The sequence below is a fragment of the Glycine max genome, chromosome 12, assembly GCF_000004515.6.
Source record: "Glycine max cultivar Williams 82 chromosome 12, Glycine_max_v4.0, whole genome shotgun sequence".
Taxonomy (NCBI): domain Eukaryota; kingdom Viridiplantae; phylum Streptophyta; class Magnoliopsida; order Fabales; family Fabaceae; genus Glycine; species Glycine max.
Window position 1 is genome coordinate 22,642,792 of NC_038248.2, and position 72,089 is coordinate 22,714,880.

General features: G+C 38.9%; 1 protein-coding gene and 1 pseudogene across 3 annotated transcripts; one reads left to right on the forward strand and one right to left on the reverse strand.

Annotated features, from left to right (window-relative positions):
* Positions 1 to 21,529: 21,529 nt before the first annotated feature.
* LOC100820202 (probable cyclic nucleotide-gated ion channel 5) lies at positions 21,530 to 35,177 on the forward strand. Of its 3 annotated transcripts, none has more exons than XM_003540052.5 (8): positions 21,530 to 21,734; positions 22,454 to 22,543; positions 23,132 to 23,714; positions 25,612 to 25,824; positions 26,010 to 26,311; positions 32,175 to 32,286; positions 33,488 to 33,724; positions 34,335 to 35,177. In XM_003540052.5, the coding sequence occupies exons 2-8, from the start codon at positions 22,485 to 22,487 to the stop codon at positions 35,025 to 35,027; spliced, it is 2,199 nt and encodes a 732-aa protein (XP_003540100.1). In that variant the 5' UTR covers positions 21,530 to 21,734; positions 22,454 to 22,484; the 3' UTR covers positions 35,028 to 35,177. The 3 variants fall into 3 exon arrangements, with proteins under 3 accessions (XP_003540100.1, XP_040863448.1, XP_040863449.1); XM_041007514.1 differs by having other exon boundaries at positions 21,544 to 21,903; XM_041007515.1 differs by lacking the exon at positions 22,454 to 22,543 and having other exon boundaries at positions 21,545 to 21,734.
* Positions 35,178 to 35,307: 130 nt separating this feature from the next.
* Positions 35,308 to 41,813, reverse strand: LOC100789720 (transmembrane 9 superfamily member 10-like; annotated as a pseudogene).
* Between the last annotated feature and the right edge of the window lie 30,276 nt (positions 41,814 to 72,089).

The window sequence follows — 72,089 nt, forward strand, 5'->3', positions numbered from 1 at the left end:
TCAACACCCTATCATAGAAGAGATATGATGAATGCATGAGGGAATGTTTATGCTATGCATGACAAAACGTGTTTATCTATGGACACAAAAGTTCGAAAGAGTGTCCCTTCTCACTGGAAATGCATTGGGTATCATGGTTTGTTTGCAGACATCACCATGGTTCCCAATGCATAACAATTAAGAAGGTGACGCAGACCTTTGGCTTCCCGTGACAAAGCGGATGAGAAAAATGTAATGCATGAGTGGTGACATGACATGAGTATGCATGCGTGAGAGCACATGGTTGGTAGCACGAAGAGAAACATGACAACGCGATAAATTAATACCAAACGGATATAACAACACGGCAAACACAGGAATGACGCACACAATCATGGCATCATAAAGATATGCATGGCTATATCAAGGAAACAAAACTTTGTGTGTTTGTTCCATGCCCCTATTTAGGAACCTAATGGGAGGGACTAAAGGTTTGTTATTTAGTGATAACTCCCAACGGTGGTCGCACACATCTTTCAAAGGTTTCTATAGATATCATCCTCTTTGGTATCAAACATTGTGGCAGTAAGGACTACCAGCGACAACATATCATCAAAGAGAAAAACTCTAAATGAGGCTTCACTGTCATCAAGCGAGTCGGAGACTCAGCATGACCACAGATCAACCTCCACTTCCTATGTTTCCATGGACCCGGGTATAGGGCCCTAATAACTCACTGTGTGTGCAAAGGTGTAAGTGCATGTGTGCTAGAACAAACAAATATTTATAATCATGTATGTAATAAGTAAATAGCCACACCAAATACAAAAGCACCAAAAGATTTATATTAACACAAGAACATAAAAGAAAGAAAGGGAAACAAAACAAAGAGAAAGTCATGATAAATATTGCACACAGATTAAATGGTTTAACTCTCTAAAAAAGGTCCCCAGTGGAGTTGCCAACTGTCGCAACCTACCATTCGGCGGGAGGGCGAGACAAGGCTCACGGGTGCATCTTCGAAAAAAGAGAACGTGCAGGAGTCACCACCAACATTTATTCAAGGAAAACATTAGAAAAAACCCAAAAAAGGGGTCTACGAATTTTAAGAATAAGGGTTCGGGAGTTGTTTATGTGCAGGGAAGGTATTAGCACCCCATGCGTCCGTTACAAGGGACGACAGCCTTTAATCGAGTGTGCAAAATCATGACTTCAATATTTATTTATTTTCCCTTTTTTATGTTTTTTTACTTTTTGGGGTCGACAAGAGCGTTGCCCTTGCTCCTACGTATCCTCAAGTGCGATGAGGAACTCAGACCTACGTAGTTCTTTAAAAGCAAGAAAGTTATGCGTAGAGTTGATTTTAAAATTTTGAAAGGTTCATTTTAACCAATAAAAATAAAAGAGACCGTTGAGGCGTTGGACCTTGAATGGACTCAAGCGACTCTTATGGATAGAAAGCTCGATTACATGTTGAATTTATCTGGGTTTCACTTATTTACTTTCAACCTCATTAAAAGACGACTTGTGAGGTAAATGATCAGTTGAAATTTATTTTACAAGGATAAAAATGAGATTACGACACAAATGATCAATTGAAACTCGCTTTACATGAAGAAATGAGACCACTGATGGTAAAAGAATGAGATGAAGATGTGCAAAGCAACAAGGAGGACCCTTAAGGGTGCATAGAGCAAATTGAAAACCTTGAAATAAATACTAATCGGTTGACGAACGAAGAACGAATGAAGAACGATGTAGGAATCGATCACGGTGGCAATTCGGAAGCGCTTTGGCCTCATTTTTTCTTCTTCTTTCTCCTTCTTCTCCTTAATTGAACTAAATCCTTTCAATATATGAAGGTTGAACCCCTTCCTTTAGCCCCATCACGCCTATTTATAGGAAATAAGGGGACTTGGTTGATCTGCAGCTCGCCTGGACGAGCTGTTTCTTCAACCTGAAGTAACCTTGCTCGCCCAGGCAAGCTAGTTACTTCACCCCTAAGCTATTTGGGGGCCAGGCAAGCCAGAGGCTAGGCAAGCCAAGGGTCAAAAAAAGCTTCAAAATGACCTTTTTGCCCCCTCTTTTAGGTATTTTCCGAATTCTTTACCGAAACGTCGAAAAACCTTTCGTATTGCATGCAACTGGTGTCAAGCAGCTTAATTCGGCCAGCAAGAATCAAAACGTTAGCAAATGATAGTCCTCAGACGAAATTAGGGTTTGACAAGAGTGAACCAATATAAAAAGGTGTTGTACTTCTCTTGATCTTATCTTTCTTTCTCATTCTAGTCTTAATCAGTTTAGGTTCAAGAAAGCATCTTTTTGAAAGAAAGAACTTTAACAAGGATTGTCATACCCTATTTTCATTCGGGAACCATTGTTTGTCAGCATGTGACCTTCGTTTGATCACTTCAAAATGTTTAACACCCATCGTTATGGAATCCGTAAAGTTCCAGGATGTTTCAGAAAGAAAACAGCAAAAAACTCAAAAAAAAAACGCAGAAAAAGGGGGTGAACTTATCAAGCTAGAGTGTAAATAGAAATTTTCAAATCTGGGCCCATCTAGAGTTTTCTGGATTTTTTCTTCCTTCCTGGCTAAGCAACCAGCACACCTGGGCGAGCTGGGCGGCAAGCACCTCCCTCCTTTTTTTGAAAACGGGCCACCGGGGCTTCTTTAATGCTTCCGTAAAATTCCCGTAACCCTGGGTAAATCTTTTCCACTTAAGATTGGTGAGAGGAAGGACAAAAAAGAAGAAAATCAAGTCCGATAGGCTTTCGTAATACTTTCGTAACTTTTCTAATAAATTTGAAACAAGAGGAGGTGAACTTATCAACTCAGGGTTGCATCGAGAAATTTCCAGAGGAAGCCACCTGCTCGCCTGGGCGAGCTGGGCGGCAACCTCCTCCCCTTTTCTCCTATAAATAGGGGAAGAGGGTTGTTCCAAAGGGTTCTTGGCCTTTTACCCTATGCATTTAAGGGATTTTGAGTGAAAAAACATGTTTCCGTGAAGAAAATTCAAGCTGAGGTGCCTCCATAACGCTTCCGAGACATTTCCGTGGGTGATTCCGTGAAGATTTTCCATCGTTCTTCGTCTGTTCTTTTGTCTTCAACCGGTAAGTGCTCGAATCCGAGACTTTCAATTCATTTCTTGTTTTTCTTGCTTTCATCTTCATCTCGTCACTTTCGGTTTCCCTTTCTTCCGCTTTTAACGACCTTTTAGCCATTTATTTAAGTCGTTTTCTCACCTAATAATTGATAAAATGAATTTCAACCAATCATTTGTATTGTAATCTCGTTTAATCACCGTTAAAGCAAAATCTAACCGTTCGTTCATGTTGTAACATCGGTTAAATAAAAAAAGAGCAAAATAATAATAAAATAATCAAAATATCTTTGAATAAAATGATCAAAAAAATCAATTGGACATTTTTCTTTGAAAGTTTCCTTGAATGAATTGACTAATAATCAAAGTGAAACTAAGGCTAAAATCAATCCACAAATCAAGCTTTGTCCGCAAAAGTCACTCAAAACCGTTTTAAGGTCCAACACCTTAAAACGATCCTCTTTACTTTTATCGGTTAACATGGACCATTCAAAAGCATAAAATTAACACATAACTTTACCGTTTTTGCAAGAACTACGTAAGTTTGAGTTCCTCACCACAAATCGAGGATACGTAGGAGCAAAAGCCCCGCTTTTGTCGACCATCCCTTTTAAAAAAAACAAGAGATCATTAATGGTCTAATGCCTTAACGTTTCTCTTATTTCACAACCTAGAGATCGTTAATGGTCCAATGCCTTAACGTTTCTCTCCTTTCAAAAGAATCAAAAGATCGTTTAATGGTCCAACGCCTTAAACGACTTTTGTTCAGTTAAAATCAATTTTGCAAAAAAAAGATAAAAACAATTTAACCAACGTTTAGTTCTAAAAGAACTACGTAGGTCTGATTTCTTCATCGCAATTGAGGATACGTAGGAGCGAGGGAAACACCCTTGTCGACCACAAAAAGATAAAAAAAAAATACAAAAAACCCATAAAAATCTAAAAAAACATAAAAAAGGGAAAATACATAAAACCATAAAGGGAAAATATGTAGTTTTGAAGTCATATTTGCTCACTTGATTGAAGGTTGTCGTCCCTTGTGACGGATGCATGGGGTGCTAATACCTTCCCTGTGCGTAAAAACAACTCCCGAACCTTTCACGATTAAAGTTCGTAGACCACACGTTTTGGTTTTTTTTATGTTTTCCTCGAATAAACGTTTGTGGCGACTCCGCGCGCCTTGCTCCCTTGGAAGACGCACCTGTGAGTCCCGCATCGCCCTCCCGCCAAAGGGTAGGTTGCGACAGTTAGCGACTCCACTGGGGACATTTTTTAGAGAGTTAGGCCAATCAACCAGTGTGCAACATCTCATCATGACTTCTTCTTTATTTATGTTCTCCCTTCCCTTTTATCTTTGGTTTTTTGTCCATATTTGTACATAACCTTTGCTATGTTGTTGTGTTTGGTGTGTTTGTCTATCAATTACATTCGTAGTTAGAAATACCTTTTTTCTACACACACATGACACCTACACCTCACACACACATTGAGATATTAGGCCCTATGCCCGGGTCTATGTGAGCCATAAGGAGTGGAGGTGAATTTGTGGTCATGTTGGGTCTCCGACTCGCTTGATGACAGTGAAGCCTCATCTAGAGTTTTCCTCTTTTAGTGATGCATTGTCGATGATAGTCCTTATCGCCACAATGTATTACATAAGAGTATGATATCTCTAGAAGCTAGTAAGGTTACATAAAACTACGCTTGGGAATTGTTACTAGAAGGGGACTTTTTGGATCATTTCCATTAGATTCCTCAATTAGGGGCACATAGAAAACTCACTCTGGCATATTCCTTGATTGCATCATGCATCTCTTCATGGCATTGTAATGGACATATCGTTCCTACATTTGTCACTTATCATGTTCATGCATTGCATTTTGCGTAAGTCATTTCATCACCACGCATCTGCATCTAACATGCTTTTTGAATACCTTTTATTTTCATGTTTACTCATGCATGATCCTTGCATTTTCCTCTACAAAACAAAAACGAAAAAAGAAGCATGAAAACTCACACTGCATTCTTAGTTGCATGTGTTAGGTACCATGAGCCAACCATGTTGGGATCATAAACCCATTTCTCTTAAAGAACAAAATGATTGAACATGGTACCCAATGCATGGTTAACTAGGAAATGAGGTTTCTTCGGGCATCTCAATCTCATAATAACATTTGTCATGCATAGCATAAGTATGCCCGAGTCATTCATCTCTATGAAATGTTGTCAAAGTATTGGCGATCAAAATTTCTTTTCCTTGGATTATGGGGTTGAACCAGGCTCATGCTTTTAAGAAAAGGTTCGTTAAATCAAGTTGAAGTATGGAAGTAACCGTCTTGGGAAAATTGGAGCAAAAGATGAATCGAGTTACATCGCTACTTTGTCTTCAACCATGCATCATTTGCATACATCCAACTTTTCATTGGTTGCATTGCTTGTTGCATTCTTTCCTTAAAACCGAATTGTAATGATTGTTATCAAAATGAAAGAACGCACTTTACAATGCCCTTACCGAACGCGTGCTAGAGTAATGGTTGAGATAGAGGAGGTGCAACAGCGGATGAAGGCCGACATTGAGGCCATTAAAGAGCAAACAGCCACGATGATGGAAGCCACAATGAGCATGAAAAAGATAATGAAAGTCAATGCGGTTGCGGTTGCCGCTACCAGCGTTGTTGCTAAGGTGAACCTGACTCCCCCATATGAAAACAATAAGTTTCAGAATAAGAAAAAAGAAAAAAAAAGCATTTGATTGATTGTGTTTTTAAGTAAAAATATAGACATTCATGTGACCTTATTTTATCATTCCTGAAAGTTTGTCTTTTTCAGAGAGAAGTGAGTTATCAAGAATAGGAGTCATTTGACTTAATCCATCAAACTAAAAAAAATCCTTCAAATGTTTCTCGAGAATCAACCATTTCTTTCATTCTTCCTTGCTACAAGGTTGTGAAAACATGACAACGATGGATACCTCAGGGCCCTACATTGGGGCAATGAAAGGCACCATGCAGAAACCTCAAGCAAACCTAGGGGCAGATCAGAAATTCTCACCCAATAAGTTCCCTGCTACAAGGTCATGATGAAAGACAACGATTGATACCTCAAAGCCCTACACTGGGGCAATGAGGGGCACCATGCATGAGCCTCAAATGAACCTAGGGGCAGATCAAAAGTTCTCACCCGTCGATGTTTTTAAATGAAAAAGGGAGGGACAAACCCTGAGATTTCAATGGATTGATTAAACAGCTCCATTGACATCACTCCAAAATTGTCAAGTGACTAAATCAAACAGAATATACACTCTGAGGGAGTTCCCGAAGAGATTTGCAAGAGATATGATAAGGTTGCATGAATCATCGCCTCTTTCAAAAGGACAGTCAATCTGTGTTTTAAAAAAAAAATCAAATCAAAATCACAAAATAGGGAAAGAATGTCATGAACATTGTACAACTTTCCATTACATTGTATTGTTGCATACATAGTTTGCATTTACTGCATTTCAAGACAAAGGTTGCATGCATCTGCATCCCCAAAAATCATGTTAACTGCATAGATTTCCTAAATCTAATGTTCAAACTTTTGAGTTTGGGATGAGAGGCCCTCTCAATGAGTCAATCTCTTGCTTTCTCATAAGGTTGGACCCCTTGAGGGCTACACGTCCTTGCCTTTAGAGGGTTGTACGTCCTCGCCTTCGGAGGGCTACACGTCCTCGCCTTCAGAGGGCTACATGTCCTCGACTTTAGAGGGCTACACGTCCTCGCCTTCAGAGGACTACAGTCCTTGACTTCAGAGGGCTACACGTCCTCGCCTCCAGAGGGCTGTACGTCTTCGACTTCAGAGGGCTACACGTCCTCGACTTCAGAGGGCCACACGTCCTCGCCTCCAGAGGGCTGTACGTCCTCGCCTTTAGAGGGCTACAAGTCCTCTCCTTCAAAGGGCTACACGTCCTCGCCTTCAGAGGGTTGTACGTCCTCGCCTTCAGAGGGCTACATGTCCTCGCCTTCAGAGGGCTACACATCCTCAACTTTAGAGGGCTACACGTCCTCACCTTCAGAGAGCTGTGCATCCTCGCCTTTAGAGGGCTACATGTCGTCGCCTCCAGAGGGTTATACGTCCTCCACCTTCAGAGGGCTACACGTCCTTGCCTTTAGAGGGCTATACGTCCTCGCCTTCGGAAGGCTACACGTCCTGGCCTTCAGAGGGCTACACGTCCTTGCCTTCAGAGGGCTACACGTCCTCGCCTTCAGAGGGCTACACGTCCTCGACTTCAGAGGGCTACACGTCCTCGACTTCAGAGGGCTACACGTCCTCGCCTCTAGAGGGTTGTACGTCCTCACCTTTAGAGGGCTATATGTCCTTGCCTTTAGAGGGTTGTACGTCCTTGCCTTTAGAGGGCTACACGTCCTTGCCTCCAAAGGGCTGGATGTCCTCGCCTTCAGAGGGCTGCACGTCCTCGCCTTTAGAGGGCTGCACGTCCTTGCCTTCAGAGGGCTACACGTCCTCGCCTTTAGAAAACTCAAGGTCCTCTGCCATTAATGCTTAACCGAGGCTTGTGCTCCTGGGTAAAGGGCCAGTGGTTTCCTTTTATCAGTTCCTGGGCCACCCCCCTAATCTTGGAGGAGGGCCAACTGTGCGAGCACAGCCAGAGGAGGAGGTTATCGCGCAGCTATTATGCATATCAGGGCAAGATTTCGCCCAGACCGCTGTAAGGAGACGAGTGCATATCATGCGCACCAACACATAGATGATGTTACTACTTAGTAACATTCTGCCCAACGACCACAAATCCAATCTCCCTCTACTAAAGTGTCTGCTGGTTTATGCCATCATGACATAGGTAAGTATGCACGTGGCTCAACTGATTTTTGATGCCATTTACTGCTTGCAAGGATTGTGCCCACAAGACACTCAGTGGACCCGGAGAAGTCCAACAGGGCCCTGGGGTTTCCAGCTCTAATTACGAGCCTCTGTCAGTTCTATGGAGTGCCCGTCACCCCAACAAGGTGATCAGGCCCTCTACTAACCGAGCTTTCATCAAGAAGTACTGCGCCCCCAGGCAAGCGCAGGACGAGGCACCACAGCGGCCTGGGGATGGCCAGCAATGGGCAACAAACACACCGCCACCACCTCTAGAGCCCCTCAGCTCATCTACAAAGGCTGTAGCGTTGCCTAAGACTCGTGGCCGACCAGTAGGCGACCAAGTCCAAAGCCAAAGGTAAGCAAAAGTACTAGGCCCGTGACCAACAAATCATCACGCGCCTGACTCAAGACGTTAAAGAAGCACTACTAGGAGGCAGCGTAGTACCCTTTAAATTTTTGTTTGTTATTTGTTCACCTTTGTTTCTTAAGTCATAGTTGGACACACCTAGTTGCTCATAATCCTAGGAATTTAAATAAACAAGCACAAACTGGGAAGGTAGTAATACCTCACAAAATATATATATATATATATATATATATATATATATATATATATATATATGTTTAGGTAGTAAAATGTCTCACAAATATATATGTGTTTAGGTAGCAAAATACCTCATGAAAAAAACAACAAAAAAACAAAATAAAAATAAAATTGGTTAGCTAAAAAGCCAACATGCTTTTGAAAGGAAATGAACTTGCCATTCAGAACACAAGGTTTTTGAAAAAAAATGTGTATGCACCTGAAGGTTGAATGCTGTTAAAATTTTCCCAAAAGCCCAGAATAGACTCGGATAAATGCATGAATTGATAAAATAACATATTTTGGAAACACTGGGTTGACTTAAATAGGAAAAATGAATCCTGAGCCCTAGTGTCACATGACCATAAAAACTTTGAGTGTCCACATGGGTGCATGCATGACTAGTTTTGCATAAAATTTCCAAATCATCATTGTTGCATGTGTGTCATGGAAATAATGTGGGACATCTCCTTTATCCCTAAACCGCTGGCCAAACCAACCCCCTGACATACATCATGTCCGGTCGTTCAGCAAGCCTTTTGAGCCAAGACCTCAAACCACCATAAACCTTGACCCAGGATGAGAATTTCCATCCCTGTCCTCGGAAGAAGGAACAGTGGGGTCTCCCAAGAAAAAAGAGTCATTCACTATTGAGCTGCTAACACGCTTCAAAAACAAAAAAAGTTCCCAATCAAAGATCGGAAGAAAACAAAAAAAAGAAGAAGTTCCCGGTCAAAGATTGGAAGAAAACAAAAGAAAAAAGAAAGTTCTCGATCAAAGATTGGAAGAAAACAAAAAGAAAATATACAGAAAGGTCTTCGGACCAGACAGTATGTGAACAAACATACAGAATTGTCACAAGCAAATAAGAAAAGAGAGGAAACCACGGCTTGAGAGTTCCACTATCTTGTAAAATCCTTTTACAAGTTCTGAACACACAAAGACAATCCTTCCTTTGTGTTCAGATTTCTTTACAACAAGAGACCCTCGGTCTCTCAATCCCCTTTGAGAATTTAGAAAGAAGAGAAGAATAAATCTCTCTTGAAAGAGATAAATTTTACAATCTGAGCACTCAATTAATTCCTTATTGAATTGCAAGTGTATTGGCCAAGGAATTCTTAAGAGGATGAAATGTTATTTCTCTTTGAGAGAATAAGACTTTTTGTTATTAAAAACTCTTAGCAAATTCGTGTTTCAAGTCACATATATATAGACCTTTGGTGGCCATGTAAAAACCATTTGAAAAGATGTGACTCTTAGAACTAATTTTCTGAAAAACTCCTCTAGTAATCGATTATAGGATTTGTATAATCGATTACAGGTTTTAAAATTTGAATTAAAACGTTTATTAATTGCTGGTTATCGATTACCAATATTGTGTAATCGATTACACAGTCTAAAATTTGAATTCAAATTTTCAATAGCTGTTGTAAACCATTTTTGGCCACTGGTAATCGATTACATCCTCTGGTAATCGATTATCAGAGAGTAAATCTCTTGAAAAACACTTTTTAACTTAAATTACTTGGCAAAAGCTTTTGCTATTTCAATTAGGAATTCCCTTCCTAAAATACTAGTGATCATCTTGATGTTGTGTCTTGTATTCTTGAATCATTGTCTTGAATTAAACTTGAAAAGCGCATTTGCATCAAATCATCATGATCATCATCAAAACATCAAAGTCATTTTCTTCTACAATCTCCCCCTTTTTGATGATGACAATTTAAGTCCTGAAATCAAGATGCAAGCAAGCAATGTATATGCATAATATATTGCGTTCACTCCCCCTATGTTTTGGAATTGATGATCACTTGATTCTAAGCTTTTTCTAAGATTCTCTACCACCCCATTTTTCTCCCCCTTTGGCAACATCAAAAAGCCAAAGTTCGTGGGAATCAATACAGATAATATTATGAAGTGGACAAAGATCAATCATAAGTCATAACCAACCAAAATCATAAATAAGTCATAACCAAAATATAATCCAAACAGTCATAATTCAAAAACACATAAAATCCAATCATAAAAGACTAAAGTCCAAATACCAAAAGATAAATAAAGTGCAAAAAATGATAACTTAAATACCATAGCCAAAATACACGGCTTAAAAAGAAAATTATAAACTAAACTCTAAGAAGGTGGAGGTGGTGGTGGAAGATCGAAGCTCTGGCGAATATAACCCACATCTTCTTCAAGCTGTGTGAGACAAATATCCATTCTGACAAAGCGATTATCCAATGAATCAAAACGTTCTCCAACATAAGTACGAAGACCCCGTAACTCGGAAAGAACTTCAGTCATGAGGGCTGAATCGTCTCGTGGAGGAGGAGGAGAAGGAGTACGCTCATCTTGTGGAGGAAGTGCATTTTTCTTCAGCCATTGACCATTCCGATCCTTACGGTATCCAAAAGAAATGACTGCACCAGCACCAATAGCAAAGGAACGCTTGACTTGAAAAAATGGTTCATCATCAAGCGAAATTTGAAAATGACGGAGAAACAGAGTGACCAATTGAGGGTAAGGGAGAGGTGCATTGGCCCGTAATGCCTTATGCATTCAATACCGAACCAAGTGAGCCCAGTCGATCTGATGACCGGTAAGGAAAGCCCACATCAAAATCAAGTCCTCCTCAGAGGCTTGAGCCAAATTTGAAGACCGGGGAAGCAAAATTCTAACAATAATGTAATGCATGATGCGATTATCAAAGGTCAATGATCCGGCCAGCAATCTACCGGTCATTTCAGCATGGTCATTGCAAACCATACGACGAGCATCATGACTAGAATAATCAAATTTCCAGTCATCAACAATGGTGCCCTCAAAAGGTGCACCTTGACTGGTAATTTAGTCAAAGAAGAGAACAATGATTGATCAATGATCATGGAAATACCATGCACCTCAAAAGAAATAATGTCATCCTGAATTTTTAAATTGCACTAAAAGACTTTGACAAGTTCAGGATAATAAGGCAATTTTAAAGACATGAAATCAACCAAGCCAGAATTTTGAAACACTTGATAACAATCAAATGTCTCATCATTGAAGAAATCTATGTCTAGGTACTTTAAGGTCTAAGATGATCCTAGAAGAGAATTGAGAAAGATATCGTAGACATTGATCATCGGAAGAAAACAGAGTGGATGATCTTGGAGATGATAAGGGAGGATGGATAGGTGCTGTGGGTGCTTCTGATGGTCCGTGGCGGCGATGGCCAGCAGCAGCGGTGGTGGAGGATGATCCCTTTCTCTTCTTTGATGATTCTTCCATTTGAGGAAGTTTTAGTGAATTTCCATCAGTGGAATCGAAAGAGGAGTGAAAATAAGGAAGATTGGGCTTTACGGGACGTGTTTTGGTGAAGAATTGAGGAAGATATGAGAATTTGAAGATTAGGGATGAAGGAGGCACAAGAACGAGAGTGAGGCTGCGCAGCGTGACTGGTTTCGTAGGTATTTATAGAGGAGGATGAGTTGTAATCGAATACAAGGTATGGTAATCGATTACAAGGTATGTTGTAATCGATTACAGGCTTCCTGTTCTTGTGTAATCGATTACACTGAATGGTAATCGATTACCATAGCATAAACTAGGCTAGTTTCTCTAAAAATTACCTATGTCTATGCTAAATACATCTAATACTATCAATCATCACTACTAATACATTTAATTCAATCATTCAAACATCAAACACATAATAATGCATAAAGCCTATCATAATAACAAGAATTTAAACAAGATCAAGCAAAGTAACATACTTAACACAAACAATCAAACATAAAAATAAATCAATCAATCAATCCTTATTTATCTAAATCACTAACATCTAAGAGGCCTAATTCCCTTCTAATAGAGAAGAATGTTTCTTTGGGGAGAGGTTTTGTGAAGATATCAGCAAGTTGATTCTTTGTATCAACAAACTCTAACACACAATCTCCCTTTAGAACATGATCTCTTAGAAAATGGTGCCTAATTTCTATATGTTTAGTTCTAGAGTGTTGAACTGGATTTTTGGAAAGATTAATTGCACTTGTATTATCACATCTAATAAGTATATGGTCGAGAAGGATTCCATAATCAGAAAGTTGTTGCTTCATCCATAAGATTTGTGCACAACAACTGCCGGCATAAATATATTCCGCTTCTGTAGTGGATAAAGCAACACTATTTTGTTTCTTACTATGCCAAGAAACTAGAGCAGATCCAATGAATTGACAAGTTCCACTTGTGCTCTTTCTATCTTTTTTAGAACCGGCAAAGTCTGAATCAGAATATCCAATTAAGGTGCATGTGGAATTTCTAGGATACCATAATCCTATGTTCATAGTGCCTACTAAATATCTTATGATTCTTTTAACAACACTAAGATGTGATTGTTTAGGATTTGATTGAAATCTAGCACACATACACACACTAAACATTATATCAGGTCTGCTAGAAGATAAATAAAGAAGTGATCCGATCATACCTCGATATTGCTTAACATCTATTGACTGACCGGTTTCATCTTTATCTAGATAGCAAGCAATGCTCATTAGTGTAGCCATGTGCTTAGCATTTTCCATGCCGAATTTGTGGATTAACTCTTTGCAATACTTGGATTGATTGACAAAGATACCATCCTTGGTTCATTTAATTTGCAATCCAAGAAAGAAATTAAGTTCTCCCATCATTGACATTTCAAACTCACTTTGCATGTCATGAGAGAATTCTTTGCACAATAATTCATTAGTGGATCCAAAAATAATATCATCAACATAAATTTGAACTAATAAAATATCATGTGATTTTTTCTTTATGAAAAGAGTAGTATCCACTTTTCCTCTAGAGAAGTCCTTTTCTAAAAGGAACTTACTTAGACGCTCGTACCAAGCCCTAGGGGCTTGTTTCAAGCCATATAAAGCCTTTTTCAATTTATAGACATGATTTGGCTCATCCAACATTTCAAAACCTGGTGGTTGTTCAACATATACTTCTTCTTGAATTAAGCAATTTAGAAAAGCACTTTTAACATTCATTTGATAAAGCTTAAAATTCATTATGGATGCATATGCTAAGAGCATTCTAATGGCTTCTAATCTAGCAATTGGAGCATATGTTTCTTCATAATCTATACCTTCTTCTTGATTATATCCTTTTGCAACTAATCTAGCCTTATTTCTAATGATTATTCCATGTTCATCTAACTTATTTCTAAATATCCATTTTGTTCCTATGATGGGATAGTTTTTAGGTTTCTCAACAAGTTCTCACACATTGTTTCTTTCAAATTGATTCAGTTCTTCTTGCATAGCAATTATCCAATTATCATCTATTATGGCTTCTTTTATATTTTTAGGTTCAATCATAGATACAAAAGCCATATTATTGCATAATTCTTTAAGAGAATGTCTAGTTGTTGCCCCTTTTGAGATATCACCAATAATGTTGTCGAGGGGATGATCTTTTGAGGCTTTCCATTCTTTTGGAAGTTCATCATTTGATTTTGCTTCTTTATGAGGATCTTCATTGCTTCCTTTCCCTTTTCCTTTCGAATCTTGTCCATGAATATGAATTTGTTCTAAAGATTCTGCAATATCATCTAGTATATTCTTTCTTGATAGAATAGCATTAGATTCATCAAAAGAAACATGAATGGATTCTTCAATACTCATAGTTCTTTTGTTATATATTCTATATGCTTTACTTTGCAATGAATATCCAAGAAAGATGCCTTCATCAGATTTTGCATCAAATTTTCCTAGATTATCTTTACCATTATTAAGCACAAAACATTTGTAACAAAAAATATGAAGATGTGAAATGTTAGGTTTTCTACCATTATATAACTCATATGGGGTTTTCTTTAAAATGGGTCTTATTAAGGCCCTATTCATGATGTAACATGCAGTATTGACGGCTTTAGCCCAAAAATATTTTGGAAGAGAAGTATCATTTAATAAAGTTCTAGCAATTTCTTCCAATGACCTATTTTTCCTCTCAACAACTCCATTTTGTTGAGGGGTTCTAGGTGCAGAAAAATTATGCTCAATACCATGTTCATCACAAAATAATTCAAAATCTTTGTTTTCAAATTCACCCCCATGATCACTTCTAATGGATGCAATCTTAATATTTTTCTTGTTTTGTATAACTTTAGCAAGTTTCCTAAATGCTTGAAATGCATCACTTTTATGAGTAATGAATAATGTCCATGTATATCTAGAGAAATCATCAACTATGACAAGAGCATAGTAATTTCCTCCAAAACTCATGGTTCTAGATGGACCGAATAAATCCATATGCAATAATTGTAAGGGTTGAGTAGTTGAAACAATATTTTTGGGTTTGAATGAGACTCTAGTTTGTTTTCCCTTTTGACATGCATCACATAGTTTATCTTTTTCAAATTTTAATTTAGGCAAACCAACTACTAAATCTTTTGAAATTAATTTGTTTAAGTGATCCATGTTTATGTGAGCAATTCTTTTATGCCATAACCATGGATCATCATCTTTGCTAAGAAAACAATGATTGTTATCTAGTTTTAGGCTTAAGTCTATCATGTATACATTGTTGACTCTATATCCTACATGCTTTATATTAATGTCATGCTTATGTTCTATAAGACATTTTTGAGAATCAAATGATACTAGATAGCCTTTGTCACATAATTGACTAACACTAAGTAGGTTGTGCTTAATGTTGGATCGAGTGGCCTCAGAATAATTAAGAAGGGGGGTTGAATTAATTATTCCTAAACCTTTACTAATTAAAAATTACTCTTTTAAGGCTTTTACTAAATTGTTAAGAGAATGAGGAGTAGAAGAGAAACTTAACAGAAAGTAAAAGCGGAAATTAAATGCACAGCGGAAAGTAAAAGAGTAGGGAAGAAGAAAACAAACACACAAGAGTTTTTATACTGGTTCAGCAACAACCCATGCCTACATCCAATCCCCAAGCGACCTGCGGTCCTTGAGATTTCTTTCAACCTTGTAAAAATCCATTTACAAGCAAAGATCCACAAGGGATGTACCCTCCACTAGAACTGATCCACAAGAGATGTACCCTCTCTTGTTCTCAATCAAACCCAAGTAGATGTACCCTCTACTTGTACCACAAAGGTTGTACCCTCCAATGTGTTAAGACAAAGATCTCAGGCTATTAAACCTTTGATACTTTGTGAATGGGGATACAAAAGAATTCTCAGGCGGTTAGTCCTTTGAACACTTTTGTATTAGGGAAAGGGAAGAATCAAAAGAATTCTTAGACTGTGTCGTTTTGAATTCTTTGACATTCAGGCGGTTAGTCCTTTGTTCTTTTGGAAAAGGGAGAAGAGAGACACAAAAAGAATTCAAGCGGTTAGTCCTTGGCGAATTCTTTTTGGCAAAGGGAGAAGAGAGACTTTGGAAAGCTTTTAGCAAAAGGAAGAAGAAGAAGAAGTTCAAAGAGACTCAGAAATCAATGTGGAAAACTTGCTTGTGTAAAGAATGAATTGGAAACGATTGATTGATAGAATGAATGAATTTATTGAAAAATGCAAAACAAAGCCTTGCTTTTATAGACTCTTCGTGTCTGGTTAAAAAGACCATTTAGAAGAGTTATAACTTTTAGAAAAACTTAAAACCAATTTGAAAAAGTCAAAAACCTTTTGAAGAGTTACATCTTTTGATTTATTCAGAAACAGTCACTGGTAATCGATTACCAAATTAGTGTAATCGATTACACAAAGATTTTGTGTGAAAGGATGTGACTCTTCACATTTGAATTTGAATTTCAACGTTCAAAGGCACTGGTAATCGATTACCAAAACATTGTAATCGATTACAGCTTTTTGAAAACAATTGGAACGTTGTAAATTCAATTTGAAAACTTTTTCAAAACAATTTTGCTACTGGTAATCGATTACAACAATATGGTAATCGATTACCAGAGAGTAAAAACTCTTTGGTAAAGGGTTTTGTCAAAAACTCATGTGCTATTCAAAGTTTTGAAAAACTTTTTAATACTTATCTTGATTGAGTCTTCTCTTCATTCTTGAATCTTGAGACTTGAATCTTAATCTTGATTCTTGAGATCTTGAACCTTGAATCTTGATTCTTGACTCTAGACTTTCTTCTTGAGTCTTGAATTCTTCTTGATTCTTATCTTGAACTCTTGAATTGTTCTTGATTGATCTTGGAGCTTTTTGTCATCACCTTTGTCATCATCATTGTTATCATCAAAACACCTTTGAATCACCTTTGATTCACCATGAAGCTTTGCTTCTACACTTAAGACCTTCAACAAGTAGAACATTTTCAATGGAGTTTGAAGAATTTGTACCTATTTTACCAACTCCAAGGATTCTACCTTTGTTGTTGTCACCATAAGTTACATGCCCGCTTTTCTTGGGAGAGATATGTGTAAACTTTGATGCATCTCCAGTCATATGTTTTGAACATCCGCTATCTATGTACCATTCCTTCCTCAAAGACACCTACATAATCAAGTTTTTGACTTAGGTACCCAAACTTTATTGGGTCCTTGTGTGTTAGTGTAGACTGAAGATCCTTTTGGGACCCATATCATTTTTATGTTGTTGTAGTTTTTAACAAGTAAATGTGCCATGCCCTTTTCTTCCACAGTAAAAACAAGTGATAGAACTAGAATTATATTTTTGTGTGGAAGTAAAGAGGTTTTAATGAAATTTTTGTTGTTTTTCAGGTTTATATCCTATTCCAGCCTTATTAGAGACACATCTTTGTTTTCCTAATATGACATCTAAATTATTTTTACTGTCAGAAAATTTTGCAAGTGAGTTTTTCAAATCTTTAATTTCTTTTTCATATTTTCCACAACAACTACAAGAATCAGATATTTTCTTGTAAAAAACAGTAGAGATATAAACTTTTTCATTTGATTTAGAAATTGAGACTTTTGTTCTAAGATGATCTAATTCTTTATTTAATTTTGAAATTTCATTTTCTAAATCTGAAATTATTTTCTTAGAAGATGAAACTAATTTTGCAAGTTTGATTGACTCTTTATGCAAATCAGCAAATGCATCTTGTAATTCATTGAAAGAAATGGATAAGTTATTTGAAGATGTTACCTCTTCATCGCTTTCATAACTTTTAGCCATTAGACAAAGGTTTATCTCTTCATTTTCTGAATCTTCAAAAGATTCCATATCATTGTCATCCCATGTGATGTACACTTTCTTCATTTTCTTTTCACTAAAATTTTTCTTTTCAGATTTCTCCATCTTTTTCTTGAAGATAGGACAATCAACCCTCAGATGTCCAGGTTGATTGCATTCAAAGCATTTTGGAGTAGAAGATGAGATTTCTGTCATTCTTTTAGCTTTAAAATTTGGTCGCCTTTGACTTCCTCTGACTTTCAGAAACTTGTTGAACCTTTTTACAAAAAGGCTAAGATCATCATCTTCATCTAGATCGATTTCCTTATCACTTTCTTCTTGGATTGAAGATGAGGCTTTAAGAGCAATTCCCTTCTTTTTCTTGTCATTTTCTTCATGTTGATTTAATCTCAACAATTCCATTTCGTGTTCCTGTAACTTTCCAAATAGAGTAGCAAGAGTCATGTTAGATAAATCTCTTGATTCAGTAATGGCTGTTACTTTAGGTTGCCATTCTCTGCTTAGACATCTTAATACTTTGTTTATGAGATCTTCATTTTGAAAATCTTTCCCTAAGGTTGCAAGATGATTTACTATATGTGTGAACCTCTTTTGCATGTCTTGAATGCTTTCATTTGCATTCATCCTAAATAGTTCATATTCATGAGTTAATGTGTTTATCCTAGATCTTTTAACATCTGTTGTGCCTTCATGTGTTACTTGTAAAGTGTCCCACATTTCCTTAACACTCTTACAATTTGAAACCCTGAAATATTCATCCATTCCCAGGGTAGATGTAATTATGTTTTTGGCTTTTAAATTATATTGTACTCGTCTCTATCCTCTTCAGACCATCTATCTCTAGGTTTTTCTATTGTTGTGCTTCCACTTGTTGTGCTTCCATCTATTGTAGTTCTTTCTACTGTGGTGGATATATAAGGCCCTATTTCCATGGCTTCCCAAATATTTAAGTCTATTGCCTTAATAAAAATTTGCATTCGAGTTTTCTAGTAGTGGTAACCCTCTCCATTAAAGATTGGAGGTCTATTGATTGAATTTCCTTCTGGAAATAAGAAGTTTGCTGAGGCCATTATTCTTGAAGCTTCTAAACTTTATACAAGAATGAAGCTTTGATACCACTTGTTAGAAAAGTGACCTCAGATATCTTAAGAAGGGGGGTTGAATTAAGATATTGCAAACTATTTCCCCAATTAAAAACTCTATTTCAATTTCAATGCAAGTTACAAATTCCCTTAAAAATGAACTCTTAAATGATGATTCAAATAGAACAATCTGAATATAAATATAAAGAAATAATAAATAAAAGAGTTTAAGGGAAGAGAAAGTGCAAACTCAGATTTATACTGGTTCGGCCACACCCTTGTGCCTACGTCCAGTCCCCAAGCAACTCGCTTGAGAGTTCCACTATCTTGTAAAATCCTTTTACAAGTTCTGAACACACAAGGACAATCCTTCCTTTGTGTTTAGATTTCTTTACAACAAGAGACCCTCGGTCTCTCAATCCCCTTTGAGAATTTAGAAAGAAGAGAAGAACAAATCTCTCTTGAAAGAGATAGATTTTACAATCTGAGCACTCAATTAATTCCTTATTGAATTGCAAGTGTATTGGCCAAGGAATTCTTAAGAGGATGAAATGTTTTTGCTCTTTGAGAGAATAAGACTTTTTGTTATGAAAAACTCTCAGCAAATTTGTGTTTCAAGTCACATATATATAGACCTTTGGTGGCCATGTAAAAACCATTTGAAAAGATGTGACTCTTAGAAATAATTTTCTGAAAAACTCCTCTAGTAATCGATTACAGGATTTGTGTAATCGATTACAGGTTTTAAATTTTGAATTAAAACGTTTATTAACTGCTGGTAATCGATTACGAATATTGTGTAATCGATTACACAGTCTAAAATTTGAATTCAAATTTTCAATAGCTGTTGCAAACCATTTTTGGCCACTGGTAATCGATTACATCCTCTGGTAATCGATTATCAGAGAGTAAATCTCTTGAAAAACACTTTTTAACTTAAATTACATGGCAAAAGCTTTTGCTATTTCAATTAGGAATTCCCTTCCTAAAATACTAGTGATCATCTTGATGTTGTGTCTTGTATTCTTGAATCATTGTCTTGAATTAAACTTGAAAAGCGCATTTGCATCTAATCATCATGATCATCATCAAAACATCAAAGTCATTTGCTTCTACAGGAAGAGGCGGAGAATTTCAACTTAATGGTAAAGAAGTTTGGAAAATTTCTCAAGAAGTCCTAAGATAGAAAATTCTCTAAATCCTCCAAGATTGAGAACAACAACAACAACTGCACATGCTTCGAATGTGGTAATGAAGGCCATATCAAATTTGAATGTCCTATCTACCTTAGAAAATAAGTAGGTGTAAAGAAAGGAAAGAAGGATAGAAAACAAAAGAAGGCCTACATAGCGTGGGAAGATAATGCGTCTACATCCTCTAACTCTTCTAGTGACAAAGTTGCAAATGTATGCTTAATGGCAAAGTCAATAGATAACTCATCAACGATTGAAGGAATTGAGGTAAATCCTGAACTTGGAGAAGTTTTGGAAGCATTTAATGAAATACATGAAGAAGCTCAAAGGCTTGTTGTTTTGAACAAAAAGTGATCTAAAATTGCATATCACTAAATTGGCTTCAACTCAAAGTGAGCTGGATAAATTGAAGCAAGAAAATGAGAAACTTGTTTCAAGCTATAAAGCCACTAGTTGTGATTGTACCTTTACTTCTTTTAACATGGATGATTACAAGTCTTTCCAAACTGAATTTGAAAATTTCAAAAAGGATCACTATGTTGAACATATAAAATTGCAAACTGAGCTTTCCTATCTTAAAGATCTTTTTAGAAAATTAAACAAAGGAAATGGTGATCTCAATCACATGCTCAACATGCAAAAACATACTACCGATAACATTGGTTTGAGGTATAACAATCAAACTACCTTTTCCAAGGAAACTAAGTTTGTATCCTCAAAAGGGGTGAACCCAAACAAGGTCTCCAAAAAGAAGAACATAGTGCATTCTAAAAGAAATGTAAAGACCTGTCATTATTGCATGAAAAGAGGATAGGTAATATCTATATGTTAAACATTGAACATGCATCATTTCGTGAGCTTAGCTGTTTGGTAAGTAAGATAGATAATTCTTGGTTATGACATCATAGGGCTGGATACATAAACATGCATCATCTCTATCATCTAGTCAAAAAAGACTTATAGCCTGTTTGGATACAAGCCATAAGCTCTTTTGAGAGCTTCTCTTCTGAGTATTCGTCTTCCAAAACTCAAGTTTGAGAAAAATAAATTGTGTGAAACTTGTTAAAAAGGAAAGCAAGTAAAAAATGGACTTTGTTTTTGAAAACCAAAAATGACATTTTTGATGCTTTTTGCAAACTTGCCAAAGTGATTCAAAATAAAAAAGATCTCAACATTGTTTCACTTCGAAGTGATCACGAAGGTGAATTAAGTAAATGGGGATTTCAATTTTCAAACATACATATATTGGTCAATTGATAGGGTCGAGATAAGTTGGTTAACTATGGTGCATGAATTATTATTCCATTTCCATGCATAAAAAAATTTAAAATATATTTTTGCTCTTTGTAATTTAGTTTTTTTTAGTTCTTGTAAATTATATTTATTTTCTTTAATCATTAAAACACTTTAGATAACATTTTGAACAATAAAAAAAATATTATCTAAAATCTCACAATAACCAAAAACAAAAAAATATAATTTACAAGAATTAATTTTTTTTTTGTAAGAACTAAAAATATTTTTTTTTAAATTACGACAGCTAAAAAAAATATTTAAGTCCAAAAAAATTAAAAACATACATATTGATACATACAGTAACAGAAGCGTGTCATAAGTGATAAGTATTTCTGCAATGGTCAAAAGTAAAAGTAAAAGTGTGGATGTAGGTGGTGGATTGGTAGAAAGAAGGAAACAATGGCAGCGTTCGTGAAGGGAGCACCTTTTCGAGTCGTAGTTGACCTTCTTCATTGATTACTATTTCTCCCTCAGATTTCGCTTCAATCTTCCATCCCCGTTCCGTTCAATTCTACTTTCAAGGTCCGATTCCTCTTCCCCCTCTTTTATTTTGCATTTGAACCCACTCCTTTTTAGAGTTCAGATTCATTTCGCTATCATTTGGATACCATTGCTGCCTTTAGGTTAAACTTCAACTCTTATCAACACTTCATGCCACTTAACCCTAGGTCTTACGATTCGTGGAAATAATGTAAATAATCGTTTCTTAATTTTCTTGATTCTCGGACTATCGAGTGCGTAGTGCTTGTTGATGAATTTCATTTAGTCGATTTATTGGATATTGTTGTTTTGAATTGTTGATTTCGAGTTTGATGAGCTAGTTTTTATGAATAGTGAAATTTGTGGTGGTTGAGGAGTTGGTGATGATTTTCTTGATTTAAATAATGGAGTAGTTTCTTTTTATGAACTAGGTATTTAGATGTTGATATATTGAGATTGGATAATGGAACAAACGGCAAAACATTACTTTGTTTTGGATTTAGAAGGTGTGAAAATACCGAGCTGAAAGATGTGTGTACTTTTGGTGGTGCAATCAATCGATGCATTATGGAGTATGTCTTGTTTAGGTTGTAACATCTCATGCGAGTAAACATGAGCATATGTTTCTGAATGTATGAGATATGTCTTGAAGTTCTGTGTTTTCCCAGATTTTAGTTGAAAATTGCCCGAGGCTTATTATGGTGAAAACAGCAATTTAATATTATCTTTGAATGATTTGAATTTGTTTTGTTTGGCTGCAGGTTGTGTATTACATGAATCGTTGGTTGAAAGATGTTTGACTGTGGTTACAAGTCGCAATATGTGGGTGGGCAATGTGAAAAATTTGTGAGGTATCCAATATAGCTCATTGCACGGTTACGTGAAAAATAAAACCCCACTTACAAGATATTTTATGATTTTTTTATGTTAAAATTTCAAATTCTCAAATCTAAGCTTTAATGAATTTAATTTTTTTTATATTAAAATTTCATTTTTAATTCAAATATTAACTACCTATATTTTGAAATTAATTCTTTTTGATTTATTAAAGAATTTCTCTTTTCCACTAAAGCTAAACTACCCATTCCATTGCTAGTCTTGTGTTTTACTTGAAATGTTTGAATATTTTTTCTTGTATCTTTTGCATGTAATGATTTTTTGTTGTTATTAGCTTGTTAATTATACCTTTGATTGAGAATGATGGTGTGTTTAGAATTAGATTAGATTATAACTTTTGCATAGTATTCATTAATTCTGGATTATAATTTTTATTTTTGTGCATCTTATCTTTAATTTCTATATAGTATAAATTATAAATTTTTGAATCTATAGTCTTTGGTATAGTGGTTATCCTGCTACACATGGTATAGTGTTTTTGGGGCCAGCCATGCCTTATCATGATCCAGGATTTATGATATTACCTTTTCATTTATTTCTAGGTTGGATGACTTGGATTCTAGACTATCATCATCTTCTGAAGCTGCAGTTAAAACATGTGGATTTAGTATTGATAAATTAAGCCATGGTGGCCATGGAAGCAGTACTACTTCTCGGTCTTTTAAAAGAAGAATTAGAAAGGGATCCGAAGGACTGAAGTCAATTGGCCGATCACTTGGATTAGGGGTATCTAGGGCAGTGTTCCCTGAAGATCTTAAAGTTTCAGAAAAGAAGATATTTGACCCTCAAGACAAGTTTTTGCTCACCTGGAATAAGCTTTTTGTTATATCATGCATTTTAGCTGTGTCTGTTGATCCATTGTTTTTTTATCTCCCTGTCATCAATGATTCATTTCACTGTCTTGGTATCGACCGAAAGTTGGCAATTACAGTTACCACCTTGAGGACATTCATTGATGCTTTCTATCTCGTACACATGGCCCTCCAATTTCGTACTGCTTATATTGCTCCATCATCTCGTGTTTTTGGACGGGGTGAGCTTGTGATAGATCCAGCACAGATAGCCAAACGATACCTGCGGCGGTATTTCATTGTTGATTTTCTATCAGTGTTGCCTTTACCACAGGTCAAGATTTTTTTTTTTTAAAAAAACTTGATTTGATCGCTTTTTGCCTGTATCAACACTACATTTGTAGCTCATCTTTTATCTTGGATTGTCAGACTATCAATCTCCGCTGCTATCTTTTTCTTGGTTCTTTTGTGTTTAGTCAAGGGTTGATTTGGGGATTTCATTCATGGATATATGCTGGAAGGCTTTGTTAATTTGATTCTTTTAATCTTTTTTTATTGAGCGTTGGGTATGAGTTGTGATGAAATAAAATATTTTACTGAAAATGATAGAGTACACTGAAGGTACAGAATAAGATATACTCCATAGCCAAGTAACAGAAAAAAACTGAATTCACAAACATGTCATCGATACATAAATAGCTTGAGTCCTTGTGCTTATGCATATCTGTTTTCTTTATTTCTTTTATTGCTGGACATATACTGAACTCTATGTTTGGTTGACATTAGAGGTCTTCAGTTTTTATTCAATTGTCAATAATGTCTCGAATTTAGAGCTTATAATATTTAAATTGGCAACTGTGTGTTTGTTCAGGGACATTTTTCTAAGATTTCAATGCTTATTATTAGTCTAATGCGTGACTGATTAAGTGCATGCTTGCATTAGCTTGATTTTTAGAGAAAAAATTCATTTTTTTTTCTTCTTTCTGAAAGCTTTCATTAATGTTTTGATTATAAGCTATTTTGAACATAAATTAAGCTAATTCAAAACCACTCCTTGTATCAGAGCCTTTATGACCTGGTGTTTGGAGTTCAATCCTCACTGTTCCGTTCTTTTAAATAGAAATTGAATTTCAGCACAAGGCATAGTCAGCCTGTGCACTCTCCATGCTTCAAGGACGAAGGAATATTGCTTGAGTGGATGTGTTAATATCAAAGTTAGTCCTTGACACACCTTATAGGAGAGAAACTGTGGATCTAAAACTATTGTGGAAATTGTTATTGTTGGAATGAGTAGTCTTATATTTTGTTCAACCACATGAAAGAGAGATCTTGTTTGTGTAGCTCTTTAAATTGCCAATAGATATGGATGCTTCTGCCTTCTCTATAATGCCATTTTTATATTTAGTATGCCTGGTTTATCAGAGAACTCCTTTTGTTTCTGTTAATTATTTTCTTCTCAGGACAGTGTAATTATTTTGATGGTTCCATTAGAGTAATTTAGTTTGTGGTTACTAATAACAATGATCATGTGCATAAAAGCAAATTATTAATTATTGCTTGGAAAGAGCAGAAATCTCCCAATTCTGAGAAAATGAGAATGAGATGGAAGGGTTTTGATTAATATATCCTTCACCTTATTTCATTACGCTATCTGGTCTATTTTCTTATGAAAATGTCCATTTCTAACAAATTAATGAAAAACATGATTAGATATTTTGAGAAGTATACGACATGGTTCTGAGTTATGACCTGACCATATCTAGTACTGCTAGTCCAAGGAACTAAAATGTGTAATGCCTGTGGTGCATACTGTGAAAGCAACACTATTCTCTTTTTTCTCTCATTCCAATTTGTTTTCTGGAAAGTTAGCATCCCCTTCTAATCTAAATTATCAATCCTTTTGTATGAAGATGGCTGATTTTGTGAATTTTTAAGGTATCCCTGCCTTTAATGGTAAAATAATACCTTTTACTTTCATTTAATAATTGACTGATTCTCTCTTAACGCAATTGTCGAATACATATTTTTTTCTAGACATTATTAGAGATACCATGGCAAACAGGATCTTGCTAACAATTTGAATTGCTAACTAAGTGAGTATTTTTAAACTTTGTGTCATGAATGCTCCTTTATAGCCATCATTCCTTTGGAAACTCTGACTACTGTAACTATAGTCTTTTTTCACTGGTAAGTGTTTATTATTTTTACCTGTTCTTTTCTCTTTTATTCAGATTGTGGTTTGGAGATTTCTGCAGAGGTCAAAAGGTTCAGTTGTACTTGCAACAAAGAGGGCCCTTCTGTTCATCATTTTGCATCAGTACATTCCTAGATTTTTCCGGATGGTACCGTTGACTTCTGAACTTAAGAGAACAGCTGGTGTCTTTGCTGAAACTGCATGGGCAGGGGCTGCATATTATTTGCTATTATTTATGCTTGCTAGTCATGTAAGTTTTGCTTAATTTTGGTTGTTGAATTATGTTAGACTTCCCAGCATTTTTTTAAGTTACTTTTGGAGTTAATACACTTTCTAAGTAGTTATTATGCTATTACACTTGCTATCTAGCTTTATGATGCATCAACTTTGACAAGAATTTATTTTGCATCCTTTTCCGTCAATGACTCTTTGCAGATAGTTGGGTCGTTTTGGTACTTGTTAGCTGTTGAACGCAATGACTTTTGCTGGCAAAAGGCTTGTAGTGGCAATGGGTACAATAAAAATTTCTTGTATTGTGGCAACCAATACATGGAAGGTTATAGTGCCTGGCAGAATAGAAGTAAAGATATTCTTACATCACAGTGCTCTGTAGATAATGATAATTCACCTTTTGACTATGGAATTTTCAAACAAGCCTTGTCATCTCGTATTGTTTCATCTAAGAAGTTCTTCTCCAAGTACTGTTACTGTTTATGGTGGGGGCTCCAAAATTTAAGGTATTCCGTTTTATTTTCTTTTGGCCATTTTAATCATGTATTAAAGTTATTAAAACTAAACATTATGCCATATATGTTCTGTCTGAACTGAATACTATATGCTGAGTGTTTCTCCAGGAGTATCTACAATTCTGGATTGATTATAATTATTTAGTATATATCAGGGTTGTTGAAATTTTGGGTTTTAGGTTAGAGAGGGAGGGAGAGATATTAAATGATAATGAAAATTGATATAACTGGAAGGCTAAAATAAACTTTTTGTCCTTTATGTTACTTGAATATAATGAGAGATATTTTTGAATGAAATGCTTAAGTGTTTTCTCAACACTCAGCTTCTCTTATATATATCAAACTTAGCTTACAAAGGAAACTTTTACAGAAAACTCAGAACAGAGCCAATACAAAAAGTCAAAAAGAAGAACAGTAGCCTAGTACAATAGGGATATAATAACCTATTTTCTAACATTCCCCCAAAAGCTGGAGAATATAAATCACACGCACCAAGCTTGGAGCATAAAAAACTGAATCCTAGGTCCCCTCAATGACTTAGTCAAAATACTTGCAATTTGATCATTAGAGCTAATTTTTTCAGTACCAATTTCCTTAGCCAACAATTTCTCTTGAACAAAGTGGCAGTCAATTTCTATGTGTTTGGTTCTTTTATGGAATATTGGATTTGAAACAATACGAAGTGCTGCCTGATTATCACAATATAATTGCATCTGCTGAACTTCACAAAATTGAAGTTCTTGGAGGAGTTGTTTGACCCGCATCAGTTCACAAGTGGCTGAAGCCATGGCCCTATATTCAACTTCTGCACCTTACCGAGCAACAACATTTTGTTTCTTGCACTTCCCAAAAATCAGATTTCCTCCTATGAATACACAATATCCAATAGTAGAGTGCCTGCCTATAGGAAAGCCTGCCCAGTCAGCATCAAAATACTGAGTAACATGGGTATTTCCCTTGTCTTCAGACAACAATCCCTGTCCCAGAGTCCTTTTAATGTACCTAAGAATGTGAATTACAGCATTCCAATGATCAGTGTGAGGAGCCTGCATAATTTGACTAACTACCCCAACTGCAAAAGAGATGTCCCAACTAGTGATTGTAAGATATATGAGTTTCCCAACTAGTCTCCTATACTGCTCAGGATCATTGAAGGGTTCACCCTGTTCTGCCATCAACTTTTGATTTGGGTCCATGGGATTGTCAACAAGCCCACATTCAATCATGTCTGTTTCTTTCAAGATATCCAATGCATACTTTGAGAAAAAACAATGCCTTCGTTAGATTGAGCCACCTCAATACCAAGAAAGTATTTTAGACACCAAAGTGGCTGAATAGGTGCTTTTTCAGCCGACAAATTGTAGCAGCATCATTCCCTGTAATAACTATGCCATCAACATAGACAATTAGATAAATACACTTTTCTAGAGAAGTGTGACAATAGAAAATTGAATGATCTACTTCATTGTGCTTCAATCCAAACGCCTGTGCAATTTGACTAAATTTTCCAAGCCAAGCTCGTGGAGATTGTTTGAGGCCATAGAGAGATCGACGCAATTTACAAACTAACCCACATTCCCCCTAAGCAACAAATCGAGGGGGTTGCTTAATGTATATCTCTTCTTCTAAGTCACCATGTAATAAAGCATTTTTAATATCCAATTGATGGAGAGGCCAATGGCGAATGACAACCATAGCAAGGAATAGACGGATTGTGGTGAGTTTGGCCAGAGGAGAAAAGTTATCACCATAATCAAATCCATATATCTGTGTGTACCTTTTTGCCACAAATTGAGCCTTAAAGTGATCAACTTTACCATTAGGCTCAACCTTAATAACATACACCCATTTGCAACCAAACTGTCTTCTTTCCAAGTGGTAAGGGAACTAGTTCCCATGTGCCACTGCTTTCAAGAGCCTGCATTTCAACAATCATGGCTTGTCGCCATCCAGGGTGATCAAGTGCTTCATGGATATTTTTTGGAATGGTGAGAGGTGATATGGATGAAACAAAGGAAAAGTAAGGTGATAACCGATGATGACTCAAACAATTATAAATAGAATGGGAATTTCTTGTAGATCGAATACCTTTCCTAAGAGCAATTGGCCACCCAAAGTCATCATCAGTTGGAACCGTTGTACAGATAGTTGAAGTGACGGACATGAAGCAAAGGACTCTACATGTGACATAGGACTAGATAACTCTGTGTCTCATACTAGTGAGTAGTGTGTGGTGATGAAGTGGTGTGAGGTGACAAGGAAGGGATGGAAAGGCTCGTTGGAGAGTGATACGAACACGAAAACTGGATGGATCGCCTTGAAGAATTTAGATTTAGAAATTGGTTTAGTTTTGTTTTACGGGAAGGATATTGATGCCACACTCAAGAAATAGGTGAGGTGAGTGATAAGTCATAGATTTGATCGCCACAAGTTGCCTTGATAAGATTAGATTCAGTTCTTTGCCCAAGAACCAAAGAAAGCTCTCAAAAGAGAGAAAACTCAAACTTTCATTTACACTCATTCTCCTCAAAGCTACAAAGTGTATGCTATTTATAGGCTAGGCTTCCTTCTAAACATCCCACTAGGAATTAATTCCTACTTAGAATTAAATTCCCACTTACATTAAATTTCAACTAGAAATAAAACCCACTAACCACTATAATAACTTGGGAAGCCTAGAAACATAAAAAATGACCTAAAAGATGCCAAGAGCCATCTGAATTTATTACATGAAAATAAAATACGAAAATTAAAGAAAAAATAGAAAATGGGCCTTTATTAGTTCTTTAGCCCAAAAGTTATGTATTCCATCCAAATAAACTTCAGCCCATTATCTTAAGTATAAAACTCTTGGGCCCATTGTGCTCTTCAAATTATTGTCTTTAAGTTTGCTGAATTTATCTTCAAGATGTAGAAATGAGACAATTCTTGGTTTAGGCACTTTCATGACTAAGCTTTGGAAAAGCTTCCTAGTTCTTTTCGGTCTTGCTTTGGTCATTGGGCCTTCCATCCATTGCAAAAGATATTTGAAGTGATTGGACCTTTGTTGGATCATATCGGAGAGGTTGCTTGACTTGTGTCCATAATAGGGATTTCATGAACTAGAGACAATAGTGGATCAAGTGATGGGACAGGTAAAACTTGTTCGACAGAATTGAAATCTTGCATTGAAGAAGAGAAAAAGGGAGTTTCTTCAGAAGTGACATCTGCAAACATGTAGTACCATCTAGTGTCTGGTGAGTAGCAATGGTACCCCTTTTGTAGATGGGAGTATCCAAGAAAAACACATTTAATGGCCCTTGCAAATAGCTTGTCTTGATTTGGAGAAACAACATGAACTAAGGATTGAGTAAGGGTTCATTACAACCAAAAATACGAGGAGAGACATGAAATAAGGGTTCATTTGAAAAGAGAATTGAATGATGAATTTTATTCTCAAGAGATGAAGATGGTATTCTGTTAATTAAAAAACAGGAAGTAAGGATATGGCATCACCTCAATGATGAACAGGAACATTTGCACCAAGCAATAAGGTACTAGCAGTTTCAACTAAGTGTCTATTTTTTCTTTCTGCTATACCATTTTACTGTGGTGTGTGAGGACTTGTGGACTGATGTAAAATTCCTTGTGTGGTTAAAAACGAAGAGAGATTAGAGGAGAAATATTCTTTGGCATTATCACTCCTGAGAATATTAATTACTTTTTCAAACTTGGTCTTGATTTCATTAAAGAAAGACATGAATATAGGTAAAATTCCAGATCGATCTTTCATTAAATAAACCCAAGTACTTCTAGAGTATTCATCAATAAAGGTAGCAAAATATTTGAAACCAAAAGATGTGACATGGCTTGGACCCCCAATATTAGAGTGAATAGTGGAAAAAGCAAGGTTACATCTTGTTTAAGTTCTCTTTGGAAAATAAGACCTAACATGTTTTCCTAATTGACATGATTGACACTCTAAGATCAGAAGCTTGCTGAGATTAAGAACCATTTTCTTCAACTTTGACAAATGTGGATGACCCTAGCGATCATGCACAAGTTTAGGAGACAGCGATGCAAAACAAGACATAGACTGGCTGGTTTCAAGATAGTAGAGGCCTCTAGATTCATGTCCTATGCCAATCAACTGACCACGTTCTTGTACAACAAAGGAATCAACATCAAATGTTATAGAACAATTTAATGATTTTGTTAGTTGACTAAGAGAAACTAAGTTGAAAGGACAATTAGGAACAAAAAGAACTGGATCCAAGTTTAAAGAAGAAGAATGAAGACTTTGCCGACTCCTTTAGAGGTGACTTTGGTGCCATTTGCTAGGGTGATCAGATGAGGAAATTTTGGAGGAGACAGAGGTGAGTACAGAGTCATTATCGGAAATATGATTAGAAGCACCTGAATCAATCACCCATGGACCTTGACTATCCATAGACTCTGAGAAATGCAAGCTGTTGAAGTACTGGGGCCTGAAGATGATTGAGCTTGATTGTTGGACTTCAATAGAAGGCATTCTTGATACTCCTCTTCAGAAAACTTAGGATCAAGTGTTTATGATTTGGTGAAGTTTGCTGTTTTATCAGACTAGCCAATTATGTAGTAGCATTTGTCTTTGGTGTGGCCTTGCTTCTTACAATGTAAGCATCGAAGGTCTGAATTCGTGTTTCTACCACCACCACCACCTCGTCCTCCACGATTCCCATGACCCCCTCCTCCTCTAGTAGACACCATTGCTGAAGATTCAGAATGCTCAAGTGAGTTTCCAATCTTCCTTGGGGTGGGAACATGAAGATGTGTCATGATGATATCCATTCAAAGAACTTCTTGACTGGTCAGAATTTGATCACGAATATGATCAAAATCTGGATTCATGGCACATAAGGCCAGCACCATGTATAGATTGTCAAGCTTCCTTTTCATTTCCTCCACTGAGTCCGCATCTAAGAGCATATTTAGTTCTTCAACTGTAGATTGAATTTGAGCAACAAACGAGGTCATATCATTATCTGTTTGCTTATAAGATGTCAACTAGGCAGCTGCATCATACAATCTTTGAATGTCATTGGCAGTTGGGGTAACTGAGGGATGCGGTTGCAGAAGAAGGGGGAAGTGATGTCATTTTGGTGGGGGTAAGGGGAAGTAAAGAGGGAGACGACAGAGGAAGCGGTGGAGGGAAGGAATCAAGAGGGTAAGAGATGTGGAGGGAGACGGAGAGTGGGTAAGAGATGTTGAGGGAGACGGAGAGTGAGGTAGTTAGGGTTAGGGATAAAGAAGAGGGTTGTTTGGTCATTTAACATTAGGTTAAAATCGTCACCTTTAACGGAAGGAAGGTCAAAGTAATGTAAAAAAGGAGGGGTTTTTGGCGTAATATGAGTGAAACACAGGGGGTATAAGTGTAATTTGCTCTAGTTTTTATGGAGTTTGAATGTATAAATCCAAAGATTTAAAAATTAGACTGTATCAGCTGTGCATTTTTATTAATTCTTTCTATAGTTGTTCAAGTCTATCTCATTCATTTTGGTGCATGTTTCAAAATTGATTTCTAAGTTAAATTTTCTATAGTCTGTAAGTACAACATGGTTCTAAATCCTTGAATTTTACATTTAATATCCATAGAATACATGATTATCAATTCAACTTACAGACATTTTTAGGTAAATACTTGTTTGAATGGTTTGTACTTTTTGGATTGGCTACTTTTAAATGATAGGGATTTACACAAATGCACTTCATATTTTCAGTGTTTCGGTGTATACAATATCATTTGTTCATGTATTTGGAGTTCATTTCCATATAATAGATTGCTTAGATTATTCATATATCCATACTTACTGTTTATTAATTTATTTCACTGCAGTACACTTGGCCAGGGGCTTGAAACAAGCACCTACACTGGGGAGGTTGTCTTTTCAATAGCACTAGCCATAGCTGGCCTTATCCTATTTGCACTTCTGATTGGTAACATGCAGGTATACTTAAAATCAGTTAATTTAACATGTGCTGAATAAGAATATCAATGGTATTGGGTCTTTTGAAGGGGTATTGGGTCTGACCTATGGATTTGAATCAGTTTTTGTGTATTAATTTAAGAGGTTTTGGCATACATAAAGAAGCTAAGATTCTGTGGCATTGCTTAGGGCCTGTTTGGCTAAGCTTCGGTAGAAGCACTTTTAGGAGGAAAAAAAATAAGAGAAAAATGAGCTTCTCTATCAGCTAATATTAGGTCTCCATTAGCTAATTCATAGATGTCCTCTCATCTTTTAAAGAAGCTATATGAGAGAGCTTCTACAAATTAACTAATGGAGAGCTAATTTTAGCTTATGAAGAAGCTTATTTCATTTTTTTGTTCTTATTTTTTGAATAAGCTTACCCAAACAGGACTTAGTTTTTGTAGCAGTGTTTATGGTTGAAGAGGAGGAATCTAGAATTTTTTAGGACACTTGTTTGACTCTAGACTTCATTTGGGATAAAGGTATTTTTCAGCTTCCCTGTGGTATTCTTCTCGTGGTCTTTTGTAACAATATATGGTAAATATCAAATAAACCTCCATAATTTTAACAATCTTTTAAGCGACATTTCCTTGTCAAGTGTTCTTATCGGCATGATTTATGTTCTCCCAGGTTCTAGTTTTTCATTTTTTTTTGTAAATTCTCTTCCAAAAATGGATGGTGACAGGGGTCAATGACATCAAATCATTTAAATGGTGTTGTTAGATTGGTGTAGCTTGCCTCCAAAGTCCTAAGAGTTATAACGAGTCTGTTTGTAAGGGCAGCTAGAGGTGATATATCTTCTGATGTATGTTGCATTGAGGAAAGATTGATCAACTGCCTTAAGTCTTTTTCATTGGATATAAACTCTAAAGCATGTATAGTTTAAGTTGAATGCTATTATTTCCAGATTAAGTTGGTGTTCATTCCTAGAATCCAGGAACTATTCATGTTAAGAATGGTCTATAGACGGTTCTGCATGAAAGTAGTCAGACCAAATACACATTCACACATGCACACAGATACCAAGGAGAGAACAGTGGCTGTTTGTTTGTTTTCTGTTGTTTGACTTGTTTCTCCTTATCAGACTGGCTTTGTAAATAGCTTTCCAGGTTTATGATTACTAAAGCATGAAGAGCGGATTGTTTGTGACTGATATTGTGATTTCTTTATATGATTACAGACATATCTTCAGTCTCTTACAATTAGACTTGAGGAAATGAGAGTCAAAAGACGTGATTCAGAACAGTGGATGCATCATCGCTTGCTCCCACAAGAGCTTAGAGAGCGTGTGAGACGATATGATCAATACAAGTGGTTGGCAACACGTGGTGTAGATGAAGAAAGTTTGGTTCAGAGTTTGCCAAAGGATCTTCGAAGAGACATTAAGCGTCACCTTTGTCTGGCTCTAGTGAGAAGGGTATGCTGTCAAACACTTGAAAATTAGCAAAACACCCAAAATGCCCTTAACTGAAATGTATAGACTAAAAAGGACCCAACTTTTTTTTTTCTAACAAAAGGATGGCCTAAAGCATCATACATAAAGGACTTTTTTGTTATGTGGTTATGGTATTACAACAATATGATAATATCAAGTTGTGGCTAGCTGTCCTCTTGCATGAATTAATTATTTGGTCCTTTTGCATATACAAATTTGTTATTAAACTATCTAAAGCTGTTGCTAACATACTTTTTTCTTAATCCTGTGGTACCTTTTGTTTCTCCCAATGAATTCTGAATCAGATGAAAAAATTTTAAGTCACTCCTCAAGGCTTTCTTAAATTCTCTGGCTAGCAGATGTGCCAAAAAGATCTTCCAGTAGCATTGATGAAGGTTGTTTTGGATGTTTTTATTCTCTTGATAGCATCCTTTATTGGCGTGATCATAGATTTCTTGCTATTAAGATGTGCTTTCCCAAATCTTTTAGGCCCTAATCATGCAATGCCCTCTCACTCTTAGATTAACTCACCAAATTAGTGCATGAGCATCTGAGTTTGTTAATTTATTAATTGCTTTTCTCTGAATTGTAGGTTCCACTATTTGAGAGTATGGATGAGAGATTGCTTGATGCCATATGTGAGAGACTGAAGCCATGCTTATTTACAGAGAGTACTTACATTGTTCGTGAAGGAGATCCAGTTGATGAGATGCTCTTCATCATACGGGGTCGCCTTGAGAGTGTTACTACAGATGGTGGGAGGAGTGGATTCTTCAATCGTGGTTTTTTAAAAGAGGCCGACTTCTGTGGGGAGGAGCTTTTGACCTGGGCACTGGATCCCAAATCTGGCTCTAATCTCCCATCTTCTACTCGAACAGTTAAAGCTTTAACAGAAGTTGAAGCTTTTGCCTTAACTGCTGAAGAGTTAAAGTTTGTTGCCAGTCAGTTTAGGCGCCTGCACAGTAGACAGGTTCAGCACACCTTTCGCTTTTACTCCCAACAGTGGAGGACTTGGGCTGCATGCTTTATTCAAGCAGCCTGGCGTCGCTATTCCAAAAGGAAAACTATGGAGCTTAGTCAGAAGGACGAACCTGAGGAGTCAGAAGGAACTCGTGGCAATGCCAGTGGCAGTTCGTACAGCCTTGGTGCCACCTTCTTGGCCTCCAGATTTGCTGCAAATGCTCTTCGTGGTGTACATCGGAATCGGGAAGCCAAGAGTGCCAGGGAGTTGGTGAAACTACAGAAACCTCCAGAGCCTGACTTCACTGCTGATGATGCAGACTAAATTTTCATATATAAACTACACTTGTTTTCAACTTCTCATTTACTATTTTGAATATAACTTTCTATTAACGGTTAAAGGTAAAACATTATACAATTTGTTAGAAAATATGAGAAATATCTGATATCTTTTGATATAAAATATATTTAGTCACATCCGTTGTATCTTTTCTTTGCAACGTAATTGTCACCACTTCCTATCTTTATGTCATGACTTTTTTGACATGTTTCCTACCTTGTCTGGTTTGTCACTCCGATCGTCACGGGCTTTCTCGATGCTTGCCTCCTATTGGTTTGGTGTTGATGTTTTTTTTTTTTTTCCTTTTTTGTCTCTATTCACGGTGCACTAATGTACTCGCTTCTGTATTAATTGCCAACCTACTTCTAAGAACATCACCCTAAGCCAATTTTATTGTTCGTTTACATTCATCAACTTATCCTTTTGCTTACATTTGTTCCGAACTGTAAAGGTAGCTATTGTAGAAGTAACATTAATGACGAACATTATATAGTGACGATACTTTGCTGACTATTATCCAAAGAGGGAAGCAGTACAGTGAAAGTTCTATCATATTCATTGGTATGGTAAATGTGTTTTTCTTGGAACTTCAGTAACAGCAAAGTAAAAGCAAGAGTCAAAATTCAGCAAGATGCCGCCCTTGCATTACTCAATTTCATTCATAACCTCATCTTAGATGTCAAGTCACCCTTGTAACAAGACAATACATTAATGAGCCCATGCTCCATTTCAATGAAAGAAAAGTATGTACCAGAAAACTCAAGATAAAATGCATAGTTGTGGCAAGGTATATAGCTAATTTCTCCTGAATGACAAAAGAAACTGCTTTTGTTTTCCATGATCTATATTGGTATTATACATTTACCGATGATATGTTATCGATAGACAGCAAGATAATGGTCCTCATGAGTATGTCAGACAAAACAATGAGAATATTCAATTAGAAAAGGAGAATCAAGAGGAAAAGAATACTAGGATACAAAATATGATACCTGGAGAAAATATATCTGAATAAAATCATAACTTCAAGACAACCTATCCTGAGAAGACTAACAATTTCTGAACTTTGAACTGCATGCGAGAACCAAAGGTCTAGCAGAAGGATCACCGCAATTCCCTGTTCCAACTAAAAGCTTTCCTGAAATGATTTAACAATCCATCCATTTCCTTCCCAAGCCATGGATCAGTCAATTTTCACTGACGAGTAGATTAGCTTTATGAACCAGAAGCATGAATAGAAACCAATTGTACCAGGCACCACAAAGAAACCATATGAAAGAAGCAGCATGTACCCAAAAAACAAGACTCCAGAAACTGGTTTTGTGATCTCAAACCTTGTGAAGTAAAATGCAGCATACAAGAGAAGGTAAAGTGCAGAGGAACCTGAAGTCAGATAAGACCCCCACCACCAACGGTAGTCCTCACTACACAGCTGGAAGTAGCAGAGAACTATTGTGATCTCAGCACGAGTAACAATGAGGATGAGGAACACAATGAACAGGAAAACAAATATATAATAAAATTGATGCAACCAGATAGATGTGAGAATGAAGAAAAGCTCAATGAAGACAGCTCCAAATGGGAGTATGCCTGCTAATAAAATAAAGACTGAGTTCATGTACCAAGGCTGCTCTGGGATCTGCCTGGCTATCTTGTTGGTCTTTACAGGATCCTCAGTCACTGCCTTCTAATAGCCAAAATGACCAACAAGAAACACAAGTGGAACTGAGATGCAAAACCATAAGAAAACGAGAGCAAACATTGTACCAAATGGCACAGCCCTAGAAGACCTCTAACCCCAGATTAGAGCATTTAACACAAAATTGCAAAGGCAGTGGCAGGAAACATAAAGGATCTCTTGAGAGCAATTCTTTTCCATTCTGTTCCCTTGAACATCTTGTAAAGACGCGCCGAAGAGTAGCCACCACACAGTCCCATAAGGACCCAGAGCAAGAGCATGGCAGTCATCAACCCCCCTCTATTTGAGAGGGAGAGGAATCTAAGTGCAGCAAAGATCATGGTGACAATAATCATCCCAAAAAACTGAACACCAGTTCCAGCATATACAGAGTAAATCCGAGTTTGAAGGAGGCCTGAAAACATCTCCATGGACAAGTTTGCCCTGACTCTTCCCGAACTTCCTCCTGAGTCTCTAATTGATTGTACTTGGAGATATCACGGTAAAGTGTTCTCAACATCATCATAGCCACCATGCCCAATAGGAAAAGTACAACATTAAAGAATTAATAATTGAAAACCAGTGAGTGAATTTGGTCATCAGCCATTAGGAGATAGGAATCCCAGCAAGATGCCACACTTCACATTACTATCCTACAAAATGTTCAGATTTAGAAAAGAAATTAACATCAAAACCCAATTCTCAGGTGCACCCTTATTCCATTACCATGAATGATGAAACTAACCTGGAACTCAACATCATAGGTAAAAATAATCTCCTTCTTTGTCTTCAACCTCTTGAGGAGGCTCAGAGCCTGAGACTAACTTTTTTGCATGAGGATCACATGTAGTTAAGCATCTGGTATTATCCCATTCACCATCATATTCATGCTTGACACTGAATTCAAAGGAATAATTTCAACTTACAAGTATTATCAACAAGGTTTGTGGTTTGAGGAAATGTTTTCTGTCTTGATTTTGTTGCTTGTTTTCAAAAGTACAATAAGAAAAAGTGAAAACAACTTTGCATTGTTTTTGTTTTCACTTTTTCATGTATAAACTTCACAAAATAGGAAACAAAGTGAAAGCAAAGAACATTTCCTCAAACCAAACTATGCATATAACCAAGAAGGAAAAAATTATAATACAACCTGAAAGGCTTGACCTCAAATCGTACAATCCTTGACATTTCTGTCACTGGATCTCTGTGATACTTAACTATAAATGTTAAGAGGTTGTGGATAAAATGTTTTTCATCCTTGTTCTGTCAACATGTGTGTATACGAGGTCAAAACAAACGCAAATCAATGACAAAAACAAAGGGTATTAAAGCTGGCACTTACTCCAGCAAACTGTCCTTGAAGACCAACTAGGAAGCCATGCAGATACACCAAGGAATACTCATGATCTGGTCGTCGTAGTGGAACAACCAAAGGAAGATTGTCCAAAATCCTTCAACATTGCATGGATAGAATACAAAATAATAAATTTTGGGTCACAAGGGTAAAGGGCTAAGTAAAACATAAGGTCACATTAGTGACTTACATGTTCACTCGATATGCATCATCTATCTTTTCCTAAAACTCTAGCTGTTTTTGCATTGAGAGTTAGCCGACAAACAACATTGCACATCTGGCGTTCTCTCATTTTAAACTTGAAGAACCAAACTGTTTCAGTATTTTTGGAATTGAACATACTAAATGGAAGAAGGAAGAGTGATGCAAAAATTTAACCAACCACGTGAGAGTTTTCTATGCGGTCACCCCTAAGGACTTCCCCAAGATTCTCAGCACTGTCCACAATGTGACCTGGATGACAATAAGGCACCAAAAGTAGGAGGAGTAAGGAAGCTGTGTTTTTGTGGAAGATAATTTGTTCACTTTCACCCTCAACAGGTCCCCGTCACCAATGAACAACACAAGATAATAGATTTTATGTAAAACTATGATTAAGAAGCTATTCTAGATCAATCAAACATCAATTAAATCAGGTGAATAAGCTGTGAAAGTGTCATTTATGTCAGCATGACTTTAGAGAATGAAATGTGTAAAACAGTTACGAAAAGGTAAATACATCATCCACCAGGTATGAAAAAAACAAAACAGACATGACTAAATTCCTATATTTCCCTCCATCGTGATAAAAACAGAATTGCGGTGAAATATCTCATCACCTTTGCCACTAATCAAAATGCCATCACATGAACTGCAAAATTTAGATTCTTTAGTCCCTTGGTAAATGAAAGTGTAAAAGATATCAAGTATAAAAGATTACCACTGGAACACGTTAAGTTCATATATATTAGCAAGAAGGACATACCCCGAATACCATAATGCTCGGATCTCACAAACCCACGCAGAATTTGGCGTCAAACCAAAATAATTACAATCATTACCCAAATTGTAAAACTGAGTAAGGATCTTATTTCTCAAACCAACAAAGCCAAATAAAGAAAGAAAATCAAGAAGACAAAAATATTGATCTGACCCGAAATTCAAAAGAAAGCATGAACATGAAAATGCAACAATGGTACAAGCACTTTTGGAATGAAAAAGGGAATGCCCTTGTGGAAATCCTCGGGTGCAACACCAGGAAGGAAAAAACAAGTTCCAAAATGGACATGAACAAGTGACAGAAAACACAGAGAACCATAAACACAGGTTACGTGCGAGAAGCGCTCTCGTCAAGGTTTTCAAACAACGCAGATCCATGAACACTTCTCTCTCTGCTCTTCTTCCTCTCGTTCCTCCCACTAGTTTTTCTTTCAAGTTTTCTTGGTTTGTTCGTTACATAAACGATACTGTAGTTGTTGTTGGTCCAAAATAATTTGGCGGTTGGTACATTTTTCTATCATAACGTAATAACTACATATTCTGGTACTCCATCTATAGCCTTAAATATTAGCATATTATTCTTTATAAGGGTATGTATGACTAATTATTTTAGTTCTTGAGGATGTGGGTGTTTTTTTTTTTAATTAAGAATTAGCCATTAACATTATGCCATTAAATTAAATTTTTCATGAATCCATAACTATTAATAATGTAAATTATCCCATTTAGTGTACACATTTCGTTGGACACTTTTATTCTTAAATCACTTCTTAAGTTTCAAATTTTCACTACTACAAAATATAGATTTAACATCGCACGATTAACATTGATTTTTCAAAAAACCGATATTAAGAAAAGTACGGTAACATTTTTGTAAATAAGTCGAAACCGATGTTAGCATCAAGTAGTTAACATCGGTTTTGTGGTTTTGACAAAACCGATGTTAACATAATATAGTTAACATCGGTTTTTTAAAAATCGATATTAACATGAACTGGTTAATATCGGTCTTTTAAAAAACCGATGTTAACTAGTTGATGTTAACATCGATTTTATAGGGTTAAAGATAAATTAAAACCCATCCAGAAGGTTCTCCCCCCGCGCGCACTAGCTTAGTTTCAGAAACACAAAAGCCTCTTTCTCTCTCATCGTGAAGACACAGAAGGTCGCTCTGGTCTCCTCCACACCATCGTTGTCGTTGGGGTCGTGACCACCGTCGAGGTTCGTGACCGCTGGGGACTTTAGCATTCAACACTAATAGGAACAATCCATAGTTTCTCAGTCAAGTAATTAATTTCTTATGAGCTTTGTTAAGTTAAACCCTATATTATATGGCTTTTTTTCACCACCCCCATACTCCATAGTTAACCCCCATGCTTCAGACTACCTTACTGTAGTTAGGGTTTGTGTTTGTGGCAAGTAAACTTCAAACGACTGTAACTTTTGATAGAAATGTCCGTTTGAGGCCCATAATATGTCAAAACACTCGAAATCGAAGGAGGAATCCCTAAGCAATTCCCAAAGGGGATTTGCTCAACTCATTTTTCCTAAAAACGCCTCTAAGTAGCTCAAAAATAGGATTTAAGATTCCCAAAAGTTTCAAGTTTCAACTTATTTTCTCTTCTTTGGCTTTTGGTTGCTTCTCTGTGGCAGATTTAGTTGCAAGGCATAGGGAATACCTCTACCTCTACCTTGGTGGTTTGCTTTCTTCTGGGCTATCCATTCATCAATTGCACTCTTCAAGTTTGAGGTAACCAGCAATGCTGTTCTATTCTTTTAGTGTGACTGATAAGCTATATTATTAATAGAAACATCATGTATTAGATATATTCTATTCTAGATGATAAGCAAGTAAACCCTAATGTTGAATGATCTTGGTCCAAATGACTACATAAATCAATATGAATTAGAGCAATATACTACTGACATAGTACATAAACAAGTCATATCAGCATTAGGCAAAATTAATCAGCCTTCATTCAAAGAAAGAAAAAAAAATAGAAATCAGCATAGAGACTTGGAACCATAATACCTTATTTTCCAGGTTATAAACACCTTGTTTGTCTTAGCTTCCTAACACACTCCTTAAGTGCACTGTCTAGATGGGTGACTCTATCTTCAAGTGTTGAATTTCTGAGAGTCAGTGCCTAGACTTGCTTCTTTAAACTTGTCCCTTCATTTTCAGCCTTCTCCCAGCCTGTATGTTTATAGAAATTTTGCAGTTAAGAGACAATCTAAACTTGTCACTTACATTCACAACTGCTATAGATAGATTTTCTGACATATTCCTCAATCCATCAATTACATCTCCATCCTTAATTATACTATCATTTGCTCTGCTCCATTTTCATCTTCCTCCAATAAACCATCACATCCAAGGTCTGTTGTATGTGAGGTGACTTCAGCTGCTTGTGCACTGATAAATGACATGTCATTAATATCTTCAGCGATGGCCACAACTTCTAAGGTAACTTTAGGGGACTGGTTATGTCCAATAGGAGATTCATTCAATGCCTGATACTGCAGAGACAAGAAAAACTAGACTTATCATAAACTAGAAGAATAAACCAACAGAATAACAAAGAGATCAACTTATCGCCTACTAAATGTTTACATTTATATTATCTAGAAAATCCTCATAATTTTCTTCACTATCCAAAGAACCAAAACAAATTGTTTTCAATGTTTCTAAAACCAAAATTCTCGAGCCTTTGTATCTAATGGCAAGGTAACTTACCCACTTGATATGTAAGAACATCATGGTAGTTTATGGCAAGGTAACTTACCCATTTGAGTGTATAAGAAATCTTTTCACTTAGACCAAATCTGTGAGCAATTTATGAGCATGAGTTTATGCTCGTTTGTATTTAACAACAATGCAGCTAGGAATAGAAGCAACCACAATGTATATTGCTTCTTTTGACATTGTAGAGTACGACATTAAAAACTGTTAAAACTAGGTGGAACTCGTTAAACCAAAGCTGTGTACACGTGCAATTCTACAGTGGTCTTGACACTGAAATAAATGTAATGTACCAGCTGCCATAAACGTGGTTTTTGCTTATGTAAAAACTGCAAATTAGACACAATCTTCCTGTTCGATGTCTGTGCTTCTGATTCACACACTCAAGTATCTAAACCTACCTTTTATTTAGAGGTTACGTTTTTGGGAGAAACTCTTTTTTTATTAGTATTTATAGTACCATATGACAAATAAAATTCCTTGTTTTATAGCTATTGATTATTACTTGTTGAGATCCATTGAAATTTTTACAAAAACAACTTCAATAAATAATTGCGTCTTATAGATTTGTGTTGTTGTTGTTGATATTTCTGTCATTAAAGACAACTGATATATGATATACAAATTGTGTTCATTATGAGTGAACCTTAGATTCCCGTTTGAGACTGAATGCAATGATTCTTGCAGACAGTTTGCATTAATCATTGTATTCAATCTTGAATTGTCTGTTTGGACAGTTTGGGGAGACTGATATTTTTATGGTAGATTCATGTGTTAAGGTTAACATTATTTTGTTTAATTTGATGAAATTTCGATACAATGCATTTCTAGTTGTTCTCTGAGTGCATACTTGATTATCGGGAAATTAATTTCGCCGATTTCATGTCATGTACTTGGAGACCAATGCGAAATGTTGTCGAAATTTTGTCAAATTTAACAAAATAGAATTAACCCTGACGTACGAAACTACCATAAAAGACGATTGAAGTTGGATGAATGAAAGTCGCATCAGCCCAGAATATGAGGAAGGCGTCCTTACAATTTGCTTCAGAAAAAGGTTGACCAGATGAAGATGAAAATATTATTGCCCTTGCATCAATTGTTTGAACGGTAGAAGACAAATACTGGATGACATACAGGAACATCTATTGTGTGATGGAATTAAGAGGAATTATACGATGCGGATATGGCATGGTGAAATGATAGACGTGCAGGGTAAGCCCCAATCTGAATTGTTTGATGTAGAAATGGGAGATCGCTTGGAGGACATGATTCGTGACCTTGGACAAGAGTCTTTTCAGCAAGCACATGCCCATGTGTATGAAGGATTGCAGAGTGACTCAAAGAAGCCTTTGTATTCGGGGTGCAAGAACTCCTTGACGTTGTTGTCTGCTGTCTTAAGTCTGGTTAATGTCAAGGCCAGATTTGGGTGGAGCGACAAAAGCTTCACTTCACTGCTTCAAGTAGTGCATGATCTGCTTCTAGAGGAAAACACGTTGCCTAAAAGCTACTATCAGGCCAAGAAGATACTGTGTCTGATGGGTATAGAGTATCAGAAGATTCATGCTTGCCCGAATGATTGCATATTGTACAAGCATGAATTCAAAGAATGTCCAAATGCCCTAGGTGTGGAGCGTCATGGTACAAAGTGAAGGATGATGAGGACGGCAGTTCAGATGAAAACTCAAAGAAGGGCCCTCCAGCGAAGGTGTTGTGGTATCTTCCAATCATTCCAAGGTTCAAGCGTCTCTTTGCTAATGAAGACAACGCTAAAGACCTTACCTGGCATGCAAATGGGAGAAACTCTGATGCAATGGTCCGTCATCCGGCTGACTGCTCACAGTGGAAGAAGATTGATGGTTTGTATCCGGATTTTGGGAAAGAGGCAAGAAATATTAGGCTTGGACTAGCCAGTGATGGAATGAATCCATATGGCAGTTTAAGCACTCAACACAGTTCATGGCCAGTTCTGCTAGTAATTTACAATTTGCCTCCTTGGTTGTGCATGAAGTGAAAATACATGATGTTGTCTATGATGATATCCGACCCAAGACAGCCAGGAAATGACATTGATGTTTACCTAAGTCTGTTGATTGAAGACCTGAGAAAGTTATGGGACGAGGGGGTTTTAGTGTTTGATGGATTTCGCAAGGAGACTTTTGAAATGCGTGCAATGCTTTTTTGTACCATTAATGACTTTCCAGCATATGGGAATCTCAGCGGTTATAGTGTTAAGGGTCATCATGCATGCCCCATTTGTGAAGAAGACACAAGATACATACAACTGAGACATGGTAGAAAAGCAGTGTACACTAGCCATCGCCATTTTCTACAACCTCATCACCCTTACAGACGACTAAAAAAAGCATTTAATGGAAGTTTGGAGCACGAAACTGCGTCGATACCATTGAATGGTGAGCAGGTCTTCCAGCGGGTAGAACACCTGAATACTATTTTTGGAAAGACTCAAAAGAAGGATAAAAGTAAGACTTGCATATGGAAGAAGAGGTCCATTTTCTTTGATCTTCCGTACTAGTCTGACCTTGACATTAGACATTGTATTGATGTTATGCATGTGGAGAAAAATGTATGTGACAGTGTCATTGGGACGCTCCTTAACATTCAAGGCAAGACGAAAGATGGTCTGAATACCCATCAAGATCTAGCTGACATGGGCATATGATCACAGTTGCATCCAAGGTCTGATGGCAAAAAAATATACTTGTCTCCAGCTTGTCATACTCTGTCCAGAAAAGAGAAGATCAATTTTTGCCAGTGTCTACGTCGGGTTAAAGTCCCACAAGGATAATATTCAAATATTAAGAGTCTTGTGCAGTTGAAGGAGCTTAAGCTGGCGGGGTTAAAGTCTCATGATTGTCACGTGTTGATGCAACAATTGTTAGTCGTGGCCATACGAGACATTTTGCCTAACAAAGTCAGGTTAGCCATAACTCGCCTGTGCTTTTTCTTCAATGCCATATGTAGCAAAGTGCTTGATCCTGTCAAGTTTGATGACCTAAAAAATGAGGCTGCAATTATACTGTGCCAGTTGGAGATGTATTTTCCTCCTGCTTTCTTTGACATCATGGTCCACTTAATTGTTCACCTGGTCAAAGAAATCAAATGTTGTGGTCCTGTTTATCTGCGCTGGATGTACCCGGTTGAGCGCTGCATGAAGATCTTAAAAGGGTATACTAAGAATCTACATCGTCCAGAAGCATCTATTGTTGAAAGGTACATCGCAGAAGAAGCCATTGAATTTTGTTCAGAGTACATTGAAAAGGGTAAACCTGTTGGGCTTCCTGAGTCTCGCCATGATGACAGTGTGGGCGGTAAGGGTTCAAGAGGACTGCATGTTATCACTCCAAGTCTAGAAGATTTGTTACAAGCTCACTTGTATGTGTTAAACAACAGTAATGAAGTTTTGCCATACATACTTCAGAATGAAGGTTTAGTCAAACAAAGTCATCCAAAAATGTCAAAGAACTGGGTCTTGAAAATGCATAACAAGACTTTCTCTGATTGGTTTAAAGATACAATCTTTGCTAACGAAAATGCTTATGAAACATTAAGAAAGCTAGCTGATGGGCCTAAAAGAAATGTTATAACTTGGCAAGGATATGACATAAACAAGTATTCCTTTTACACAAAAGCACAAGACGACAAAAGTACAATGCAAAACAGCGGGGTCACCCTAAGGGATGAATCTCAACACTTTGCAAGTGTACATGATGACAATCCCTGTGTAGCTTCCATCCCTTACTTCGGATTCATTGATGAAATATGGGAGCTTAACTATGTCAAATTTACCGGTGTGCGAACTAATGATGTAGGATTTACGTTGGTAGACCTAAAAAAACTAGCTTACCATAATGACCCTTTCATCATGGCAGAACAAGCTAAGCAAGTATTTTATGTGCAAGACCTTTGTGATGAGAGGTGGTCCATGGTTCTACACGGGAAAACAATTGGTGCTAATGTAGAAGATGATGATTCATACATGGACACTTATGTTAGTCCTTTGTCCACACAAATGACTCCTAACGTCGTCGAAGAAGAAGAAGCTGACGACGTTCATGCTAATCGTAATTATCATGATGAAGGAGAATTAATTAACATCGTCTAACGTAATTTTCTAATTATGTATTTCATTTCGGTACATTCATTTACATAACTCATACAGTGCTTTTTGATAATGTTAACTAACTCAACCTTTTCTCTTTAAAGGACCATGGCAACTCCACCTGCCTCGCCTCCTCCTGCTCCTCCCGCAGACGCATCAACATATCTCCGTCTACCTTGAAGCGGACACGCAAGGCGACACGGCTACAATCGTTGGCCACTAGACCACCTGGGGCAAAGAGACCAGTGGTCAACGTCGATCCTGCTACCGGCAAGGCCGACAGTCCCTACAAGAAGAAATTAAGAACATATTTTGGGATTGTCGCTCGTGATAAGGTCGACGTGACATACGAAACCTGGAAGGAAGTCCCTAATGCTCAAAAGGATTTGATATGGGAGGATATTTAGGTATTTTAGTTTTCTTTGATTTTCTTTAGTAGCCAAAATTTATAATTTACTTACAATAAAACCTAATTTATTGTTTGTCAGGCGGAATTTGAAATCCCTGAAGCTTCTGACAGTAGGACAAAGAAGAAAATTCTTAAGACTGTCGGTGAGCGGTGGAGGCAGTTTAAATCTGACTTGACCAGGAAATGGGCACTTGCAGCCGACAAGGATGGTGCGGACGACACTGTCTGTGAAAAATATGGCATTAGCAAGGAGAAATGGGCCCAGTTTTGTCAGACCCGCAGAGACCCCTCGTGGGAGGTATGTAGTTTGTCATTTTAATTGTTTTCCACAAAAAATCACTTCTTATAATTCATTGTAGTAATCATTTTCATTAATGTTCGATATTTACAGGATGTGCGGAAAAAAGCACAGGCCATCCAGAAGCAAAACACTGCCCCCCACGTGTTGTCTCATGGGGGTTATGAATATTTAGAAGAAAAGCTCATGGCTGAGAAGACAAAGAAAAGACTGGAGGAAGCTGCCCAGTCCGGAAGCACTGAGGGCGTCATTGACCCTCCATCTCCCATCAGACGCCATGTGAAGTGGAAGATGGCCCGCACAAAGAAAACTGGGCAGATGACGTCTTAGGCAGCAAAGGAAATAAATGAGAAGATTGTAAGTCATTTTCAATTAAGAATTGTAATTATCTTTGTGTATTCTGTGAATATCTTGGACAAATATATGTGTTCTGTACAGGATTCTTTGGTGGAACAGGCATCACAGGGATCGTTCGTCCCACATGGACGTCAGGATGTCCTGACTGTTGCTATTGGGCGACCAAAGCATCCTGGTCGTGTCTATGCTGCTGGAGCCGGTGTCACCATAAAGCAATATTTCGGATCGGCTCCGCGAACATCACGCAGTTCTTCCTCCATGCTTCCTGAAGACCTACAACAGCTGACCCAACAAATCAGGGACCAGCTGGAGGAGTCGATCACAGAAAAAAGTGACTCGACAGGTGATGGCATCCTTCAGCCAGATGTAGTCCCAGTTTCAGTCTCAGATGCAATCACAGGGACTTACACTACCTCCGGAGCCAGAGGTTGGTCCCTCAGGTGCTCGTGTCAGCATAAAGGAGAGTTGTGTTGATCCCTGAGGGAACGATCCAGAGACGGGTGTCATACCCTAATTTCGTCAGGGGACCATCTGTTTGTTGGGATACGACCCTCGCTTGACCACTTTGAGGTACTTGACACCCATCGTTAGGCAATCCGTGAAGTTCCGCGACATGTCGGGAGTTGAAAGGACGTGTTAAGGCGCAATCCGTAAAGTTCCGTAACATTCCGGAAGCCAAAGAAGGGATGATTGCGTAATCCATAAGGTTTCGTGACATTACGGAAAGAAAAAAAATATCGTTACGTAATTCGTAAAGTTCTGTAACGTTACGGAAAAAGAATCAGCAAAAAAGGGGGCAAATGGGGTGTATTTAGTAAAATGGGGGGTGCAAATAGTAATTTTCAAATATGGGCCCTTCTAGAGGTTTCTGGGCATTTTCTTGCTTAAGGTGGAAGCAACCTAGCTCGCCCAGGCGAGCTAGGTGGCAACCACCTCCCCCGTTTTGTTAAAAAATGGGCTTCCGAGGCTTCCGGGACACCCGTAATGCTTTCGTAAAATTCTCATAACCCTAAATAAGCATATTTCACTTAATATGGGTGAGAAGGAAGAGAAAAAAGAAGAAAATCAAATCATATAGGCTTTCGTAACTTTTTTGTAAATTACGAAAAAGGGGGTGAACTTATCAAAATGGGGGGTTGCAAATAGCAATTTTGAAATTTTGAATTGGGCCTTCCAGAATATTTTTCGATGCTGGATTGCTTATGGAGGAAGCAACCCAGCTTTCCTGGGCGAGCTGGGCGGCAACCTCCTCCCCCTTTTTCCTATAAATAGGCTGAAGGAGGCTGTTCTAAGGATCCCTGAGCCCCCTGGCTATGTATTTCAGCTGTTGTGGGTGAAAAAAATAATTTCCGTGAAGAAAATCCAAGCCGAGGTGCTTCCGTAACGCTTCCGAGATGTTTTCGTGAGTGAATCCGTGAAAGTTTTTCATCGTTCTTCACTGTTATTCATCCGTTCTTCGTTCGTTCTTCGTTCTTCAACGGGTAAGTTTTCGAATCCGAGACTTTCAATTCATTTCTTGTTTTTTTGGATTTCATCTTTATTTCGTTCATTTTCGTTTTTTTTCTTCCGTCTTTAACGTGCTTTTACCGTTTATTTAAGCCGTTTTCTCACCTAATAAATGATAAAATGAATTTCAACCGATCATTTGTGTTGTAATATCGTTTAATCACTTTTGAAACAAAATCTAACCGATCGTTCACGTTGTAACCTCGGTTAAACCAAAAAAAGCAAAATAATAATAAAATAATCAAAATATCTTGAAAAATAATAATAAAATAATCAAAATATCTTTGAATAAAATAATAATAAAAAATCAATCGGACGTTTTTCTTTGTAAGTTTTCTTGGATCAATTGATTAATAACCAAAGTGAAACTAAGACTAAAATCAACTCACAAATCAAGCTTTGTCCACGAATCACTTAAAAACTGTTAATGGTCCAACGCCTTAACGTTTCTCTACTTTCAAAAACAAGAGATCGTTAATGGTCCAATGTCTTAACATTTCTCTCCTTAAAAAAAAAAGAGATCGTTAATGGTCTAGTGCCTTAACGTTTCTCTCCTTTCAAAATCAAAAGATCGTTTAATGGTCCAACACCTTAAATGACCTTTTGTTCAGTCAAAATATATCTTGCAAAAAAAGATAAAAACAACTTAACCAACGCTTAGTTCTCAAAGAACTACGTAGGTCTGATTTCCTTATCACAATTAAGGAATACGTAGGAGCAAGGGAAACACCCTTGTCGACCACAAAAAGATAAAAAAATACTAAAAGCTAAGACATAAAAACGTAAAAAAGGGAAAATAAAACAAATTGAAGTCATATTTTGCACACTTGATTAAAGACTGCCGTCCCTTGTGACGGACGCATGGGGTGCTAATACCTTCCCCGTGCATAAATACAACTCCCGAACCTTTCACACTTAAAGTTCGTAGACCACACCTTTTCGATTTTTCCGACGTTTTCCTCGAATAAACGTTGGTGGTGACTCCGCGCATTTTCCTCTCATGGAAGACGCACCTGTGAGCCCCCGCGTCACCCTCCCGCCGAAGGGTAGGTTGCGACCGTTGGCGACTCCACTGGGGACTGTTTTTTTTAGAGAGTTAGGCCAATCAATCAGTGTGCTTTCTTTACTATGACTTCCCTTTTGTTCTTGTTCTTTGTCCTTTCTTTTTCTTTCTTATGTTCTTGTGTATATAAACTCTTTTGATGCTTTTAGTGTGTTTTAAAATGTATGCATCAGGTAAATATTTATTCATTTGATGCACACAAACACCAACACTATTTGCACACACGGTGAGTTGAAAAAGGGCCCTATACCCGGGTTCGTGGGAACTTAAGGAGTGGAGGTGAATCTGTGATCATGCTAGGTCTCCGACTTGCTTGATTATAGTGAACCCTCATCTAGAGTTTTTCTCTTTGACAACATATTGTTGCTAGTAGTTCCTACTGCTGCAATATGTTATTCAAAGGGGATGATACCTCTAGACACCATCAAGAGAGATATGACCACCTTGGGAATTATCATTAAAAGCCCTTTTAGCTCCCTCTCGTATAGGTCCCTAAAATAGGGGCACGGAGCAAGCACGCGGCGTGCCATTTTTCACACTGCCATGCATGTAGTCAAAATGTCTTGTACCCCTATGATTATATTTGTTTGTGGATAGTGTCGTACTATGTACATTCCCATGTTGTGCCTTATCATGCACGTGTTTCGTCTTGATCCCCTCACTTTGGCAAACCAACGGAAGGTCCGTGCCACCTTCTTAAATGCATATGTCGGGCATCGTGCTACCCCAAGACGTTGTATCTAAGAAGGGGACAATTTCCCGGGCTCCCGTATTCATGCATTCATCCATTCCACCCATGATAGATGTTAGAGTTTTGATTCACACTGGTTTCTTTCAGTTTAGTAAAAACATGGGAACAAATCAAACTGGAAAAAGGTTTTATCTAGTCAAGATTAAGGGCCTAGTGAAATTCTGATACCAATGACAGATGTCGTACCGGATGTCACGACATCACGCTTCAGAACATGCAGATTATATTTGACAGTATGAACAGATTAAACAAGTAAATAACACAAGAGAATTGTTAACCCAGTTCGGTGCAACGTCACCTACATCTGGGGGCTACCAAGCCAGGGAGGAAATCCACTAAAATAGTGTTAGTTCGAAGATCTAACAGCCACTGTTTACAACCTTCTCACCTAACCACTACCCATGCAACCTCTACCTAAGAGCCACTCTTAGATATGAGAACCCCTCTCACTCCCTCTCAATCACTCTCCCGTGTTTACAAATAAATCAAAGACACACCAGAGATTGCTCTCTGAACAATAGAGATCAACTCTACACACTCAGGTCCAACACTTGATGTTAGGGTAACATCAAGGTGGCTCACAAAACACTCAAGTCCCAAAACTCACAAAATAACTCTTCAATCTCGGACTTGGTAGAAAACTCGTGCAGCCTTCATGTTTATATAGCAGTGTGCGTATCTGGGCTGCAACAACTTGCGCTGGATGAGATCTATCATTCTCCTGAAAAATCTGCACTTAAAGAACTAAAAGATAAAGTTTGATCTTTTAGTTTTTATCTTTAATCTCTAATCCCTGAACGAACTATTCAAGTTTGTAATTCGAACTTTAATTATCTTTTAATTCGTTCCTAAAGATAGATCGCCAAATCTGTTGCTAACTGCACATTAATCTGTTAAAGATATAACAGATTTATGTGTCCAGTATTTTCGGGCCGGATGTCCTGGACATCGTATCCGACATCGTGGATCCTGCAGCTTCAATTCTTCATTTGACATTTTATCTTGCCTTGTGCATTGTGCAACCCAATCTGATTCCTTGACATAACGTTGGACATCATGTGCAGCAACTCCAGCTTTCCTTCATTGTCTAAGTGCTTATGTTTTAACAAAATTTTAGCCAATCTTTTAAAACTCAGTAAAGCTAAGCACTAACAATCTCCCCCTTTGGCAAATTTTGTCTAAAACATACTTAGACACTTCCTGAGCAGGTACGAGCAGTTATGCAAGTGGGATCAGCAACTTTCATTATCAGAGTAATCAAGCACAGCGGTATCTGTAGTGGCGACAGCAAAATTCTGCAAGTTGCAAGTCGTTTCCAGGATGTCAAGACATCTCACGTGACATCAGCTTTCTGCTCCCCTGTCTCCATGCTCCTACTGCTGTGAAGCAGTTCACTGCGGCATCTTCTATCAGCTACTAGTTTTAGTAGCTTACATCAATCATCATTAGCAGCAGTAGTATAAATACTACTCCCCCTCAAAATCATATAACTACTACTCCCCCTCAAAATCATAAATCATGCATAATATAATATCCTACTACTCCCCCTTTTTAGACAGAATTTGGCAAAAGTAGAATGCATGAAATTAATGTGCAAATATTACAGACCAATAACTAGTAAAAGTAAAAGCACAAATAAAGGTCTGATGGTCATGGGGTGGCATCAGAATCATCATCATCTGATTCTGTATCCTCTGCTGCATCTTCTCCTTCCTCAGCTGCTTCTTCTTCTTCCTCAGCTGCTTCACCATCATCAATGCCACTGTCTGAGAGTCTTTTGATCAGGCGTTCCAGCTCCATTTTCTTCTCTGTGGTGGCTTTGATGGTTGCTTCCAGCACCTTGCATGTGTCCTTGAGTTCAGCAATCAAAGCATCCTTGGAAACAGCACCTGAAGCAGCAGCTTTCCCTGATGTCGAGACAATGTCTGGGACATGTGTCCCCTCAAACAGTTTGTAATGCAGGGACAGAGCCGATTCTCTCTTCTTCACAGAGTCAATGTTGTTTAAAATATTGGGATGTTGACTCAACATAATGCCACACAATACAGTTGGGAAGGCAATGGGTAATTTGACAGCAAAGGATTCTGAATGCTTAACAGTTTGATCAAAAATATAGTTTCCAAAATTAAATTTGGACTTGGTTCCAACAGCATACAGAAATTTACCCAAACCTGTGGCAACAGTGGAAGTATGATTGGTGGGTACCCAGTTTGCAGCGCCAATCCTGTGCAGGATTGCATACTTCACACTTAGCTTCCCTGCAGAAAGCTTCCCTTTCTTTGGCCAATGCTGGACTTGTTTGGCAGTGATTTCCTTAGCAATTTGATGCTCAGAAACAGCAATATCCACCACTCCTTCAGTTGGTCTGCCCAGGTATTTGTTGATTACAGCAGGGGAGAATCTAACACATTTTCCTCTGACAAACACTTTCTGATACTCATCACTCTTTCTGTTTGTTATGTCAGAGGGAATGTTGACAATGAATTCCCTGACTAGACTTTCATAGCAATCTCCCAACTTGGTGACAGTTTTCAGCAGTCCAGCAGCCTTGATGAGGTCCATGATCTCCTTGCAATCCAAGGCATCTCTTCCCAGTTCTCTTTCTAAGGCAAGTCTGCGTTGATATACAAATTTCCACCTTTCAACATTGCCAATGGAGTGGAATGAGATGTTGTCCAATGGTGCATCAGGGACATTTCCAGGCACCTTTTTCCCTGATTTCTTGGCCCTCTTGATGTCGGGAACATCTAGTTCGACATCATCATCAGAATCAGATGAGGAAATTTCTTTCCTCTTCTTGGAAGGGATTGCAACTTTGCTCCATCTGGATGTGGTAGGAGTGATTGGAGTGCTCTTCTTCTGTGCCATAGTTTTGATTCGTCCAGACCTAGTAATGGGGGTTTTTCCCTTTCTGCTTTGTAATCTTTCTGCAATGCCAGGTGCCAACTTGTTGGCAATGGGTTCCTCATCAGATTCTACTTCTTCTAGGTCAATGAGGTCACCTGGAGCAGGTTCTGGTGCCCTTGGTGCAGGGGTCTCCTCTGTGGCTTGATCCTCTTCCTCTGTTGATTCCTCTTTGCTGGATGAAGAGAGGACTTCAGCATTCAAGGCTAGGGTTTTCAGAAATCTTCACTCCCTGTTGTCTTTTGGGGACCAGTTTCTCAGGAACAGGGGCTGGACCAGGAATCATTTGTATGGGTTGGATATTGAATTCAGGTCGTTCCTGGTTTGATGGTGCTTTGGTGGATGATGGAGATGATGGTACAGAGGGTGAACCAGGAGCTGAAGTTTCTTTTGGTGCGGTAGCCATGGAGAAGCAGAGCCTTTGGAGTGGTTTCGTAGATCTCTGAGAGCTGTTGGGGAATGCTGATGAAACCGAGATTACCACGAAAATATGAGTTTGAATGAGGAATGTAGAGGGACGTGTGAAGCAACGGTCGAATTTGTTTTGGCCCAGTAGTGAACGCGCTATTAACGTTTGAGCACGTTCAGATAAAAGTAATTGCTATAAATCCTCTAGCAGACAAATGCCCAGCTTGCCCCTCAGTTTTTCAAACTGATTTGCATCCAATGCCTTTGTGAAAATATCTGCTATTTGTTCCTCAGTGTCAACATGCTTCAGTGTGATAACTTTATTATCAACAAGATCTCTAATATAGTGATGTCTAATGTCAATGTGCTTGGTTCTGCTGTGTTGAACAGGATTTTTAGAAATATTAATAGCACTCAAGTTGTCACAGTACAATGTCATGACATCTTGTTCGACATTGTACTCCTTAAGCATCTGCTTCATCCAAACTAGTTGTGAACAGCTGCTTCCTGCTGCAATATACTCTGCTTCTGCAGTAGATAGGGACACACAGTTCTGCTTCTTGCTGAACCATGAAATAAGATTGTTGCCCAAATAGAAGCATCCACCAGAAGTGCTTTTTCTGTCATCTGCACTTCCAGCCCAATCAGCATCACAATACCCAACCAACATTGAATCTGAACAATGACAGTACATAATCCCATAGTCACTGGTGCCATTTACGTATTTCAGAATTCTCTTTACTTGATTCAAGTGACTTATTTTAGGGTTGGCTTGATATCTTGCACAAACACCTACTGCAAAGGTGATGTCAGGTCTGCTTGCTGTTAAATATAGTAAGCTTCCAATCATGCTTCTGTACAGACTTTGATCAACACTGGTGCCAACTTCATCTTTTGACAGCTTCAAGTGAGTAGGTGCAGGTGTTCTTTTATGGCTGGCATTTTCCATCCCAAACTTCTTGACAATGTTCTTTGCATACTTGCTTTGTGAGAGGAATATGGAGTCTTCCATCTGCTTCACTTGGAGTCCCAGAAAATAAGTCAGCTCTCCAACAAGACTCATCTCAAATTCAGATTGCATCTGTTGGACAAAATGTCGAAGCATCTCATTCGACATCCCTCCAAACACAATGTCATCAACATATATCTGTGCTATCATCAAGTTTTCAGCATCTTGTTTGACAAAGAGAGTCTTGTCAATTCCTCCCTTCCTATACCCTTGCTGAGTAAGGAACTCTGTTAGCCTTTCATACCAAGCTCTTGGAGCTTGCTTCAATCCATAGAGAGCCTTCTTGAGCCTGTATACATGATCTGGATGAGTTGGATCTACAAATCCCTTTGGCTGCTCCACATAGGCTTCTTCATTCAGGTATCCATTCAGAAATGCGCTCTTCACATCCATCTGGTACAGCTTGAATTTGAGGATGCAAGCTACACCAAGTAACAATCTGATGGACTCAAGTCTAGCAACAGGGGCGAAAGTTTCATCAAAGTCTACACCTTCAATCTGAGTGTAGCCTTGAGCAACAAGTCTGGCCTTGTTTCTGGTTATAACACCTTCTTCATTGGTTTTGTTCTTGAAGATCCACTTGGTGCCAATCACATTAGTTCCCTCGGGTCTAGGAACTAGCTCCCAAACTTCATTCCTTTTGAATTGCTCCAATTCTTCTTGCATAGCATTGATCCAGAACTCATCAGTCAATGCCTCTTTCACATTCTTGGGCTCAATTTTGGAGACAAAACATGAATTGGAGACAATCTCAATCTCCCTTGATCTTGTAGTGACTCCTCTGTTTGGATCTCCTATAATCAGCTCCTTGGGGTGCATCTTCTGGATTCTAATGGAGGGACTCTTGTCAGGTTGATTGATGTTTGGTTCATCTGTAGCAGAATCAGAGTTTTCTGCATTTTCTGCACTTTTAGCTGTATCTGCCACATTGTCTCCCGATGTTCTGACATCTTCTTCGACATCCTTCTTTCTTGCTGGAGTTAGATCATCAACAACCACATTGATGGATTCCATCACAGTTCTGGTTCTGGAATTGAATACTCTATATGCTCTGCTGTTTGTAGAGTATCCCAAGAATATTCCTGCATCACTCTTGGGATCCATCTTTCTCCTTTGCTCTCTATCTGCCAAAATGTAACATGGACTTCCAAAGATGTGGAAGTGCTTGACAGTTGGCTTCCTCCCTTTCCAGATTTCATACAGTGTGGTTGGAGTCCCTCTTCTAAGTGTGACTCTGTTGTGGATGTAGCATGCTGTGTTCATGGCTTCAGCCCAGAGATTATAGGGAAGTTCTTTGGCATGAAGCATGACCCTAGCAGCTTCTTGCAAAGTCCTGTTTTTCCTTTCAACTATGCCATTTTGTTGTGGTGTAATGGCTGCAGAGAACTCATGAGTGATGCCTTCAGATGTGCAGAATTCAGTAAACTTGCTGTTTTCAAACTCTCTGCCATGGTCACTCCTGATTCTCTTGATGACACAGTCTTTTTCTCTTTGAAGTCTTAGACTCACCTCCTTGAATACTTCAAAGGTGTCTGATTTCTCTCTGATAAAGTTGACCCAGGTAAATCTGGAGAAATCATCCACAACAACATAGGCATACCTCTTTCCTCCAAGGCTTTCAACTTGCATAGGCCCCATCAAGTCCATGTGAAGTAGTTCCAGCACCCTGGAAGTGGTCTGATGTTGAAGCTTCTGGTGGGACATCTTGACTTGCTTTCCAATCTGACATTCACCACAGATTCTGCCTTCTTCTATTTTCAGATTGGGAATGCCTCTAACAGCACCTTTGTCAATGATTTTCTTCATGCCTCTTAAGTGCAGATGTCCAAATCTTTGATGCCATATTTTGACTTCATCTTCTTTGGAGAATAGACATGTGGAGGAGTAACTGGTTTCTTGAGGTGTCCATAGGTAACAGTTGTCCTTTGATCTGCTGCCCTTCATTAGAACTTCACTCTTCTCATTTGTCACCAAGCATTCTGACTTTGTGAAGTTTACATTGAATCCTTCATCACACAACTGACTGATGCTGATCAAGTTCGCAGTCAGTCCCTTCACCAGCAGTACTTTGTTCAGACTAGGAAGTCCATCATGGACTAGCTTTCCCATTCCAGTGATCTTTCCTTTAGAGCCATCTCCAAATGTCACATAGCTAGTGGAGCAAGGTTCAATGTTCACCAGGAATTCTTTAACTCCTGTCATGTGTCTGGAACAGCCGCTATCTAGGTACCAATCTTCCTTAGCTGATGCTCTAAGTGAAGTATGAACAACAAGACTAACAATCTTGTGTTTTGGAACCCACATCATCTTCCTTCCGCTGCTGCTACTTTGAGTTCCATGATGTGGATGGCCATGTAGATGATAGCAAAAGGGCTTTATGTGACCATACTTGCCACAGTAGTGACACCTCCACTTCTTTCTTTTGCTCTTTTTCTGCTGCGTTCCATGATGTCGAGACCGATGTTGTGACATCGTGGCTCCAGTGCTGTTTTTGGCAGGAACAAATTCTGTCATGGTTATTCTGCCAGCAGATTTATGATTAAACCCAAGTCCTCTCTGGTTTCCAACATTCTTCCCAAGCTGTAGCACCTCATCAAGCATATCTGAGCCTTTATTCAGCATCTTTATTGATTTTGTCATGTTTTCCAGTTTAGAGTTCAGAAAACCAACTTCTCCTTTAAGCTCAGAGATCTCCTCTTCATGTGCCTCCTTCTCAGCCTCCAGATTTGCAATGACCTTCTTCAGTTGTGCTTCTTGCTGAAGAATCTTCTCACTTTTGATGCATAGTTTTCTATAGGATATAGCAAGCTCATCAAAAGTGATTTCAATATCACTTGAATCTTCATCAGATTCAAATCTCCCAGTGAGTGCATTCACATCTCTGTCAGAATCACTTTCTTGTTCACTCTCTGTATCATCAGACCGACATACAGAAAGTCCTTTCCTCTGCTTCTTGAGATGGGTGGGACATTCAGCTTTGATGTGCCCATAGCCTTCACACCCATGGCATTGAATTCCTTTGCTGTGACTGGACTTTTCATCTGACTTTTTGTGGTATTCACTACCTTTCCTGATGTCGAAAGGGATGTTCCGGACATGTGGTTTCTGCCTCCTGTCCATTCTGTTCAGCACTTTGTTGAACTGTTTTCCAAGGAGCACAACTGCGTTAGTCAGACCTTCATCAGTATCCGGGTCATACTCATCTTCTTCTCCTTCATCATTGGACACGAACGCCAGGTTCTTGCTCTTCTTTTCAGTCCTATCCGAGAGTCCTAGCTCAAAGGTTTGAAGGGAACCAATGAGTTCATCTACTCTCATGTTGCAAATGTCTTGGGCCTCCTCTATTGCAGTGACTTTCATGTCAAATCTCTTAGGTAAAGATCTGAGGATCTTTCTCACCAGCTTTTCATCTGTCATCCTTTCTCCCAAGGCAGTGCAAGCATTGGCAATCTCAAGAATGTTCATGTGGAAGTCATGAATACACTCTTCCTCCTTCATCTTCAGATTTTCGAATTTTGTAGCCAATAGTTGCAATCTGGACATCTTCACTTTGGAGGTTCCTTCATGAGTGGTTTTCAGGATCTCCCATGCATCCTTGGCCACTGTGCATGTGTTGATCAGTCTGAAGATATTCTTGTCAACTCCATTGAATAGGGCATTCAAGGCTTTGGAGTTTCCAAGTGCCAATTCGTCTTCTTCTTTTGTCCAGTCTTCTTCTGGCTTCAATTCATTAGTGGGCTTTCCTTCTGTGTCCAACATCTTGGGATGTTCCCAGCCTTTGATGACAGCTTTCCAGGTTCTGCTATCCAGTGATTTGAGGAAGGCCACCATCCTTGCTTTCCAGTATTCATAGTTGGTTCCATCCAGAATTGGTGGTCTGTTCACTGGTCCTCCTTCTTTCTCCATGTTCATCAGAATTTATCTCCCTAGATCAAACTCAGTGATTTAGAGTGCCCGCTCTGATACCAATTGAAATTCTGATACCAATGACAGATGTCGTACCGGATGTCACGACATCACGCTTCAGAACATGCAGATTATATTTGACAGTATGAACAGATTAAACAAGTAAATAACACAAGAGAATTGTTAACCCAGTTCGGTGCAACGTCACCTACATCTGGGGGCTACCAAGCCAGGGAGGAAATCCACTAAAATAGTGTTAGTTCGAAGATCTAACAGCCACTGTTTACAACCTTCTCACCTAACCACTACCCATGCAACCTCTACCTAAGAGCCACTCTTAGATATGAGAACCCCTCTCACTCCCTCTCAATCACTCTCCCGTGTTTACAAATAAATCAAAGACACACCAGAGATTGCTCTCTGAACAATAGAGATCAACTCTACACACTCAGGTCCAACACTTGATGTTAGGGTAACATCAAGGTGGCTCACAAAACACTCAAGTCCCAAAACTCACAAAATAACTCTTCAATCTCGGACTTGGTAGAAAACTCGTGCAGCCTTCATGTTTATATAGCAGTGTGCGTATCTGGGCTGCAACAACTTGCGCTGGATGAGATCTATCATTCTCCTGAAAAATCTGCACTTAAAGAACTAAAAGATAAAGTTTGATCTTTTAGTTTTTATCTTTAATCTCTAATCCCTGAACGAACTATTCAAGTTTGTAATTCGAACTTTAATTATCTTTTAATTCGTTCCTAAAGATAGATCGCCAAATCTGTTGCTAACTGCACATTAATCTGTTAAAGATATAACAGATTTATGTGTCCAGTATTTTCGGGCCGGATGTCCTGGACATCGTATCCGACATCGTGGATCCTGCAGCTTCAATTCTTCATTTGACATTTTATCTTGCCTTGTGCATTGTGCAGCTCAATCTGATTCCTTGACATAACGTTGGACATCATGTGCAGCAACTCCAGCTTTCCTTCATTGTCTAAGTGCTTATGTTTTAACAAAATTTTAGCCAATCTTTTAAAACTCAGTAAAGCTAAGCACTAACACCTAGATATCACCAGCATTAAGGAGTTGGGGCGGTTGATGGGACCTCTCCAAATGCAAGCCTTCCGTAAGTCGTACGGAAAGATTTTAGATTTGACCATAGCAGAGATATCCACAGAAGTTGTTGTATCACTCACCCAATACTATGACCAGCCTTTAAGATGCTTCACGCTTAGAGACTTCCAATTAGTACCGACTGTTGAAGAATTTGAGGAGATTCTAGGATGTCCTCTTGGGGGAAGAAAACTGTATCTTTTCTCCGGGTTTCTTCCCTCCTTGAGCAAGATTGCAGTTGTGGTCAGGGATTCGACAAGAGAGTTGGATCGTGTAAAGCAAACTCGAAACGGCGTAGTGGGTCTACCACGGAAGTACTTAGAAGGCAAGGCAAGGGATATGACGAATCAAGAGGAGTGGGTCCCGTTTATGGACGTATTAGCATTACTAATCTTTGGGGTTGTCCTCTTTCCAAACATGGATGGTTTGGTGGACCTAGCCGCAATTGATGCTTTCCTTGCATATCACCATAGCAAAGAGAGCCCGGGAGTGCCTATCTTGGCGGACTTATTTGACACATTTGACCGAAGGTGCGAGAAGAGTAGCGCACGTATCATCTGTTGTTTACCCGCTCTTTGTGTATGGTTGGTTTCGCACCTATTCCAACAAGACATAAGGCATCCATGTCCGCTTCGAAGCCATCGCTCGTGTGTCGAAAAGAGAAGAGTAGATTGGGAGCAACACTTGGCTGGGATAGGAGGCAGAACGATTAACTGGTTTCCTCGATGGAAGGAAGGAAAGGAGGGAGTTCTCTTCTCATGTGGGGACTACCCAAATGTCCCGTTGATAGGAACGAGGGGTTGCATTAACTACAATCCCGCACTTGCTATAAGACAATTAGGGTACCCCATGAAGGGAGCACCGACGGAAGAAAGCCTCTCTCCTTTCCTTGTGAGAGATTTCGGCGCGCAAAGTTTCAAGATTATACAAAGAGTCCATAAGGCGTGGGAAGGCCCGTTAAGGAAAGATAAAGAACTTAGGGGCATTCGTAATGGCATCATTGGTGGTTATCATGAATGGCTGAAAGTTCGTACATGAGGGTTAGATTGGCTCTCCAAGTTAAATATTATCAATGAAGAGAACTTCGAAGCTCCGAAAGAGGATGAAGAAGTCCGAGCTCTAAAAACCGAACTAGGGAAAGCGAGACTTGCCAAAGAAAAATTCAAGTTGGTCGCTACAGATGTCCGGAAAGAGTGTGCCGAGTTACGAGAAGAAAATGCAGCTATCGCAAGAGCCCTTGAACAAGAAACCAAGAGGACTCGCAAGGAAGAGCATGGTCGAGACAAATTTCATGGAGCTTTATGGGGCAGCAACAGTGAGCTCAAGCTTCGAAGGGGAGAGAGAGACCAATCATGAGCACATAACATGGTCTTAAAAGAGGAGTTAACTGCTTGCTCAAGGTCCAAGAGAAGCTTGTCTCAACATTTATGCGAGACAAAGACCAACATGTTAGCCATCATCAGCAAGTACCAAGAAGAATTAAATCTAGCCACGGCCCACGAGCACAAAGTGGTGGACGAGTATGCCTGAGTGTAAGCGTAAAAGGAGGCTAGAGGAAGGGTGATCGACTCGTTACATCAAGAAGCAACAATGTGGATGGACCGATTTGCTCTTACCTTGAACGGGAGTCAAGAACTTCCCCGATTGCTAGCCAAGGCCATAGCAATGGCGGACACCTACTCCGCCCCCCGAGGAGATCCACGGACTTCTCAACTATTGTCAGCATATGATAGACTTAATGGCCCATATAATTAGAAACCGCTAGGAAAGTTTCTATTGTCACTCAGATCTTGACTAGTTATAAACTTTCTGAATAAAATGAGTTTATCCCGCGTTTCTACTCCAAAGATCAGTGCGAATCAAATCACTCCCACATTTTATCTTTAGCATGCATTCATATCATGCATCGTGTGGCGTCCCCCAAATAATGACCGGTTTAATAGTAATGATTTAAATAACAAAAACCATGGATTATTTTTTTCTTCTTTTTCTCTTTTTCATTTCTTTCTCTTTTCACAATAATTAGGTTTAGAAGGAAAATCCTCACTATAGAGTCCTGAATGGCCAGTTCACAACTCTATTCGGAGTCATTTCTTTCTTACCGCTCGTAATCTCTAAACTATTTTGCTGTTTCAAAAGGAAGAGTATACCAGTCATTACTTTAGGTCGTCACGTGAAAATAATAAAACAAAATACGGTCGGTAAACTCTTTTGCAAATAAAGTTTGCTAATGTTTTCTTTTCAAATAACAAGATTAAACATAAGTACATTCATCATTTAAAGCTGTCCAAAATATGGGAGTTTTACAAAATACATAGTGTCATCCAGAGCAAAGGTGTCCACTGTGGTGGCTTCAGCCACATGTATACAATCATCAAATTCCTATACAATAGGTCTACCCATACAAAAACAAAAGAGTAAACCTAACAGTCAGTCCTAGATACACCCACCCTCAAAAAGTATATAAAACTAGTCTAATGAGCTGTCTACTATGATGAAGAGCCTCCACTGATCGCCATCTCTCCAGGGCCACTATCCTCCGTAGAGTCTGCCTCAGATGCCGACATGACGTCCTCGGGAGAATCCACCTCAGGGAGTGGGTCCTCATCACCCTCTAGAAAGTCAAGAGCATCCACAGCAGGCTCGGGAGGTAGCTCCTCAGGGTCCTCTTCAGAGTCTTCCTCGGATGATGTCACCTCGATCACTTGGACTGGCTCCACTAGACGGTATGGTGTAGGTGTGGGTAGTATCCACTCCACAGTACGCAGAAACGTGTGCACGGGTTCATCTGGATGCACCAATGAAGTAGCCGTGAATCGAATCGTGCCCCAGAATCGGCACCTCGCATTGCCTTCGAGGGTCTCCCAAGCTCCCTCTAGGCACTCCATCTCCACTCGATCATGAATTAGTTGCGCCGCCATCACGATCTACAAGAAAGAAAAGAAAGGGGTAGACTCTTTCATGCGATATCTAACTACGTAGCAACACAATGCTTCTCATAACCACTACTTGCAAGTAAAATGAGTATCTCAAGGCTTTTCATCTCTGGTAATCGATTACACAGCCTTGGTAATCGATTACCAGAGGCCAAACTCGACTTCCACAGCTTCAGGACATGAAACCTGCAAAAATGCACTGTCTAATCGATTACACATAACTGGTAATCGATTACCAGTGACATGTTCCTCTGTGTAATCGATTACACAGCCTGGTAATCGATTACCAGAGGCCTCCACAACATGCTGCCTTCATTACTAAGCCTGGTAATCGATTACACCCCTTGGTAATCGATTACCAGAAGCCCTCCTAGCTTCCTGATCTCGTTTTCAAGCCTGGTAATCGATTACCAGAGACCATCTTAGCTTCCTGTCTTCACTTTTAAGCCTTGTAATCGATTACCCACCCTTGGTAATCGATTACCAGAGGCCATATCCCATATATCAATCAAAGTTCACAGCTGGCCAGCCACCACACAAGCCTCCTTGCTTTGTGGTCTTTGTTCTTTTATCTGTTGACTGCCAGGAGCTCGCCTGTTTAGGTACATCACAGGTTCTCACTAACTGACTATGCCCGGGTTGGGTCGGGATTGGTCAAGCTTGGTTTTGGGCAATAGCACCCCACCTGACGTCCCCAAGGTCTCCTGACTCCCACGAAATATCTCCAGGTACCACTCTGTGGTCAACGAATAAAAGTAGGAAGTCTCACCCTTCCACATTTCCTCATTTCAAGCTTGTAGGATTATGGGGTACCCATCACATGTGGTACTAGGTGGCGGTCGGGCGATGGTGCAAAACAATTCTCCACATATAAACCCACCATCCCTTGTTGCCCACCTCCAACTGAGCTCACGTACTCCCACGTAGCCCTTATCCTCGTTCCTCTCAACGCCGGGTCCCCATCAATCCTCCCAAGCTTCCACAACATCCAAGTAATTCAACATCCAATCATCACAAACTATAAAACCAAGCAAAACAGGGCAAAGGCAGAAAACTCTGCCCAAACCAAAATCACAGCTTTTCACACTCAATTACCCCAGTAATATTCTCTTCGTTCCAATTCGTTAACCGTTGGATCGACTCGAAAATTTTACTGGAAGTCTCTAGTACATAAGTCTACATTTTGACCGTTGGGATCTACTAGCAAATGTCCAGAACCCCAAGTGTACTACACTTTCCACAGCCAGCCATACACAAGCATTTTTCTGCACTTTTACAAAATTCTGCTGCACATTTCAACAGCAAAATTCTGCATAAAGTGCAGATTTCGAAAACCACTCTTGCCTTCATCCAATTTTGCCCAAATTGAATCCTACAAGTCCTAAATCATGTCTAAACCAAGGGCAAGCTTCAGACCAAAGCAACTCAAAATCTAAGTATCTAAAACCCCTCAATTTAATGGATTTTCAGGGTTTGAGAAGTGAAATTGAGAATGGGGTAAATTTGGAGCAAACTCTCACTTCACACAAGTCTATATCATCAATCTAAACTTGCTCAAACTGGTTTTACGATGAAAATTCTACCGAATCAAAATTTGACTCCTCAACACCCAATTTTACCCTAGAAATGGCTCTTGCCCTCACTTTGGTCATTTGTTTTTCTCTCTAGCACAGCCCAAGCTTTCTCATAAGTCCTAAAGGACGTTTCAAGCTAGGATTAACTTACTTTAACCTCCAAATACCACTAAATCCAGATTTGGCCTTCCAACTCTCAAAGACTCACTCTTTTTCCACTCATAACACCATATTCTCACCTTCTAACTCTAGGTTAACTCTACCCTTCATCTCTAACAGTTTTCCATAAGCAATATCAGCACATAAACATCACAAGCATCATCATAAAAACCCTAAAACAGAATGGGTAAGCTTGACTCACCCAAACATGGCAAGTTCAACATGCTTTCAACAAATTTCTTCACAAATAACCATCATGAAGCAGAAACCTAGCAAAACTACCCATCATATCTCCCAAAACCCAATACCCACGAAAATTTAGGTGAGAAGAAGTCTACCCAAACCTGAAATTTCGAGGTCCCACACGTAGAGATGCGCTTCACGACTCCGAAAATGCCTTCCTTTCGCGATTTCGAGCAGAAATGGTGACCAAAGGTTGGAGCTTTGTTGGGCAACAATGGTGGATGAGGGAAAAGAGGAAGAAGGCTGCGTGAGAGAGAGGGAGAGAGCTTCTGAAATTTGGGCTGAGTGAGGAGAGAGAAAGTTGCTTTTTGGTTTTTTAAAAAAAGAGCTTTTCTCTTTTCCTATTACTTTATTATAAACTATGCCACATGTCTCCATTTGAGTGGAGCAAAAGGGCCCACTTTTTCTTCTTGATGTGACTCTTACTCAGTCACAAAAAATGAAAAATCTGACCTTTGCAACGCTAAAATCCTGCCTCGGTTTGCATGCCGTTTCTCTGGTTCTAGTTCCTCGCGTATCTCTGCGCCCGTCGGGGCCAGTTTTCGAAAGTAGGCAATATATATATCAAAACGTTCAGAATAAAACCCCGAGCGTGGTTCAGAGGTTGGTTTTGTTAAATTTTAAGTTGCACGCAAAACGATGATTTTAGACTAATTAATTGAGAGTTAATCCATAACCATCCAGTCATGGATTTCTCTTCTTTAATTAGCCTAACCCGCGTATCTTGCCCCCACTATTCCTACTTCTACCAAGAACATATATGCATATACACTGAATAATACTTATATATATATAATCATTCAAAAAACACCGTTTACAAAAATTCCGGGTAGAAATTTCTAGGATGTCACAATACTCCCACCCTTTTAGGAATTTCGTCCCCGAAATTAACTACTCTATGGAGAAACTTGGGTACAATTCTCTCACCCTATCTTCTAACTCCCATGTTGAATCACCCTCATCGGTTCCCCACTGCACCTTCACCAACGCGATCTCCTTTCCCCTCAACGACTTCATTCTTCGGCCAGTGATCTTCTGAGGTTGTGCTTTATAGGTGAGGTTATCCTTCACCTATACCTCGTCCACTGCAAGTATATGTGATGGATCCGGGTTGTACCGTCTCAGTTGAGAGACATGAAACACAGGATGCAAATTCGATAAACTCGGAGGTAAGGCGATATGATAAGCTACAGGCCCAACCTTCTTCAAAATCTGATACGGACCTAGATACTTGGGCGTCAACTTCCTAGATTTGAGAGCTCTTCCAACTCCGGTGACAAGAGAAACCTTCAAAAACACATGTTCTCCTTCCTGAAAATCTAATGGCTTCCTCCTTCTATCATAATAGCTCTTCTGCCTATCCTGAGATGCTTTTATCTTCTCTCGAATCAATTTCACTTGTTCGGTAATCTGTTGTAGCATTTCAGGTCCAAGAAGTACCGCTTCTCCATCATCGTACCAACAAATAGGAGTTTTGCACTTTCGTCCATATAGAGCTTCAAAAGGAGCCATACCAATACTGGCTTGGTAGCTATTGTTGTAAGTAAATTCAATCAATGGCAAACAATCCATCCAGCTACCTTGTTGCTCTATAATACACGCCCGAAGTAGATCTTCTAGAGTCTGAATGGTTCGTTCAGTCTGACCATCTGTTTGAGGATGATAAGCTAAACTAAGCTTCAGCTTTGTCCCCAATGCTTCATGTAGACTTGTCCAAAATCGCGAAGTGAACCTCAGATCCCTGTCTGATATAATACTGGAAGGAATTCCAAGCAACCTTGCTACTTCTTTAATATACAACTCTACTAGCTTCTCCATCTTATACTTCATATTCACCGGAATAAAATGAGCAGATTTGGTAAGTCGATCCACTATGACCCACACAGCATCATGTCCCCGACTAGTCTTGGGTAAACTAGATACAAAATCCATAGATATGCTCTCCCATTTCCATTCTGGAATTTCCAATGGCTTCAATTCTCCTGATGGTCGCTGGTGCTCAGCCTTAGCCTTTTGACATGTCAAACACCTCGCTACATATTCCGCTACATCTTTCTTCATGCCATGCCACCAAAAACTTCTCTTCAAATCTTGGTACATCTTAGTCATTCCTGGATGGAAACTAAGACGACCTTTATGCGCTTCCTCCAATATCTTAACTTTCAAATCATCTAAAGATGGTACACATATCCTCCCCTTGAATCTAATTAACCCGGTTGTGTCCTTCTCAAACTCCACATCCTTATCCCCCATTACATCTAACACCTTGCCTTGCAAAAGCGGGTCATCCTCTTGAGCCTCGCGTATGTGATCTACGAATTCATTGGTGATCTGCAACGTTCCCACAAATAAGCTCTTGGGTCGTATCTCGATTGCTAGATTCAGATCTCAGAATTCTTCTATCAATCCCTGCTCCAAACTCATCATAGTCGCAACATGTAAAGACTTCCGGCTTAGCGCGTCGGCTACTACATTAGCCTTTCTTGGATGGTAGGAAAGACCGAAATCATAATCCTTGAGGAACTCCATCCATCTTCGTTGCCTCATATTGAGTTCCTTCTGATCAAACAAGTATTTGAGACTCTTGTGATCACTGAAAACTTCAAAACGAGTACCGTATAAATAATTCCTCCAAATCTTTAAAGCAAAGACCACCGCTGCTAGTTCCAAGTCATGGGTCGGATAGTTAACTTCATGAGGATGTAATTGACGTGAAGCATAAGCCACTACTCTTCCCTCTTGCATCAACACACACCCCAAGCCTTGCCCGCTTGCATCGCAATACACTTCAAATGGTCTCTTAGGGTCGGGCAAAATTAACACTGGAGCTGTTGTCAACCGCCTCTTCAACTCTTGGAAACTTTGATCACACTTCTCATTCCAGACAAACTTCTCATTCTTACGAGTCAACTTAGTTAGGGGCAATGCCAATTTAGAAAATCCCTCAATGAATTTTCTATAATAGCCAGCCAATCCCAAGAAACTTCGAACTTCTGTTGGAGTTTTCGCTTGTTGCCACTCCATAACCGACTCCACCTTGTTCGGATCCACCGCAACTCCGTCTTTAGAAATCACGTGCCCCAAGAACTGCACTTTCTCCAACCCAAATTCACATTTCGACAATTTGGCGAACAACTTCCTATCCCTCAGGATATGCAACACAATCCTCAAGTGCTTCTCATGCTCCTCCTTATTCCTCGAATACACTAGGATATCATCAATGAACACAACCATGAACTGATCCAAGTAATCATGGAATATATGGTTCATATAGTCCATGAAAATAGCCGGAGCATTAGTCACTCCAAATGGCATGACTAAATACTCGTAGTGCCCATACCGAGTTCGAAACGCAGTCTTTGGGATATCTTCCTTCTTAACTCGGATTTGATGATACCCAGATCGCAGATCGATCTTCAAAAATACCGTCGCTCCCCTCAATTGGTCAATCAAATCATCTATCCTTGGTAGAGGATATTTGTTCTTGATAGTGACCTTGTTTAACTGCCGGTAGTCTACACACATTCTCATACTTCCATCCTTCTTTTTAACCAACAAGACCGGCGCTCCCCACGGTGATGCGCTTGGACGAACAAATTGTTTGCTCAAAAGATCCTGCACTTGTGCCTTCACCTCTGCTAGTTCTACCGAGGACATTCTATAAGGCGCGATCGACACTGGATTCGCCCCAGGCACCAAGTCAATAATGAATTCCACTTCTCTCTCAGATGGTAATTCACAAATGTCGTCAGGAAAAACTTCCGGAAATTCTGACACCATCGGTATACTACTAACTTCAGCGTCCCCTTCCACATTCATGGAGAACAACACCATGTAAGTTTGAACATCCCCCGTTCCATCGTTGGTCGCATCCCCTTTCAATGGTTCATTTGGAACTACATCTCCACCAAATACTAGCATCTTCTCCTTGCAATCTAGAAAGATATGGTTAGTAGATAGCCAATCCATCCCCAAGATCACATCTAGATGAGCTAAAGGTAGGCAAATCAAATCCGCCATAAAAGATCGACCCTCGACAATCATAGGACACTTCAAACACACCCGAGAGGTGGTTACAGGCTCGTTAGTCGGAGTAGACACCACCATATCATATGGTAACTCCATCGCACATAACCCCAACCTCTCCACACATGCATAAGATATGAAAGAATGCGTGGCACCCGAATCATAAAGTACATCTAGTAGTTTATCAGCAATGAAACACTTACCCCGTATCAAATCGTCGGAGGCAGCCGCTTCTGAACCACTCATAGCAAATACCCGGGAGGGTACTTTTGGTCTTCCACCACTAGTGTTGTTGTTGCTAACATTACCGCTCCTTGTGGAATTAGCGGGTCCACGATTGACGGTGTTGGAATTGGCAGTTACCGTCGGTCTCCCGGTTACCCTACATTCTCGAGCATAGTGGCCCACCTTGCCACAAACATAACAACGATTCTTTTGTGTCTGCTGGAGCTGTGGGCAATTCCTCCTAAGATGTGGTCCTCCACACTGAAAACACTGCACCCCAGTCCCCCTGGACTGACTCATGTTGGACGTAGCCATGGGTTGCTTCCCCTTGTTGCTAGCATACGGCTTCATCCTCTTATTACTATTCCCCCTAAAAGGATGATTTCTCTGAGGTCCTCCAACGCCTCTAGCTTGCCTCTCCTTCATCTTATCTTCAAAAATCCTGCACTTTGTCACCAGCTGATTAAAATCCTTGATCTGCATATAGCTAACCGCCTGTTGGATCTCCAACCGAAGCCTATTCTCAAACTGAGCACATAAATCTTCCTCATTCCTAGCATCTTGGTATTGAGGCCAATACTGTAGAAGCTCATTGAACTTGGCCATGTACTCCCCAACAGACATGTTTCCCTGCTTCAAATCCAGAAATTCCCTCGCCTTTCACTTCCTGAGATCTCGTGGAAAGTAATTTTCCAGAAATTTGTCCTTGAAGGCATTCCAAGGAATCACGCCTCCAGGTGCAACAAATGAAGGCTTCACAAACTTCCACCAATTCTCGGCCTCTCCTTGGAGCATAAATGTCGCATAAAGGACCTTATGCTCCTCGAGGCAACCCATCGCCTCGAAAATATTCTCCGTCTCAGCTAACCACAACCTGGCACCTTCCGGATCATAGTCTCCACTAAACTTTGGCGGGTGGTTCTTACGGAAAGCCATGAGTCCCCGATACTCCGCCGGCTCCACATCACGTTCCTGCACCAGAGTTTCCAGTACAACTGTGATGCGGTCGAGGACATCACGGTTCTGATCCCTACCACGTCCTGCCATACCAAACATGTAGGGAAACTATTAGTACCCAAGAAATCCTACTGAGAGAGTGTACCACACAGGCTATGACAGTTACAACAATATCCTTCGCTCTATACATACATATACACACAACAATCCTACTAAATCAATCACACATTCATGCTTAAGACAAGAAGATAGAAATACACACAATGTGTGACTCAACGTCACTCCCCGAAACCTACTTCCAAGTTTCAGAGATACACAGCATTCACACAGCAAGACCATAAACAGGTTCACTAGAATCCAACTTTTGCTCTGATACCACCAATTGTGGCGTCCCCAAAATAATGACCGGTTTAATAGTAATGATTTAAATAACAAAAACCATGGAAAAAAATTATTTTTTTCTTCTTTTTCTCTTTTTCATTTCTTTCTCTTTTCACAATAATTAGGTTTAGAAGGAAAATCCTCACTATAGAGTCCTGAATGGCCAGTTCACAACTCTATTCGGAGTCATTTCTTTCTTACCGCTCGTAATCTCTAAACTATTTTGCTGTTTCAAAAGGAAGAGTATACCAGTCATTACTTTAGGTCGTCACGTGAAAATAATAAAACAAAATACGGTCGGTAAACTCTTTTGCAAATAAAGTTTGCTAATGTTTTCTTTTCAAATAACAAGATTAAACATAAGTACATTCATCATTTAAAGCTGTCCAAAATATGGGAGTTTTAAAAAATACATAGTGTCATCCAGAGCAAAGGTGTCCACTGTGGTGGCTTCAGCCACATGTATACAATCATCAAATTCCTATACAATAGGTCTACCCATACAAAAACAAAAGAGTAAACCTAACAGTCAGTCCTAGATACACCCACCCTCAAAAAGTATATAAAACTAGTCTAATGAGCTGTCTACTATGATGAAGAGCCTCCACTGATCGCCATCTCTCCAGGGCCACTATCCTCCGTAGAGTCTGCCTCAGATGCCGACATGACGTCCTCGGGAGAATCCACCTCAGGGAGTGGGTCCTCATCACCCTCTAGAAAGTCAAGAGCATCCACAGCAGGCTCGGGAGGTAGCTCCTCAGGGTCCTCTTCAGGGTCTTCCTCGGATGACGTCACCTCGATCACTTGGACTGGCTCCACTAGACGGTATGGTGTAGGTGTGGGTAGTATCCACTCCATAGTACGTTGAAGCGTGCGCACGGGTTCATCTGGATACACCAATGAAGTAGCCGTGAATCGAATCGTGCCCCGGAATCGGCACCTCACATTGCCTTCGAGGGTCTCCCAAGCTCCCTCTAGGCACTCCATCTCCACTCGATCATGGATTAGTTGTGCCGCCATCACGATCTACAAGAAAGAAAAGAAAGGGGTAGACTTTTTCACGCGATATCTAACTACGTAGCAACACAATGCTTCTCATAACCACTACATGCAAGTAAAAGGAGTATCTCAAGGCTTTTCATCTCTGGTAATCGATTACACAGCCTTGGTAATCGATTACCAGAGGCCAAACTCGAATTACACAGCTTCAGGACATGAAACCTGCAAAAATGCACTGTCTAATCGATTACGCATAACTGGTAATCGATTACCAGTGACATGTTCCTCTATGTAATCGATTACACAGCCTGGTAATCGATTACCAGAGGCCTCCACAACATGCTACCTTCATTACTATGCCTGGTAATCGATTACACCTCTTGGTAATCGATTACCAGAAGCCCTCCTAGCTTCCTGATCTCGTTTTCAAGCCTGGTGATCGATTACACTCCCTTGGTAATCGATTACCAGAGACCATCTTAGCTTCCTGTCTTCACTTTTAAGCCTTGTAATCGATTACCCACCCTTGGTAATCGATTACCAGAGGCCATATCCCATATATCAATCAAAGTTCACAGCTGGCCAGCCACCACACAAGCCTCCTTGCTTTGTGGTCTTTGTTCTTTTATCTGTTGACTGCCAGGAGCTCGCCTGTTTAGGTACATCACAGGTTCTCACTAACTGACTATGCCCGGGTTGGGTCGGGATTGGTCAAGCTTGGTTTTGGGCAATAGCACCCCACCTGACGTCCCCAAGGTCTCCTGACCCCCGCGACATATCTCCAGGTACCACTCTGTGGTCAACGAATAAAAGTAGGAAGTCTCACCCTTCCACACTTCCTCATTTCAAGCTTGTAGGATTATGAGGTACCCATCACATGTGGTACTAGGTGGCGGTCGGGCGATGGTGCAAAACAATTCTCCACGTCCATAAATCACGTATAA

Excerpts from the sequence above, each read along its gene's own strand:
- LOC100820202 (XM_003540052.5), top strand. The coding sequence starts at position 22,485 with ATGTTTGACTGTGGTTACAAGTCGCAATATGTGGGTGGGCAATGTGAA. Across the intron at positions 25,825-26,009 it reads TATTTATGCTTGCTAGTCAT|ATAGTTGGGTCGTTTTGGTA; the intron begins GTAAGTTTTGCT and ends GACTCTTTGCAG. Across the intron at positions 33,725-34,334 it reads GTCTGGCTCTAGTGAGAAGG|GTTCCACTATTTGAGAGTAT; the intron begins GTATGCTGTCAA and ends TCTGAATTGTAG.